The following is a 72,089-nucleotide window of genomic DNA, read 5'->3' on the forward strand; positions in this document are numbered from 1 at the left end:
CTGAGGCTATGCCCACCAAGCTTTCTCCGAAGTATGCCATCAACAATTCTTCTTTGTCGCTAGCCCCACGCAATTGGTTGCAATACTTTTTTAGGTGAGCAATGGGATCGCCATGCCCATCATATTTCTCAAACTTCGGTGTTTTGAACCCTACGGGAAGGTGCACGTGAGGGAACATGCATAGATCAGTATAGGAGACACTCTTCTGCCCACTTAAACCTTGCATATTTTTTAAGCTCTGCTCGAGGATCCTCATTCTTCTCGCCATTTCATCTTATTCAAGAGCTTTGGGATTTCGGTCTTGCCCAGGCGTAAACTCGCATTGAGGCTGCTGAGGGTGAGCGTTGGTGGTAAACCGAGTTGGTTCCAGTGAGAAGGATGGTGCTTGAAATGTGAATGAGGAAGAGTCAAAATTAGGCCTGTGTATAGCGGGTTATGCCGTGATTGGACAGGGCGGTGCAGTGAATATGTTTGTAGCCACATCTGTCGGTGACATCCAGGGATAAGAATTGGAGGGTGATCCAGCGGAGTGGGCTGAAATGGTAGGATACCCGAATGGGGTGGTTGGATAACTTATGGGGACGTTGGAAGTCCCACTTGTCCTAGAGAACAGCTCAGGAATCCAGGGATTACACTCGGCGGCTCTTTTCCATTGTTCCAGTCATCCAACATTTCCAACATGCGAAGCCGCAAGATTCTGTTTTCTTCAGCAGTTGCTGATTCGGAAGTTGGGATGGCCGAGATTGAACTCTCTTCGGAAATAGGAATCATTGGCAAAGGAGTAAGTGTGAATACTTCCTCTTGACTTAGTGACGGGAAGCTGAACACTTCCTTTTGACCTCGTAAAGTATGAATGTGAGGCCAGACCTCCACAAAACCAAACCACCTTTCTAAAAACCTGGACTTAGCAGCAAGCAAACGGTTAGTTTGAAACAAATAACAGACAGGTAATCTCACGTTGGGGTGTGATGCACCTATACAGTTAAGTGAGTTTCTACATGTTTGCATTGATGGCATGCGTCATTCCGGCTTTTCTTTATGCTTCCCTTTATTTATATTTTCTTATTATATTTTTTTTTATTTTTTTTATTTGAAGTTAAAAACGTGACCGGATCCGATGAGGATTGCCTACGTATCACGACGCCGCGTGAATCAGATCATTACATTGTTCAAGACAAACAAGTGCAAAAATAAAGAAACATTTTTTTATTACTAAAACATTCTATTACAAACTAAACATTTTTTGAAAAAGGGAAAATAACGGACTTGAAATAAATACAAACTCAAAAACTACTGATACACCCTGATGCGAAAAGACAAACAAAAGACGCCAAGACGGAAAATACAGACTCGACCTATAAATACATTAAAGCTTTAAAAATTGGCGCCCGCGGGGCATCGTTCGGCCTCGCCGCGGGCTTAGGTGCGAGGTCCCTTTCAAGTTATTCCAGCTCATACATGGTTCGCTTGACATAAATCATCACTGCCGAGAAGAAGGTAGTGCGGGTCATATCTTCGCACCGTAGACACCTCCTAATGATGGCATGGGCAATGGTCATAATCTTATCCCTGGTTTGCCCCTTTTCTATGAGTAGGCGCTCTATTTGATTATTACGGGCCTTCAAAACCCGAGAATCCTGGAGATGTTGATTCTGCCACTGCTGAATTTCTACTTTCATATGGGCCAGTAAATCATAACAATGTTTATTTTCAGCTTCAAAAGTTCGGGCTTGCTCAGCCGCTCTGTCCTCAAGAGTGGCCACCTTTCTCTTCAAATTGGCAATGGTTTGCTCGTGATCCCCTTTCAACTGTTGTAGGTACCGGTTGCGCTCCTCTGTTCTTTTTGCCCAGTGTGCCTCGAGTCCTGCTATGATATTCTCAAAATTCTCTGACTCACTCCGGCACTCACTAATTTCCATTTTTAAACCTTTTATCAGTCGCTCATCCGACCGGCTCCTTTGTTGGTTATCAGAGGCTATCCTTATTTGCTGGATTTGGGCCCTAATCGTCTCGTTTTCCTGGGCCAACCTATTTTTTTCTCCCAGATCAGTAGCAACTTGCACGTTGTTCTCAAATTTTAGACCTTCAATTTGTTGTTTTAGCTTGCTGATTTCAGCCTGGTAGCTTTTTTCTTTTGCTAACCAATCTCATTGCTCCTGTAATGACTCGGCAAAATTCAGGATATGGGGTCTTTTAGCCGGTCTTTTGTGCTCAAGTTCCCTTCTGTACCACACGAGGTACCCTGGTGCTACTTCACCTTTGGCCCGATCCTGCACGCAAGTATCTGCTTTTAAACATTGACATTCATTCCAGATCTGGCGGACTTTAGCTTCAGGAAATTGTCCGTCAGGGCTAATCTCAATTGCTTGAGCACTAAGATCTTCCTTATGTGGCACTATCTGTCATCTCCCGAGTTGTCTCAAAACTCGATAGGGCGCGTAAGGCTGAATGCTCTTAAGTCCTATCAATAGAAAATGGGTCCTAGCTGCCGTCATATATATGACCTCATCAACAGGCAACCATCCCAGTGTCCACTGTATTTGGCTGGTGGTGAGGGTTCGAAAGAATAACGTCCATGCCGTAACTCCCTCGGGTAGACTGGCCTCCTTGATTCTCGTGTAAAATTCTTCTATGCAAGTCTTCTTCGAGGAACCATAACTCAAAAGCTCGGAGCGGTGGCAGAGATGTTCAGTCATCCATATTTGTAGCAGCAAATTGCACCCCTCAAAAAAATTCCCTCTGGCTTTGCAGGCTGTGAGAGCTCGAAAGATATCAGATACTACCATAGGCGCAAGAGTGCTTTCATTTTGAGTGAGCAAAGTACTGACGACCCCGGATATTTTCAGATCAATGTTTCCATCTTTCCTCGGAAACACCAAAAGGCCCAAAAATGTTATCATGAAAGCCACTCGTCTATGTTCATCCCACTTCTGACGGTTGCCTTTGCTGCATAACTTGCTACCCGGATTGTTGAATCCTCTTACATGACCATATCTGTCGTATATGAAGCGCGAATTACAGAAACCTGCAGCCAAATCTGGGTTATGGACCGTCCTGGGTATCTTTAATGAATCTAGAAACCGATGTACAGTGACAGCTCTTGGGACAACCAGGTATTTTTGATTTAATGGAACTTCAGCATTTCCGATGTACCCGGCTATTTCCTCCAGAGTCGGAGTGAGTTCAAAATCGGAGAAATGAAAGACATTGTGTGTCGGGTCCCAGTAGATGACTAAAGCTCTTATTATATCTCCCGAGGCTGGATTTCCAATAAACTCGTGAGACCTTTCAGATATTTCTTGACCTCACCTTGCCCTTCACCGCCTAAATCATCTCACCATAGCCGCAACTTGACAGGGACTTTAGTCATTATCGAAAAGCGTTCATTTTGCATTGTGCTCATCCTGCACATTTATTAAGGTGATTTAAGTAAAAGATTATTTAACTCAAAGATGATTTGACTATGTTTTAGAAAAAAGATCCGATTTTCAAACACGACCTTTCAGCACTTCGGGGATGAAGATTTTAAGGCTGTGAGGGTCAACCGATCAAAAACTCTAAAGGATGATCGAAAGTGGCCGTTTATGCAAAGTCGGCCTTCTGCCATCCCTTTCGGGAACATTTGGTTGTTTTTGACAAAAATAGCATCACTTGATTTATTTATGACTCTTTTTTTCAAAATAGTGGCCCGACATTGGGAACACGGTCTCACAGAGCCTCGGGGACGAGGATTCTAAGGCTGTTGGGCAAATTGGTCAAAATTCAAAAAATGACCAAAAGCGGTTGTTTATGCAAAATCAACCTTCCGGCGCGTCCCTTTCGGGAACATTCGGCTACATTTGACAAAAGCGGCATCACCCAACTCATTTATGATGAAATTAAAATTCTGACATTTCGGCTATTCCTGAAAAAAGGGAGGTTGGACCCGATGAGGGTTGCCTACGTATCTCACACCTTGTGAGAATCAAACCGGCGTAGTTCGGGCCGATAAAACAAACTTCTTTTGAAAACAAGACTCTTTTTCTCTTTTTTTTTCTTTTTTTCATTTTCTTCAAAAATTCGGCAGAGTTCCGACACTACTAGTTTTTCAAAGCGGGTGATTTAACCTTTTTTAACCCTTGTACTTCTATCTCTCTTTCCTCAAAATATTCAAAAGCCGGTCAGCATGCAAGTCCGAAGCAAATAAATGCACAAGTAGAAGCAAGGAAGATGCATCAGGATGGTCTTTTGTCATTTTGGTACACCTGTCCTAGACAGACTCAACCCCTGTGTTGAGCCTCCAAAGTCAAATGCACATGATGCAAACAAGCGTTCCTACTAGGGATCCGGCATGAAGCTGAATTATTCTAGGTTCGTAACCTGGGTATTTGTTCTAGGCTGTGTACCCGAGCGGACAACTCGAGTCGAGAAGGGGGCTACGTACCGGGGACCCGCGGGATCGTCCGGCTTTGTAACTTGTCCGGCCTCTTTCTTATTTCAGGTATTGACACTAATAGAATAGGGAGTCTTGACCAGCAAGCTCCTCCCCGGAGGTAAGAAGAGAAGGGTTTCGACACAATTTATATACAGTTCAGATAATATCAAAATGGTAAAAGGCAACATTTAGCACGTTATGCCCAAACATGTAATAAATATCAGATAATAAAGCCAAATATAACAATTATTCTAAGCTCGAATTCTTGAACCTTGAACCAGAGATTCTGGGTTCGAAGTCCCCAGCAGAGTCGCCAGAGCTGTCACACCTCCTTTTTGCGCGCCTACCCCGAAGGATAAATGCGTGAGGGAGTTTTTCCAATTTAAGTGACAATATTCGAAATGAGATTATTTATTTAATTCAGAGTCGCCACTTGGGAAAGGTTTGGCTTTTGGTGTCCCAAGTCACCGGTTTATCTTGAATCCCAATTCGAGGAAATATTTCGACTTTCCAAATGAAGTCTGCGAACCAGAAATTCTAAGTAAGGAATTCTGTTGACCCGAGGGAAGGTGTTAGGCACCCCCAAATCCCGTGGTTCTAGCACGGTCGCTTAAATTATTGTAATGGCTAAATATATAATTTTTATACATGTTATGACTTGTGTGCTTTTGTTAAGTTTAAACCGCTTTTATTATTATTTTTAGTAGAATTGCAACGTCGTGAAAATGCATCTCGAACCACGTCACAATCAATGCACCCGTGGTTGTTAATACGTTCCGACTCCGTTAAGATTTGGATTTGGGTCACATAAATGCTCACCCGTATTTAAGGAAATAAGTTTATTAAAGACGCGCCCTAAGCGACTAGCGTAGTGTTATTTTAAGAAGAGGTCGTGAAAATTCGCTAAACGGCCAACTCCGAAGTCCAACCAATTATTGTATACGTTTATTGAGGGCTCCGCGATTTGTAATTTATTTGGCGAGGTGCGCCTCATTTTTATTTTTTATTTGAAAGCCAAAACTAAAAGCAAACTACAATTTTTCTATTTTTATTGGTCTCTAACAATAGAAGAAGAAACCTTAATTATTTGACCTATTTGAAAGAAAACAAATCCTTATAAATCCATTTCAGATCAGCCAAGCCCAATAACTAAATGAATAAAAATATATCCTTTAGCGACTTGTTCAAAACGGCCCATATTGTGTTCACAAAGGGAGGCTAGACGGTTTGAGCCCATAGTGAGCCCAGAAACATGACAAAGGTTTCAATTTCGAGGCCTGCCAGTGTTTTACGCCCAAATAAACCCCTTTTGATTCAAATTGTGCGCTAGTCCTCAATCAACGGACACTCAAACCATTCGATTCATTTAACAGTGCGCATATATGGTGAACGTGAACATTAATTTCATTTATAAAGGGGTGGGGATGAGATGGTCTTTCAACATGCGAATGCAACATATATTATTTCAGATAGAAGATGTATCTAGTGCTTTTGAATCCAAACGTATATAGTTGTATAAACCCAGCAATCCAAGTTAAAACTCAACTTCATGCTATTAACTAACAAACTACGTGAGTCATTGATGGATTACCTTAAGCACGGATTAAATTATGACTCATTGTCTATGAATAAAGTATCTAATGCTAAATGAATTTGAATCATACTAAAACTATACTAAGCAACTGTATTAATACAATTTCCAATTACGCCAGCCCAAAACAATCCAAAACTAAATGCAAATGATTTGAAGTTAGTCCACTACTTGACTGTTTGATGATTAATTGTAATATGCAGATCAGGAATCAGTTAATTCTGTTGCTGACTTTCAATTAAACTAATGACGTTATTAAGATTACTAACTACGCAAAATTCCAGCAACTATATAGTCCATTAACAGTCCAAAGTAAATCAAATTATACCATAGCTATCCAAACAAATACCAACCAAAACTAAGTTGTATTAAGTAATTACACATCAACTAATATCTATTTTTTGAAACATAAGTATAGGGTGAGCTACATGAGCACAGAGGAAAAGCATGAGTATATCCATTTCTTCATCTTTCAAGTCAGAGATACATCAAAGCTTAATTCGAGTGCGTACCTGGATGTTGAAAAAAAACAAGAAGAAGAAGAAGAAGAAGATCAGCAAAAGCAATATGGCTGCAGTAACACAGCAAATAACAACAGTAACAGCAGAATGAAACCTAGTGAACAGACAAGAATTAACCCAATGAAAAAGTACCAATATCCAACCAAAAACAGATTCGGGAAATTCAGTTGAGACCCGGAAATAACAATGTTAATCACAGGCAAAAACAGGTGAATCCGAAACACAATGGAACAATAGTTTCTGATTTTCGAACACTCAAAGAAAACTCTATTGTCTTAGGTTCTAAGAATCTGAAGAGGTTTTCTTTTGCTTTTGTTTGTTATCTATCTCCAACTCTAGTTCAAGAAATAGACTCTCTTAGGCTCTCCCCTTTCTTGTCCGAAATCCAGTCTATTTAAAGACTAGAATTGGCCATTCTTTTATTCAAACATTTCACTTCCAGCCTGTTTTATTCCCTCCTCATGTGCATTTCTACCTTTTTATCATTAAACCCATGTTGTTACTGATTTCCCACCAGTAAAGTCACTAAGCCAACTAAAGTAGTACCCTTTTCACTAGTTAATTCAAAAAATCTGTCAGTTTTTTAATTGGCCATTTCTATTTTAAAATTAAACCTCATGCTCTTTCTGATTTCCAGCCATTAAAGGCACTTAACAACATTATCACTCTCATTATTGATCCCTACTTTATTCATTAGCTTAGTGGTATATTAGCATTAAACTGACAGACCATTAAAACTTGAACAATTTGCAGGTTTCTAACATCCCAACTAATTGACGACATTTATCCAATCGACTATATGAATTACAACATACAAGTCAATAGCTAATGATCAGAATCAAACAGTACACATAGGTGATTCAAGTTGTACTGACAAAACAGGGAATTACCCTGGAAACTAATTAATCGACCAAACTCATTCCAATCGATTATACAGTTTAGCACATACACTTAACAAACGAGCAGACGAAAATTTCGACCAAATAAGAGGTCTGATTTGGAGAATAAGAAGAACAAAGCACATAAATTGGAAATAAAATTATTCTAACCACACAAACGAATAACAACACAAACAAAAAATAGAACAAACAGAAAGAGAAAAGGAAATACCTCAAGTAAAACTAGATGACCCAGGTCTGAACTCAGACTCGACCTTTTTGAGGTCGAATGGACCTTAATCAAGTGTTCTCAACAGAGAACACTTCGACTAAGGTCTATTCGACCCCAAACCTCTGCTAATTTGGACAAATTCCTGGTTCTTGGATTTCTAGGGTTCTTGGGGCTCAGATTAGGGGTTCGAGCTTTTCTGGTTCGATTCGAACCAAACCATGCTTGGTTTGGTCACGAGGGAGGTCAGGGGAGTAACTGGTGTGCATTTGGGATCGGTTAGTACAAGTTGAGGTTTGGCTCGAATCTTCAGATGAAGATTCGAGACGATGTAGGTTGATTCGAACCAAATGGTTTGCAGATTCGTGTCCCGGGGGTCGAGGTGCACTAGAGGTGTTAATTTGGTGGTCACCGACATCGTCTCCGCCTGGTTTCAAGCTTAGGGATTCAACGGCGGCTAGGGTTTACTGAGGGTTTCGTCTCTGAGTTGATAGAGACGAAGGGGTGCAGGGGGGTGTTTGGTTACGGGGGCGTGAGGTAAAAGAGGAGGGTTTATATACGGGACGGGGAGTTGAATTTCGGCCGTTGGATCATTGATGATCAACGGCCTTGATTTTTTCACTTAAGGGGACGACGTCGTTTCGTTTAGTGTTGGGAATGGGTCAATCCGGGTACCAGTGGGTCGGGTATCTGGGAAAGCCTGAAGCCGTTAGATGAAGTGAGATGAACGGCTCAGATCAAATACACCTAAACGACGTCGTTTGGAAGCCCAGGTCGTGGACTGGGTCAGTGTAATGGATTGGGCGTGATTTTCAATTGAATTTTTGGCCCAAATCCGATATTTTCCTCCCTTTTCATTCTTTTAATTTAAACAAAAATTCCTAATTAAATTAAAACCAAAACTACACAAATATTAATTAACATTCAACAAAATTAACACACAAATTAAAACGTTTAGTTAAAATAAAATCACACAATGACGACAGATAGAATAAAAATGCATATTTTTGTGGTTTTCCCTTTGAAAACTAAATTACGGTTTAATTAATTTCAAAATGCACAATTAAATCCTAAATATGTATGCGACCCGTATTTTTTTGTATTTTTAAAATTAACTACGACAAGGTAAACATTTACGGACAAAACAATTACCAAAATGTCATGCAAATTTTTAAAATTGTATCCAAAGGCGACTTTCTTTTCTTTCTTTTTTCGATTTCTTTTGGAGTAATTTCCGTGAAGCAAAAATCACGTGCTCACATGCAACTTTCCATAAAAATAGAAAAATTACTTGTGCTACTATTCAAAAGCACTTTTCAATTTTAAGCAAATATTGTAAAGTTTTCAAAAAGTTTTTTTTTAAACAAAAAAAATACTTTTTATTTTCCAGAAGCTAAGCTGGGGCAAACAGGCTCTTAGCTTTGCTTGGTGGCTAAGGCTACTTTGAGGTTGGGGCTTATGTCGGTGTGCGGTCACTGGTCTACCCTCTATTCCACTACATGTTTATCCGAGGCATTTAATTTTCCAAGTCACCAGTAGCATTTACTCGAGATGTCAACATGACCGAGTTGAGAAAAATTTACATAGGAAAGATCCGATTCATAACAGAAGATGAAGAGCTGAAGAGGCAGCAATAACGACCAATTAATGCCTCCCGGAAAAGTACCAATTGCTTTACATAGAAACATATAATTATGTCTCAATTCCGAGTAAGTTAGGAATTTTTATATAAATTATTATTATTATTATAATATTATTTCATTTAAGCTCATTTCATTGTCCCCTCTTTCTATATATATATATATATATATATATATATATATATATATATATATATATATATATATATATATATGTGTGTGTGTGTGTGTGTGTGTGTGTGTGTGTGTGTGTGTGTGTGTGTGTGTGTGTGTGTGTGTGTGTGTAGTTGTAATTTGGCCAAGAAACTCACATATCTTTTTTCTCCTTTTTTTTTTTTGAGTTTTTCCCCTCATTTTTGCATTTATCTTATTTTTAGTAGCCCAATAATCTCTATAAGACTACATATAACCGTTTCTCTATTAGATACCTTAATAGCTAATTATTGTCTCTTTCAAACTTTTCCCCTCCCCTATAAATCCTCTATTAAATATGTTCATAGCAATAAAAACTGACATAGCAATAAAAGCAGCAATTTACCCCAAATATCAGTATTAATCAAGAAGAAGATTCAGCTTCTCTTTAGTTTCCTCTTCAAATTTTTTTATTTGAATCAATAACGTACCCTTCTGAAACGGTAAAATATGAAGAGGTCGATAGTACCTCTTAAATTCAGGGGCGGATCTAGCATGTCATCGATGGGTTCCCGTAAACCCAGTAACTTTTGTCCAAACAGTATAAATGTGTTCTAAAAATTCATTAAATATCTACAAATATTTAAATGTGAACCCAGTTACTATTGAAAATTTACTCGAAGTCATTGCAGGAACCCATAAACATTAAATCCTGGATCCGCCTCTGCTCTTAATTCTCATTAAAGAATCACTCTAGCTTCCCTTTATATTACCCACACATAACCAAATTTTTTAAGCTTAATGAAGAACAAAAACCAAATCATGTAAGTTGCCTTTCCTTCGTTTTCTCTTTGTTTTTGTTTTTCTTTTGTACATTTTTGTTCCTTACTTTTATTTCTAACCTAGCATATTTTGCTTTTCGTAATTTGTTTTGCTCGGTTCTTCGTTTTATTTTTTCTTAAAGATTCTCACATGTACTCAAATTCTTCCTTCATCTTCCTTTGTTTTAATATCCATATTTAGTGGCAAAATCACCTGTGTATCATTGATAGGATTGATTCGGTTTGATTTTAACTATTTTCGTCCATTACACATAATTAGAGAGAATGTTTGCACCATGTGGTCTCTTAATGATAATCTTGTCATCACTATCATCCCTAAAGCAGTATTTAATTATTAAAGTATGTAGTAGTATTCTTCCTTCATCTAAAAGAAAATTATAGATATGCATTATTCTTCTCAACGAGACACTCTAAAGTTTCAGAGGGTGTTTGGATTGACTTATAAAAAGTACTCTTTTAAGCTAAAAGCCAAAAGTCATAAGTTAATAATACCCAATTTTTAGCTTTTGGCTTATTTTCGTACTTTTTATGCCTAAAAGTAAGTGCTTTTAAGTATTTTTTATCATTATCAAACAACACACAAACTAAAGAAAAAGTGCTTAAAAGCCAATAAGCATTTAAATTAAGCCAATCCAAACACCCTCCAAATCCGGTCTTCATTCATTGATAAATATTTTCTTGTATGCAGGTTAACTCTATTTTCAATGGAACTAATCGCTTAGCTCTCCTTTTAATCATGTTTTCTCTTGTAGCACTAGCACTACTATTACTGTGTACTCAAGAGGATACTATTACTCAACATGATATATTCCCATTTTATCGTTTTCTTCATTTTTAACGTTTCTCTTTAATTTTGTATTCAATCCTATTGCAAGAATAAGAATTTACACTATTGTTATTTTCCTCTCTTTTTGTAAAAAAAAAAACAACATTTATATGTTGTCTAATGACTACAAACAGTTATTATTTTTCCTTCTACTAATTTTCTGTAATGAGAAGCAATGTTAGTGTTATCTAATGATTATAAATAGTTGCATTTGGTGAAGAGGATAAGAAAATGAAGGAAATAGAAAAGGGAGCTGGGAAATGGATGAACATTGAATACAGAGTGCAGAGGGAAGAGAGATCGAGTGAGGGAATCAAATACTTATTTTTATAAAACAACATATAACATCATTGTCTTTTTTAGATGATCACCTTACTATCTTTCTATAGATCAAGCTAGAAAGACTTTAGAACTCGATTTAGGTCTAAAAAACTTCGGTTATATTTTTACGGTTTACTTTTGCGAAAATTTTTTGTAAATGCTACTAATATTTTATTAACTTATATGTATATATATTAACTACTTATAGGTGTATATATCATACGATTCTTAAGGTATTGTGTTTGACATGTATCAGACAGAAATACCTATAAAAATATACAAGCTACTAACTGACCTATTTAAAAAAAGGCTACTAAACCAAAATTTCAATTTTAGATATTCTTTTGTTTTATAGAGATCTAATAAAATGATTTAAGACAATCCATTTGTAATAAAGTAGTGGATTAGTGAACGTTATTACCGCGCGAAGCGTGGGTAAGTTTACTAGTAATATATAAAAACTAGTTAAATTGTCCGCTCTTCGCGCGAACATATATCAATATATTAGAAAGTGATGTTTTAAAACAGAAAGAGATGGTAGTACAATAAAAAATTAAATCCAAATAAAAATCATCACATAACTTTTAGTAGTTTTAAAAATCAAAGTAACGTAAGCCTTTGAATGGTGTTAAATGTTGTACATAAATAATACTTATTAATTATAATAAGGCAGAATAGCCTAGTAGACACTTGTAGATGTAAATATTGTTCACGAGTTAATACATACAATAGTCAAACACTTCTGCTTTGGGACCAGGCTTGAGTTCCTTTATATAGGCATTAAGCTTATCCCTATAGAATTTGTCAAAAAATATCATTACCGTCTTTTTTTCTCAATAATCAACAATTTAGTGTAATAGACATATCCTATTTTTACTAAATCAAACTTCTAGATGGTATAAAAGTGAGTCCAATTTTATTTGCGTCAAGCCTCATTTTCACTTGGCTATTGCCAACACAGTGAATATTGTAATCGTCTCATAGTCACAAACAGTAAATAATAGAGTTACAACGTATAACCACATATTATTTATTTCTATGTTACAAAATATTCAATGATATACTCAGAGGTGGGTTTTTTCCTTTCAAGTAATTGACTTTCTTTGAGACAACTAAAGAAGAAAGGCAACATCTTCGATTTTTTAGAAAGGCAACATCTCTAGAACTTTTATAAAGAGACTACTATTCACTACATTTTTAAAATAAAATTTAAGAAAATGGTTGGGAAAGCTTTTCTTAGTATCTCCTAGGAAATTTGCAATTGATTGCACACGAAGTTAATGTCACCTGTATTCTACAGTTGGAGTTTTAGGATGTAGTGTACGCACGCGGGCGTCTCAACCTTCCTTTTTGGCAACTTTCGTCTTTTCAAAAAAAAAAAATTAATTTAGAATAAAAGAATAAAAAGAAAAAACGGAAGGCTCAAACATAGGAAAGAAATAATAAATTGATGGAATGCACATCAACACTAATAAGGGCCACCCGTGAATGATAGAATCTCGTATTCTCTTCCTTTATTTTTATTTTTCCTTAATTCCTTCTATGCATTTTCATTTTCTTCTTTCTCTTCCAGATCACCGGTCATCACTCACCTTCCCTATAACTTCTGCATAGTTGCCATCTCCAGCCATTTTATTTATATTTTTTCTTATTTCTCTTATTCTTTTCCCTTTTTATATTTCTCTTCATTCTTCATCCTAATTTCGATCTAAAATAAGTAAAATCTTCTCTATGCTACAAAATATTATGCAAAATTTAATAATTCTACCTTTTCTTTTTTAATTATTGTTCTAGTACTCCTAAAACTCCTCCTTTAAATTTATCACAGATAGCACCAGGAAGGGGAGACCAAACCGACTAAAAAGTAAAAATTTCGTTGGTTAGTTCAGATTTTGCTGCAATAACAACTACAACAAAGCCAAAATTTTTGTTTCTTTCAGTTACCTACCTTTTCGATAAATAAATTTTCTCTTTCTTCCGGGGCAAACAAAGTTATCTTGTTTCTCCATTTAGGGATGATCCGTTGAAACCAAACTCTAACCCGGAGAAAGTACCTTGAACAGAAGAGGGCTAGCGGGTGAGGGAAGAAACATGGTCAGAAAAGCCATCGGCCGCAGCTATGTTTTCAACTATATAAGTATAGAATATTTGATCTGATTACTTCACATCTTGCATGGATTGTTGCATATCTCTATTGGTGCCATACACACACACATATATCTGCAAAAGTGAGGTGATTGCTGGAGACTTTAAGATACCTCCTCAAGTTAAGGAATATGAAAGGTTTGAGAAGTAACAACAATTCTTGGGATTAATTAACATTAAATTCACTGTAATAGTTAATGTAGCAACATTTCTAAAAGCTGTAACTGTTGAATTTTCTAATAAAGCCGCGTTTTTCAAAAGTTGCATAAAAAGAAAAAGGCAAAATTCTAAGAAAAAAGATAAGCTGACATAAGAAAGCGCCTAGCCTATTGCCCAGCTTTATATTATATATAGATATATATTACAAAGGAAAATAATTACACAAAAAAAATAGTTTTATATAATCAATTGTATGTACTGTTCGTCGAATACTATCGACTTAGCATTTAGTCGCCTCTACTCGAGCGGCTTGATACTGTAGTGAAAAGGTCATTGTCCTAAGCTCAGAATTAATTGTTTTTACAATAATTTTAGAAAATTGGATCCTAAAGTTGAAGTGTGAACATTGTGTTATTTTTCTGGCACGATAGATGAATAAAATACAAATAGCATGACTGAATAATTACCATTCATTTATCCGTCTTTAGTCTGAAAGGTAGGCCTAGCTACAAACTATACCAGCCAAGTTACTCGATTAATACACAGATCCGTCGTAATTTTTTTGTCTAATGTTAGTTTTTTATTATTTATTATTTACTATATTTTCTAATGCAAGTGTGTCTGGCGAACGGATTATTACGTAAAAATAGTATGGTATAGCCAGTTTTCGGACTGGTCATTCAAAAATAGTCAGCATTTACCAAGTCAATGAAAAATAACCACTATTTTGCTGCAACAGAGACCGGTACAACATAATATACTGGAGTTCGGTGCACATGTGAATGAACTCCAGCATATTATGCTGGACCGGTATACTTTGCTGGCTCTAGTATAATATACTAGAGACTGGAGCACCGGTGCTCCAAACTCCAGTATATTATGCTGGACCGGTATACTTGCTGGAACTCCAGTATATTATGCTGGAGTTCTAGTGTACTTATGCTGGAACTCCATCATATTATGCTGGAGTTCCAACATACTTATCCTGAAACTCCAGTATAATATGCTGGAGTTCAAGTATACTTATGCTGGAACTCCAGAATAATATACTGGCGTATTTTCTGGGTTTTGGATATTATTTTCGCTAAGATTTATCTTTACATGAAAAGTGGCTAAATTTCAATTACTTTTAAAACTGGGCTATTTTTGAACAACCAGTTGTAAATCTGGCTATTTTTGAATTTCTCCCAATTATTACGCAAGAAACATAAAATGTTGGGCCTTCTAAAGAGAAATTGAGTCTATTGAGAAGCGGTTCATCTTGTGAAAATAGTACGGGTTAGCCAGTTTTCGAACGAGTAATTGAAAAATAGCCAGCTTTTACAAAGTTATTGAAAAATAGTCCCTATTTAGTATATTATGCTGGAACTCTAGCACACGAAAAGTTCCAGCATAATATACTGGAGATTGGAGCGCATGTGTATATATATTATGCTGGAAGTTCACATGTAAAAAATTCAAACTCCAGTATATTATGCTAGAGTATTTTTCGTATATTGAATAGTGTTTTCGTTCAGATTATCTTTACATAAAAAATGACTAAATTTTAATTATTTTTGAAATTGTGGGTATTTTCCAATTATCACTTATAAATTTGGCTATCTTTGAATTTCACCTGTTCTTCCTTCTACCTAAATAAAAAGAGTGGGCTTGATAATTCTAGCGGCCCAATTCTGAGTAGGTGCACATTAAAGTGTCTAAATAATTGTTTTTAAAAAAGATTGCACAATCAACATAAATTGTTTTTTTTTTTTTTGGAAAAGGAGTGTGTGCGAGTTGTTTATTTCAAGAATAGGCTGGACCACTCAGTTGTACCCTTTTCCGTTATAATTAGGAAAGAGAGGTGCATGATCTCGTGAATTACTTCTGAATAAATTCAGAAATTATATGCAGGAACCATAGCATTTCGTAATTCATTGGTAAATCGATTTTGATTCTCTATTAACCACTAATGTGGAACTATTAACATGGTTTCTGTTTGAAGTCTAGACGCAGCATGGTACTCTTTCTACCATTATATTAATATAGAGGTGGTTTCAAAATAAATATTTTATCGATATAGGATACTTATATTCATAAAATGATTTGAACCGCTTATTGTAAATTATAAAAATGGGGATTTTACTCCCTTTATCTAATATTGAATCGACCACTTATTTTAAGTAAGAAGAGCTTTTTGGATTTGAAAAAAAAAACTTTGCGGACAATTATATATTTTTTATTTTGTCAGAAGAGTCCTCCGAATATTTTGGTCATACATTAGTTTCGATATGTTTTTGGAATATGAACAAAGAAGAGAAGATAGGCTCATTACATTCATAAAAAAAGATATGAGAATTTACCTTAAGTAATTGAGCGTGGGAGCCAAATGAATCGAAAGATTCATGTTTGGTTCGGGAAGGGATTATGGAATTTTGGAAAGGAATCAGATAATGATTCTCATAAACATACATGCTGGAGAAAGAAACATCACAAAATCAGTCAATATTAAAAAAAAGTTGTTTCTTTTTTCTTCTTGAAGAATATTTGTTTGAAGAGTCAATTTGCATAAATGTACATCAAACAAATAACAAAACTTTGGCTATACAATTGCTATCATTAATTTCAATTTAGCACATTCAAGGAATTGAAGGGTATAAGCTGAAACCTCTTCATTTAGTTGTAGTCAAGCCAATATTGCAAAGGTATATATTTTTTTCGTTGAAGAATATTAGTTTTGAATCATTAGATTATGTGAATTTTTTTTTCCAAACTCAACAAGAGATAAATTAATTTCTAATTGATAGTTTTAATAGCGACTTTTAAGTGTAATAAGGAGTATATATAAAGAAAAAATTAGTATGACGTGAAATATTTTTTTTTAAAATGTAAACAAATTATTTCGAAAAATCTCTTTACTTTTTTTAATTCAAATATAATAAAAAGATAAGATATTTTTGAACATTAGTAGAGAGTTTTAAAAAATTATAATAGAAGTTATATCATAGACAAACTCAAAAAACCGAAATCTTATGAAATATTTACATAATATCTGGCCATATTTATTGTTTAATTTTTATAGCTAATATAAATAGATGATTTACCGACAACACATGATTATACACATATTATATATGGAATATATATAAATTACACGTCATTCAAATTTTTAATTTAAATGGTCGGGTGAGCACCTATTTAGGCGGATTAGATAAAACCAAAAGAAAAATATGAAATAATGTCAACCAAAGACTAAAAATATAATTAAAGTTCATATGTAGACAATTTTTATTAAAACTCATCCTTTTATAGTAAAATAAATTAATTTTTTGTAACAACAGAAATAATGACATAAAAAATAAGATAAAAAAAATAAATATTGAAAAAAAATGTTAGAAAGATCTAAAAACGAGAAATAAAAGATGACAACAAATTTCTTCTTATGTTTCATCTTTGTTGAGTATAAAAAATTTGAAAGTTAATCTCATCGATTTCAAATAATTTTTTTTTCAACTCAAATACATAGATTTTAAGATAAAGATATCTTCGAATATTTTTTGTAATTTACATTATGTGTCGTTTTTAAAAAATTACTATTACTAACAAACTGATATGATATTCGAATTTGAATTGGAATACAATTTGAGTAGTTTGCATTGAGGTTAAGCCAAGTATGGTGTCGAAAAAAAAACTACTTGATAATTTTAAGACAATATATGCAACATTTTATAATAATAATCAACTAATTTAACATTTAATGATTCAAAGAACAAATTTTTGTATATATAGAGTATTAAAAATTCAAATTCTGGGGCTAGAAATATCGATAAACTTAAAGTGGCGTCATACTGAAATAAACACGGCCAAAGAATTATTTAAAGTTTTAGATAGCCGATTAAAGTGAATTTTAAATTAAGGATAATATCTTCACTTGCATCATTATAAAGATAATCATTATTATAATATATATAAAGTTTTAGAAATTGAAATTTCAAAATAGAAATATTTTTTGAAAGATAAAATCATACCAAATAAGAGTTCAAGTCGTAGTATAAGAGTCACATCGTAATTAAAGAATCGTTTATATCGTGGCAACCTTTGTGCTTTACCATAAATATTAGTTATTATTTCACTTTGTGGCTATTTTTAGGTTCCAATGACACCTATGAGAATAGTGCAAAAATAAAATTATCACTACGAATTGAGAAAATGTTAGTCTTTTTTCATGTAGTGTTTCTTAATTAATATCTGACAATTATCTATAATTATTTAGAAGGTTTAAATGTTAAGGTTATTTACATATAATTCAAATAACTCAGATATTTAACATGGTTAATGTCAAATATCAAAATGGAGTAAAAAAAATTCATTAGCTAAAGAATTTTTTATATTTTTAGAAAGCCAACTAAAATGTGTTTTAATTAAGAATACTATTTTCAATTACATTATTATAAAAATAATTATTATTGAAAAATAATTTTTTAGAAACTGAAATTTTAAGAAAGAAATACTTTTTAAGATATATCAACACATCAAATAAGAGTTCAAATAGTGGTAAAAGAGTTAAATCTTATCCAAAGAGTCATTCATTGTCTCAACATTTGATTATTTTACCATAAATATGCATTATTATTTTGCTTCCTGACTATTTTTAGGATCCAATGACACCGGCAAGAATGATATCAAAAAAGAAAAATAAAAGAAATTGTTAATTTTTTCATATAGTTAATATCTAATGATTGTTTATATTTACTGAGAAAGTGTAAATTTTAAAATTATTTAAATAAAATGCAAATAACTTAAATATTTGACATGATTAGTGTATCATACTAGTATGACATAAAACCAAATAAAGTTGAAATGTTTTTCTTCATTGATAAGCTGCAGTTGCGCAATGATACAAAAAACTTCAGCCAACTGCAGTTTCATTCTTAAAGCCTATATATATTACTAGTACTTTGTAACCTAATGGGAGTAAAAACAGGCGACTATAAAAAACGCCTTGTATTAGGGAGCTCCCATTCCTTCATTTTTTACCATCTATGCCGATATATATATATATATATTATATGAAACTGTACATTGATTTATAAACTTATGCCAGCTCCATGAACTTCTTAAGCAAAATCTACACTGAAGAAAGATCCCCCCATCTCGCCAGCCTAATCAGAAAAGATAAAACTTCTGATGGATCTCGCAGCGAGTAAGATGCCAGTGTGTCCCTTGGATTACTAGACACTATAATAGGATACCCTTGTCCTCTACAGTTGAGTACCTGCACAATCCGGCTCAACAACTCGCATCACTACATTATTATATATGTTGTACAAACACAACATCTAAAGGAGAAAATTAGATTAAAACATTATGTATACAACTATAGCAAGACAATTAGAATATACCTTAAAAGCGTCTTCGTCAGTTCTGTCATCCCCTATGTAAATTGGGAGAACATCACTTGAATTTGCAAATCCTAGAGTTTCAAGCAAATAAAGCAAAGCATCCCCTTTATTCCATTTTATTGATGGCCGTATTTCTATAACTTTCTTACCCCTTGTAAGATGAAAACCGGGGTACTTTGCAACTACTGCTTGGACTTTCTTTTCCAGCAATCCAAAATCCTGAAAATTAATTAAGATTTGGAATACTTATTCAACATTCTGCATATGATTTGACAATTTCGGGAAATAAAAGATCGATAGAGTATATCTAATTGAACTTTTACCTCTTGTAAGACATGCCGGTAATGTACAGAGATGCAGAACCTGTTGTCCTCAACCAGAGCTCCATTTATCTCTGAAGTTGTTTCCTCCAACTCATTCAACATCTGCCACATACAAAAACATCTTGTTGAATAAAAAATAAGATGCAGCTGGAAATATGTACTCCTAGTTCTTGCCAAAATTACATAATCAACAACATGATGCTTTATAACTAGACTGTTTTGGACGCATTAAATTACAAATTAATAGCTCCATAGACAAGTTGAAGTGTTAGCCAACCTTTTCAATTGAAGGCAGAAAGTCTTGAGCAGGTTGGAAGACAGTGAGTTCATTGCCCTACAATTTATTGCCCACGTTGATAAGTATATATAACTAACTATAAGGAATCAACTGTATTAGGCCAAAATATGTTTAAAGGAAATAAGAAAAACCTTTTTATCAAGGGATTTGCTTTGGTACTTTCCATCATAAGAGCTGGCCTGAATTGTAGGTCCCATTATGTCCATTCCATGGCTCCCCGCATAAAATACCTCATCTAACTTTACAAATCCATAAACCTAAGCATACGACATATTAATAAGATATATTAACTTTTTTTCATCAAATCAACCGACTAAAGATCGAGAAAAGAATGATTAATATAGTTAATTACCTTCTGTCGACTTCTTCCACTTATTATAGCTGTCGGATAGAGCCTTGCAACTTGGCGTACAGCTGAACGCATCTGCATGTAATACATGCTATTAGAAGGTCTTCATAGAGACAAAGAAAGAGATCAAAGGAAGATTGCAACACGGTTGATTAATTACCAGATCAGACATGAAGGCACTGTCAGGATCATTCACAATTGGAGATAGAGTCCCATCATAATCTAAAAACACGACGATGCATTTCCCCTTTGCTGCACTTATCATCTCTTGAAAGGAGCTCAATGCTGAAGGGTGCTCTTTCTGAAACAAAAGCGTATAAATGAGACTCTAACGCACAATTAACAGTCTAAGATAACTATTGGATACTAGCTTGTCTTTCTTTACTTAAATGACCTAGAATAAAATAGTTTGTTTATTCTGCTTTCTAATCTTCCTGAATCAATGCCATGACCAAAACAGTGTCATACAAGTCTACCAGCTTAATGCAATTCTATCTCTGCTTGTGTGCTATGAATCACACAAGTTCAGCAAATGTGACACACATAATCAATTTTATCACATGTTTTGTGCAATTCTACTAGCAATACTATAAATTTAAAGAAAAAATATTTTAAGTGAAAACCAATCTTCACTGGGCCTTGCTATCTCCAAAATAAAAATAAAAAATTAACAAGCTTGCAGTGTGTCTTAATAAAATCATAGATAACAAAAATATTTGAGTAAGCATAAAAAGTGGGCTACTCACCAACCAAGAAATGTATTTGACATCCGCACAAAGGGACAAATCAGGCTTAGAATCTTTCGGGTCCCCTGCTGCATTCGGCTCCGTCTTGTTAGGCTTAGTAGCTTTTGAAATGGGCTCAATTCTTTGATTTCTAGCCAGCTCGTTCTGGAATCCCATCGCCTGGTATAGCCACCTTTTCAAATTTTCTCTCATCTTGCTGTATAAAAGTACCCAAATAAGAATATGTACTTAAGGAAATTGCTTTATAAGCTTAGGGGAGTTTTGAAAATCTGAAATCAATGGGCTTGCTATGACCAAAGTAATAGACACAAAAGTTGAATTGTAGCCTTTAAATTGGAAAAACAAAAAGCATTTTTCTCATTAAAAATAGATTAAAAAAATAACAAAGGAAATTTACACATCAAATTGTCTTCGAAGATGCGCAGATTTTTGTCAGATGATAATAATGTCAATTTTATTTCACGTCTTCATTAACGCAACACTTAATTATTATGATCCACATTTTCCTTGGGTGAGGAAATATTTTTCTGGCCTTTTCCTCGACACCATCTTCAAGAAGTTTAAATGAAACTTACTAAGAACAACAGTGCCTTTTTATAACCCGACAAACAATAGAATTGCATTTGTGTTTGTTTTTAACGAATATCAGCTAGCTATTTGCAAAGAATAAATTAAGGGTTGATTCTGTACGTGTCCATGGGTGAAATGGGATGAAGAATAAGGAAATGGTGGGTCGAAAATTTTCCTGAAAAACCAACGCGATAGAACCGCGAAAGTCCATATCATTTATTTTTCAACAGTAGACAAAGAAAAGCATTAAGTCAAAACGGAAAGCTCCTCTATGAAGGAATATTAAGATCATGAATCCCGCAAAATAATCAATATAAACTACAGTTACAATCCCATATAATTAATTAGGAACAGGGCAAAGACCACAAGAACCTAAGAATATTTTATTTTTTAAAACGTATTTAACATGGTAGATGTTAGGTGCAAGTAAATGGTTAATCTAAATCTAAAATAATAGAAGTAAATAACTAAGAAGTTGAGATTGTATAAAATAGAAATAAAGTCCTTGTCAAAGCTATCAGTGTGACAAATAATTTGGAACATAAGATATTAGGTAGGGAAAAATAATTACTAATACATGTGTAAGTAAATGATTAGCACAGATTCCTCAGGAGTTAAAAAATGCCTTTGTTTAAAGAAAGGTCACTATAACAACAAATTTGATTTGAAAAGAAGTGACATAAAATAAAAACAAGAAGAAGACAAAAGCAACTAAAAATAAATGGCATCAATCAAATATTAAAGTCAGGTTCGGTGACTCAACGTTACATGGCAACATTAGAAAAGTTGTTTAGAGCTGAGGTCTTAATCAAACTGATTCAGCAAACACCGACAAACAATTCAATTAATGGAGTTCTCAAATATAGTAGTATAAGAATAAGACTATCATGCGTTAATACCGTTGGCTTTGCTCTAACTACGCTTTCTATGGTTGCCAACTGTACTGTTTCGGATACTAAAATTTTAATCCAGCCATAGAGTCACCCACCCAATCCTGCTTTTCAATTCCATCTGTCTAAAAACTACAACGAGAATATGGAAAAAATATATGTATGTACAGACAGATAGCTCCTTAACACACCTATATTAAATTTCCTCACATGATGAATTGAAGCATTCCAATGACAGAGACGCAAACCTCCCAAAAAGACTAGGGAATAAATGAGTGTGTGAGACGTATCCGGGATTTTAAAGTAGAACTGTCGAATTTTTAAAATTTGAGCAAATGTTAGAGTAATGTTGAACCTAGGTAGTGCATTAAAAGTCCCAAATAGATCAATCCACCTACCTAAGATTTGAGTCTTAGGATGTCAATCAAAATATATACATGTTATATAAGATATAAATAAGTATCAAGATATATTTTTTTCAACATTATTGGGGTCCGTAACCCTCTACCCTAAGGGTAGGTCCGCCTCTATGTGTGTGTGAGGGAGAGATAAAATAAATAAATAAAAAAAAATAAAAAAAACTTTTTGATATAGAAATAAAACATGTTGGACTGACGAAATGATAAGCGGGTGAGTATTTGGGCATCAAATTAAAAATAAGTTTGTACTTATAACATTTAAAAGGAAGCGTGGTACGTAATTTTTAATCTAAAAAGATAGTTAAAGATAACCCTGCATATTATGCAAGTATAAATTGACGACTGAGACCAACTATGCAGGCGAAATTTCAAACTAAAGTTTAATTCTGTAATCATTAATTGCTAGTTAGACAAAGTTGTCCCTCGACAGAAAATCTAGTGTTTAAGTTTGTCAATTTTCAACCCTGCATTAATATCTAAGACTCTGCAATAAATAACATTAACAATTCAATCAAAATTATGACATATCGCGTCAACCCCCTAAAAAGAACTACTCTGGAGTTTATTTTACTACTATATTGGTAGTAATACAGAGGAATCCTAAAAATTAATCATCTTTACCCCAGTTTATTTCTGACCTCTTCAATCTCATCTTATCTATTGAGTTCTAGGTCCCAACAGAATGTACTCCGGCCACTATCTTTGCTTCTCTTTTTTTCTACTTTTGGTGTAGAAGGAGCCACCACCACTTTACCTTCATAATTCATGCGACCCACAAAATTACCAACTAAAACATGCTCGTGCATGTACAATCACATGAAACTGGACACAAAAACCAGTACATCTTTGCCACGTAAAAAAAAAACTAAGACGTGTAGAAAATGAAGGGCATCTACACTTTATTTAATTATTATTAGTAAAAGAAGGTGGAGTGAAAAACGAGGTGGTGATTTGACTTGTGAAAGCGTATGTGTGTCAGTGTGTGAACAAGAAAATGAAACTGAAGGCAAGAGTCATAGGACCATTTTTCAACTAATTAAGAAAAAGGTTCAAAACGACAAAGATTATTTACGTGTCACAAACAAGGAGGAAAAGATCATTGGGAAGGTCGGGCATTTTGAGGATTATAAACTCGACACATTAGGATACCCTTTTGGACAAGGCTTAAGAAAGTGACTAATTAAAACTATAGGAGTATTTTTTTTTTTTTAATGGATGTTACAAAAGGGACACACATGGGACAACGACTAAGACGACTCTTAAGAAGTCCAGAGAAACTACCTAGAAGTAGAATATGATCTAGAATAATGATAAGTATATATTCAACTAATACATACGACAAAGTCCAAAGTGCTATTAATATTTTAGGTAAAAAATGAGCAAGTAATCAACATAGTAACTGAAGGAAACATAAAGAAATTAGGTGTTGTGATGTATCACTTGATTTATCAAAATATTTGACGACTTTCTTGCCAAGAAACACGCTGTTTGGTTAATAAAAATGTGGTCCCAATACTTTATATAAAGAAGAGTATCAGAAGTACAATGAGTTAATCCAATCATAGTTGGTCAATTACTCTTTCTCCAAGTATTCTTATTTAGCAACAACAGTGACAATCTCATACGCAAAACACTATTAAAACTAGTATTTTAATAAAACCTTGATGCTCCTCATTGAAAAAATAGAAATTTTATTAGGTAGAGAAAAAAAGATTCCATACTAGAAACAGTCAAGTCATTTGTTAACTGAATTTCCCTTGTGAAAAACCTCGAGTCAGAAAACTGTGTATCCAGGATGAAAGATTTAGTACAAGAGCAAACCAAATAAATTTAAAAAATGGGACTAGCTAAACATATGAATTTGATATTACATGAAAATGAGAGGAGAAAAAAATGTCTTGCTTTGAACGAATTTTAAAAATCAGTGAACGAGAAATAATTCAAATTTCAAGAACAAAAAGGCTATGAATAATAAAGTCAAACCAACAAAAAAATTAAATAAAAGTATAATCGGATGTTCCCTGAGGACTGTTAAAGAGAGAAATTTCCGGGAAATTAAAAAAACGTCGTAGAAAATGAAAAGAGAACACGAAAGGGTGGAGGGACTCAGATATATGTGGAATTGTGGATCGAAGATTTGAAATTGACCGGTAAATTCCTTACACTAAAATTCGTTGTACTTTTAAAATTATGAATCTAATATAAATTAAATTTTAATAAATTTTTTATATAAATATATGTTCCATGTCGAAAATAGTGTTACTGTATTCGTCTATGTAATGAAGTCCTCGTACCGAGAAAATCCCAAAAGGGTTAAATTTTCACACCCACCCTCTCGCATAAAATATCTCCAAAATCTATCTGGATAATTAAATCCAATGCATCCTACCAATATCAGTAATCTCTTAACAATATAACAGCTAATACGGTTTAAGTGGAAGTTTGATTCACGAAAAGCAACATCCAGCAAAAAAAGGATATCCAAAGGGTCGGCAAATGGGGCCCGAATTCTTAATCTCTACCCGCCGCCGACTAAAAAAGCCCGGGGCTTAACTGAAAGTGCAATCCAGTCATAAAATACGTGTTATCAAAATCTAGGCTATTTAGCAAAAATAGAAAGACCTAAAATAAGATTTGTAGTTAAGTGGGCCTCCTGGGTCAAAAAATGGACCCTAGCCCAGTCAAGTTTGTGGGCCCCATGAAATACACGCGTACAGTGCATATACCACACGTAACTGCCGGTAAAGTAACCGAAAAAGTCTCGAAGTAGCGAGTCTTAACACTACTCCTAGCGCGTGATAAGAACGCCAACATTCGGGAGGTTAAATCAAGCGATTACACTTCACGTGCGTGAGGTCGTGGGAACTCAAGTTGGTCCTCCGGTAAAAAAGAAAACGAACACCAACCGCTTTTTCGTTTGTTCGTGCCCTCATAAATACCATTTTTAGTCACTCAAATACGCCGTAAATCACTAGGAAAAAACCACTCCTACTTCAAACAAACAAAAAACAAAAAATAAAATACAAAAACAAAAAAAAAAACAAAAAAAACAAAATCAATGACCTCAACGCTAGCACCTGAGAATGCCACCGCCATTGACGACGACAGCGATATCAGAAAGTTGAATGCATATAAGACGATTATCATAATTTTTATACACCGATCATATACCATCACAATTATAACAACTTAGAGAATTTTTTTTGCATGAATTTAATAAAATTCAAAGGAAGTGATCAGGCCAGAGATTGATTCAATGACGGGAATGAGAGAGATGCGTAAATCTGTAAACATAAAGGAATTAAAGCGAGTTTAAAAGAAAATTAAACGAGAGCAAGAAGAACAAAAAGAGGACTTACATACAAGAAAAAATGAGAAACTGCTGGAGAATTGGAGCAGCTGTTGCTTTTGAGCAAGAAACTGAAATTGGAGTAGAGAGAGAGGAAGAGAGGGAGAAAAGGGAAGGAATTAAGCATACGATGGGAGAGTTTATATAGATGGCGGAAGCGTTAGAAGGGTTTTGTTGGGTGGGTAGGGAGGTAATTTTACTAAAATGGCACCGGGTATTTTTTATTACCCCTATCAATGTCAATATAATTAATTTAATAATCTAGATTATACCGTATCGCAAAATTAATGTTCTTGCCCTTTAATAATACTATAATATAATGTTTAGGAAAAGAAATTATAATACAATGATTAAGAAAATTTTGGAATTATTAATTAGGTTAGATTATTAAGTACTAATCTTAGTGTAATTAATAAGAGGTTGAAGACAGGAATATAGGACAAGTACATTAGTGGTATTTTACATATGTTTATTAACATTTGACCTTGACTAAAAAAAGGGAGGAAAGTGGGAAAAGGTGTATAATATACCGGTTTATATTAACTGGCACAACTGCACACTGCCCTTCTATCTATGTCTCTCTTACACATGCTTCATGTTTTGAATCTCTGCCTTTTCCTTCCTTTTTTTTTTTATAAAAAAAATAACTAAAAAGGTAATAGGAGTAATTATTTTTAGGGGTCGTTTGGTAGGATGCATTAGATAATCTAATGCATGCATTAACTTTACGTATTAATAATATATTGTTTGGTAGACATTTTGAACATATGCATTAGTTATGCAAGCATTAGTTATACATACTATTTGGTATTATCCTATGCATAACTAATGCATAGAAAACAATGGTATTAACAATGTAATGGGGTTTAATGCATGAATTAGCTTAGTTAAAGATAAAATTGTCCTTTAAAATTTATGCTTGAGTAAAATATGCTAGTTAGTATATTAATGCAAGTTCAAAATAATCCAAATAGTAAGAAATAAATTTATATCCCTAGTAAGTAAATAAATACTTAGCATATTTCCTTTTTTATAAATAAATATTTAATTTTATTTTACAATATGGGTAGACAAATAAAATAATTTTTTTAAAACTTTTTCATATAAAAACATTTCTCAACATATGTTACTTTTAAAAAGTTAGAGCGTGGACTAGTTAAGAGGACATTTTTATAAACAAATAATTCTTTTAGAAATTGTACAATGTTTTAATACATCAAACCAAACAATGGATAAGAAATATATCAGCATAACTACTACCAGCATTACTAATACACTCTATTCAGCATTATTCTTATGCACCCTACCAAACGACTCCTTAGTGTCCAACAAAAAAAAATCAATCCAATTTTTCATATTAACCCACATAGCAGCTCATCCGACCATTTAAATTAAAAATAGTCGGTGGATGTATAATATATACATAATTTATGCATTACATATATATAATTATGTATAATTAATGCATAATTTATGTATATGATTGGAAAAAAATAAACAATAAATATGATCAGCTATTTGTGTAAAGATCCTTTTTTCACTAATGGTTGACTTGGTACACGTACAATAACAAATATACGATCTTGTACGGATCAAGAGGTCACAATTCAAACTGTAATACTATTAGTTTGAATCATACACATCGTAAATATTTGATTCTTCATTTAATTATCTTGCTATATATTTCATTACATTGTAGTTATCTCTTAATACCATTCACATATATGGGTCAAGATTGTATCAATTTTTGTTGTTAACTCTTACTATAATACATTCGATTCCATTGATGCACATAGATAACACTAGATTTGTGGTGGATTTGCACAAAAGTTTCTAGCGTGTAAAATCATGATCTTAGAATATAGCAATTGCCTATTGTAACATGAGCATCTATTTTCCATATGTGGACCAGCCACGCATCTCACACGCCAATATTGTATTTACTAGATCCATAAATATATGTAATTAACTCGTCTAACTTGCACAAATTAGGTATTACTTTAAGGTTTAAAATACGTGACCTAATTATTTATTCAGAAATATTAGGTAATTTTGGACTATATTACTAACCAAAATCAAGAGCACGAAGTCTCTTAGTAAAAATTGTAAGTTATTTTCCTATGTATGTGTGGCCCAATAGGTCTAAGGCCCATAATTAATATTTAATTAATTATCAAATCTCATCCGTCCGATTGGTTACTTGATGGACGTACCAAATTAAGTGAGAACCTCTATAAATTGGTCCTCTCCCACCCATTAGGGTTATCGTATTTTCTTTATTCTCTCTTTCATCTCTAAAGGCGGCGGTAACATAAAGTTAGGGCAAGGGGCGAGAAACCAGTTTTTGAATTAACGCTTCCGCTTCAAAATAATGGATTCCGCTTCATGTATATTTTCTATAACGATTACATGTAAGATTATCATGTTCAAGATCCTGGTAGAATTATAATTTATGCTTACATGTGGTATCAAGAGCCTGGATATTTGAACGGATAATTTTCTTGAAAGAAAGACTAGATTATGATGTATGTATAACTGTTCCGACGTGATTATCGAATTGCTTTCAATTCGCCATTATAATTGGTACTGCTTTCGAATCTGAGGTGGCATCGATAATAAACCATTGTTTCAAGGGTTTTCGTCGTTTTATCGTGTCTTTGAATTGCCTGTGAATGTTTACTGATAATGTTTACTTTAAGGTTTCTCTAACATCTAAAGTTGATAAGTCACCAATAAAGTATTACTAGACAATTATTGATTGGCTAATTAAAACAAAAGGATAGCTAATGAAGTGTCTGTACTAAGTTCATGATATTGATCTTGGGTTCTGACGTTAAAGTGTGCATTAAATGATGTTATTGCTTATAATTATGAAAAGCGCTTATGACTGTTACTGCCTTTAAGAAATTTGGGGTCATTTTTCTTACTTTTATTTAAATAAAATAAAGGAAGAATTTATTACGAAGAACCAATATGTTGGTATGAATATTGATACTTTCAGCTACATGTTAGAAAATATTATGTGCATCTAAGCATTAAGTATTAGATTATTTAAAGTATTCACATGCATAAAATCTTATGATCTCTATTTTGTGTGTGCACTTATGTTATATAGTTTGTTAGTCACCAAAGTAGCCAAACTAGTTTGTTTATGAAAATATGCATACATAAAATTGTAGTTTATCCATGAAATTAATGAAATGCCTATAATAAAAATTAGTGGATAAATTAATCTTCACTATTGCTAGAACTTAAGGATTTACCCAAAGGTGAATCAATTATTCTATGAATAGTGAATATGAGGAGGCAAATTAATATTCTTAGTCAGATATATATTATCTGTCCAAAGATGACATATATATTTGGTTAAAAATACTTAATTACCTATTAAGACTAAATGACATTTAAATTATGATAGTGTGTCGTAGTATCTACCCAAAGGAGAATTGCGATATGCTTTAACTGTTTTGTTGAATCCATATTGATTTGTGAGCATGTATTATCTATTTTGCAGTTATTCCTTTTCATTCGCTTGCTTCGTCTGTTATTGTGTTCAATAGATTGAACTTCTCTGAATGGTGTGAACAAGTCCAGTTCCACTTAGGTGTGATGGATCTTGACTTGGCTCTGCTAAATGATAAGCCCGTTGCCATTACTGATTCGAGCAGTGCGGATGAGAAGTCTTTCCATAAAGCATTGGAACGCTCTAACAGGCTAAGCCTTATGTTTATGCGAATGATATATTTCCAACAACATTAAGAGTACTATTCCACAAACAGAAAGTGCCAGGGAATACCTGAAGTTTGTGGAAGAACGTTTTCGTTCTGCAGATAAGTCTCTCGCTGGTACACTAATGGTTGAACTCATGACCATGAAGTTTGATGGGTCGCGTAGTACGCAAAATCATATCATCGAGATGACTAACATTGCAGCAAGACTTCAGACCTTGGGGATGAAAGTGGATGATTCCTTCTTAGTTTAGTTTATTCTGAACTCGGTGCCTCCTGAGTATGGACCTTTTCAAATTAACTATAACACTATTAAGGATAAGTGGAATGTTAGTGAATTGTCCAGTATGCTTACTCAGGAGGAGTCAAGACTTAAGAAACAAGGGAATCATTCAATTAACCTCATGGTTCAAGGAGCTGGTAAAGGACTTAAAGTGAAGGCCAACAAGTTCAAGAAGAAGAAAGCACCTGCTAAAGCTCAATAGGATGCTAACAAAGAACATAAGGCAGATACGTGTCGTTTCTGTAACAAGGAAGGACACTATAAGAAAGATTGCCTGAAACGTAAAGCTTAGTTCGAAAAGAAAGGTACAATTAGTGCTTTTGTATGTTTCGAATCAAATTTAGTAGAAGTTCCTAATAATACTTGGTGGCTTGATTCTGGTGCAACTGCTCATGTATCTACTACGTTGCAGGGATTCCTTACGATCCAAACTATAAATCCAAATAAGGATTTCTCGTTCATGGGAAATCGTATGAAGGCTCCAATTGAAGGCATAGAGACTTATCGTTTGATCATGCAGACTGGATGTCACCTTGATCTATTACAGACTCTTTATGTACCTTCAGTTTCTAGGAATTTGATTTCTCTTTCAAGACTTGATGTTTCTGGATTTGATTTAAAGTTTGGAAATGGATGTTTCAATTTATATAAGAATGCTATTTTTTATGGTTCTGACTTTCTCAGTGATGGTTTATATAAATTGAAACTCGATATTGGTTTTTCTGAATCCCTTCTTACTGTTCAACATAATGTTGGAATTAAATGTAATTCACTAGATGAAAGTTCTGCTTACTTGTGGCATAGACGTTTGGGTCATATATCCAAAGAAAGGTTAGAAAGATTAGTAAAAAATGAGATTCTTCCGAATCTAAATTTTACTGATCTTACTATGTGTTTGGATTGCATTAAGGGAAAGCAAACCAAGCATAGTAAGAAAGGTGCCACAAGAAGCACCCAGCTTCTTGAAATTATACACACCGATATTTGTGGACCCTTTGATGTTCCATCTTTTGGTGGAGAGAAATATTTTATCACTTTTATCGATGATTTTTCACGTTATGGATACATCTATTTGCTGAAAGAAAAATCTCAAGCAGCAGATGCTCTCAAGGTGTTTGTTAATGAGGTTGAAAGACAATTAGATAAAAAGGTGAAAATCATTAAGTCAAATAGAGGTGGTGAATACTATGAAAAATATAATGAGTCAGGACAATGTCCAGGTCCATTTGCAAAGTTCCTCGAGGAACGTGGCATATGTGCACAGTATACTATGCCAGGAACACCTCAACAAAATGGTGTTGCAGAAAGGCGCAATCGAACACTTATGGATATGGTTAGGAGCATGATAAGTAATTCCTCATTACCCAAATCATTGTGGATGTATGCTCTTAAAACCGTTGTATATTTATTAAACAGTGTTCCTAGTAAGGCAGTTCAGAAGACCCCTTTTGAACTGTGGACAGGAAGGAAACCTAGTTTAAGGCACCTGCATGTTTGGGGTTGCGCAGCGGAAGCTAGGGTCGATCTACCACAGAAGCTATCCACCTTATTAGGAGGATGGTGGAACAGTACAGGGATAGGAAGAAGGATCTCCACATGGTGTTTATTGATCTGGAGAAAGCATACGATAGGGTTCCTAGGGAGGTCTTATGGAGCTGCTTAGAGGATAAAGGGGTCCCGGTTGACTATATTAGGGTGATTAAAGACATGTATGCTGGAGCTAAGACTCGGGTTAGGACAGTAGGAGGCGACTCTGAACACTTTCCAGTTGTTACGGGGTTGCACCAAGGGTCTGCGCTCAGCCCATTCCTATTTGCCCTGGTGATGGATGCACTGACTCATCATATTCAAGGGGAGGTGCCATGGTGCATGCTATTTGCTGATGACATTATTCTAATTGACGAGACACGAGGCGGCGTCAACGAGAGGCTAGAGATTTGGAGACATGCTCTTGAGTCTAAAGGTTTCAAGTTGAGCAGGACGAAGACGAAATACCTCGAGTGCAAATTTGGAGTTGAGCCGACGGAAGCGGGAGTTGAAGTGAGGCTTGACTCTCAAGTCATTCCCAAGAGGGGTAGTTTCAAGTACCTTGGATCAGTTATTCAGGGCATCAGGGAGATTGACGAGGATGTCACACACCGTATAGGGGTGGGGTGGATGAAGTGGAGGTTAGCGTCGGGAGTCTTGTGTGACAAGAAAGTTCCACCGTTACTAAAAAGTAAGTTTTATAGAGCAGTGGTTCGGCCTGCCATGTTATATGGAACTGAATGTTGACCGGTAAAGAACTCACACATCCAGAAGATGAAAGTAGCAGAGATGAGGATGTTGAGGTGGATGTGCGGGCATACAAGGATGGATAAGATTAGGAATGAAGATATTCGAGAGAAGGTGGGCGTGGCCCCCATGGAGGACAAGATGCTGGAAGTAAGACTAAGATGGTTCAGGCACATTCAGAGGAGGAGCACGGATGCACCGGTGAGGAGGTGTGAGCGACTGGCTGTAGCGGGCACGCGAAGAGGTAGAGGACGACCTAAGAAGTATTAGGGAGAGGTGATCAGACAGGACATGGCGCGACTTAGGATTACTGAGGACATGGCCCTTGACAGGGAATTATGGAGGTCGAGCATTAAGGTTGTAGGTTAGGGAAAACTTTTGAATATTTCTACAGCACAATAGAGTGAGACTAGCCAGTTAGGAGTTAGACTAAGAATGTCATTGGTCGTCTATTGATGCAGGGCTTTACCTGCTAGTTGTACTATACCAACCATCTATTTCGTATTTCGTATTCTGTATTTCATATCTCTTATATTGTTGGTATTTTATTATGCATTTTTATGGTACTAATATATCGGCTCCTGTTGCTTTTTTTTTTAGCCGAGGGTCTCCTGGAAACAGCCTCTCTACCCTTCGGGGTAGGGGTAAGGTCTGCGTACATATTACCCTCCCCAGACCCCACTTGTGGGATTATACTGGGTCGTTGTTGTTGTTGTTGTTGTTGTTGTTGTTGAACAGTAAGTGGTTACTTTATTGGTTACCTAGAAAAATCTAAAGGGTATGTGTTTTACTGTCCAAACCATAGTTCGAGAATTGTTGAAACTGGTAATGCAAGATTCATTGAGAATGGTGAAGTTAGTGGGAGTGTTGAAAAGCAAAGTGTGGACATTAAAGAGGTGAGGGTCAATATTCTATTACCCAAAAATGTGCCTACTTCCACACAAATACCAAATATTGTTCCAATTGTTGAAGAACACTTTGACAACACCGAGCAACATTTAGATGAAACACCTCATGAAGAAACTAACTCACAAATATCTGACACAAATGAACCACAAGAAATGTCATTAAGAAAATTTCAAAGAGTTAGAAAATCGGCTATTTCAAATGATTACGTGGTTTATTTGCAGGAGTCAGATTTTGACATTGGTCTTAATAAGGATCTGGTTTCATTTTCACAAGCCATAGAAAGTAATGAGTCTGAAAAATGGATTGATGCCATGAAGGAAGAGTTAAAATCCATGGAATACAATAAAGTCTGGGATCTTGTTGAATTGCTAGAAAGTTCTAAGAGAATCGGGTGTATATGGGTCTTTAAGACCAAACGCGATTCAAATGGCAATATTGAGAGATACAAAGCCAGGCTTGTTGCCGAGGGTTATACTCAGAAAGGAGACATTGATTATAAAGAGACCTTTTTGCCGGTCTCAAAGAAAGACTCATTAAGAGTTATTATGGCTTTGGTGGCTCATTATGATTTAGAGTTACACCAAATGGATGTGAAAACTGTCTTTCTTAATGGAGACCTCGATGAAGAAGTTTATATGGACCAACCAGAGGGTTTCGAAACTAAAGGAAAAGGTCAAATAGTGTGTAAACTGAAGAAGTCAATATATGGACTTAAACAAGCCTCACGACAATGGTATATAAAGTTTAATGATACCATAACATCTTTTGGATTTGTGGAAAATACCGTTGATCGATGTATATACCAAAAGATCAGTGGGAGCAAGTTTATATTTTTAGTCCTATATGTTGATGATATTCTACTTGCTGCTAATGATTTAGGCATATTGCGTGAGACTAAAGATTTTCTCTCTAAGAATTTTAAAATGAAAGATATGGGTGAGGCATCCTTTGTGATAGAAATAGAAATATTCCGTGATAGATCACAAGGATTATTGGGATTGTCTCAGAAAGGCTATATCGAAAGAATTCTAGAGAGATTCAGCATGAATAATTTTCAGCAGGAATTGTTCCAATTCAAAAAGGGGACAAATTTAGTCTCATGCAATGCCCTAAGAATGATGTAGAATGAAAAAAAATGGAATCAATTCCTTACTCTTCAATTGTTGGTAGTCTAATGTATGCTCAGACTTGCACAAAACCGGATATTAGTTTTGCGGTCGGAATGCTAGGAAGATATCAGAGTAACCCAAGAATTGATCATTGGAAAGCTGCAAAGAAAGTTTTGAGGTACCTGAAAGGAATGAAGGATTACATGCTCATGTATAGGAGATCCAAGTATTTGGAAGTTGTTGGATACTCGGATTCAGATTTCGCTGGATGTATTGACACTAGAAAATCAACATTTGGTTATTTGTTCCAATTAGCTGAAGGAGCAATATCGTGGAAGAGTGACAAACAGTCTGTCATTGCTACATCCACGATGGAAGCAGAATTTGTAGCATGTTTTGAAGCCACAATTCATGCATTATGGCTGCGAAACTTTATTTCAGGACTTGGAGTTGTCGACACCATTACCAAGCCGCTGAAAATTTACTGTGATAATTCTGCAGCAGTATTCTTCTCCAAGAACGATAAGTACTCCAAAGGTGCCAAACATATGGAATTAAAGTACTTTACCGTCAAGGAGGAAGTTCAGAAACAAAGAGTGTCACTTGAGCATATTAGAACTGATCTAATGATTGTAGATCCATTAACGAAAGGTTTACAGCCAAAGATATTTAAAGAACATGTACATAGAATGGGTCTTGGCTGTATTTATGACTGATGTATTTATGATGTTTTGACACTCTGAGCTCATTTATATGTTTCTGATATACATTAATGATTTCTTGCTTCTCATAATGGTGTACACATTATTGTTTTGAGATATTACAGGATAAGTCTCAATGAGATATTATTGTGGACCATAATATTTTATAGCTTATGGACCTGATACGATGAGTTGCTAATGTTGTAGTATATGGAAGGGAGTATGTAGATAAATTATATATAACCGCCATAACTCACATTTAGTAGTTTATCGTATTATGATATTTATGATGGACATTATAGAAGAGATTTGTTTATGCGCAACTAATGTTCCTATATTAAATATTAATATTATATGATTATTGGGCCAAGTGGGAGAATGTAAGTTATTTTCCTATGTATGTGTGGCCCAATAGGTATAACACCCATAATTAATATTTAATTAATTATCAAATCTCATCCGTCCGATTGGTTACTTGATGGACGTACCAGATTAAGTGAGACCTCTATAAATTGGTCCTCTCCCCACTCATTAGGGTTACCGTATTTTCTTTATTCTCTCTTCCATCTCTAAAGGCGGCGGTAACATAAAGTTAGAGCAAGGGGCGAGAAACCAGTTTTTGAATTAACGCTTCCGCTTCAAGATAATGGATTCCGCTTCAGGTATGGTTTCTATGACGATTACATGTAAGATTATCATGTTCAAGATCCTGGTAGAATTATAATTTATGCTTACAAAAATATCATTCGCCTTTTTACCCTTTAAAATAAATTGCACATTGGACAAGATTGTAATTAAGTTACTTTCTTAATATTTAGAAATTTAAAATCTCCTAAATTGTTTTGCTTATTAAATCGTTTCTTATTTGAACTATGTACGAAAGTCTTATAATTTAAGATTAAAAAATATTATGCAAATAAGGAATCAACATGTAAAAAAAATTCCAACAAAGTAAACTAATATAATTACATAACATCTTTAAATTGTTTTGAACTTTCAAAAACTTTTTAATTCCCAACAACAAATGATACAACTTTGAAGTCAAGTGTGAATAAATATACCATTTCAACTTTTCATTTGTAGACTTTGTCGAGCATTTAATGATAGTATAGATAAATATATAGATAATACACTTTCATACAATTAATATTTGAACTCCTTCCATTCTCAAATAATATTTTCTCTTCATCATCCTTTTCTAATTATTAAGAAATTACACACAGTGAACAAACAACTAAGTATTTTCTCTCTTTGTTTTTTTTGTATTTTTATATATTATTAAGTTAGTTTATTGTAAAATATTAAGTCAATGTTAGTCATCTTTATACTATACACTATGGCAGTATCGCTTATCAATTTTTTTTTTCTTGATTTAGGCCAATCTTCATTCCAAAATCTCTAACGAGATAAAATTCAACTTTTAAATAGGTATAATTAACTGATAAATCTTTAAAGAATCTTGATAAAAGTATTTATGTCTAACTGTTTGTTTTTAGTATTTGGTCACAAAAATAACCATAAATTTTATAAGATATTCCTGCAAAATAAAGTCTTTTGAAACAATAAATAATATGAGGATTTATGTGGAGAACAATTAATTCCTATATTGAGTAGGTTAAAATGGATTAACATTTATCATTTTCAAGAATATTGGTAGATAAAATAGAGTGACCACAAAGCAAAACATTGATAGTTAATTGCTCAACAAGGTCATAAAGAAGTACTTTATATAAGTTCTATATATATCACAATATCAAATCCAACAGAAATTCCGCGTTAAGTGTAACTGATATGCAGTTAGAAATTGGCCATCACATTAGTCCTTAAAATAAAATAACTTGTACTTTAAAGATCCTCTAAATGACGTTTTTGCCCCTCAATTATGCTCTTCCATTCTCTATTCAACATGTTTTGCATTTAGTCCCTCTCATGCATTCTTAAACGTTCTATTTTTTCTTCCTTTTTAATTTGCTTATATGCAGCAACAGATATATAACGTATATCTTGACCCCCGGAAAAAAAGAAAAGAAATATAATACATTATAATGTAATCTATAGAGAGATTTTGTGAGGAAAAGGTAAATCAGACTTTGCAAATCTCTCAGTGATTATGCAAGATGACAAGAGAGATAGAGAGGGATTGGGGAATCAAGAACTTGAATTGGTCTAGTCTATCTAAATATAGAAAAAAGAAAAGGCACTCAGTAAGCATGTGAATGAATAAACTGATGAGCAGATTCATGAATCGTACAACAGACAAACACCAAGTCGTATAAAGCATTTATTCCATGCCTATATATCTTCTTATTTCTTTAATTTGCTTATCAATATTTGGTTCTTATTCTATAATAATAAAACTTTTTGAAGGCAATTAATAGTAACTCTTTATTGCTCCTCCTACAGCCTGCTTCATCTCTGAGTTCCTCAATTAATGATCTAGACGTGTCGAAGGGTTTCTAAACACTAGGTTTTGAATAACTCTCAATGGCGGACCTAGATTGGCTCGGCCGAATTTAAAAGTTTTGGTTCAAACTAAATTTATTAAATAAACACAAATCATTAATCTAAAATTTAGTAATTTAAAAGGACTAAAATTTTGATTTTTATAGTCATCAACTTCAATCTTGGTTCCGCCTGTTGAAGTTTGGCAAAATGCCAAAGTCCCACATCGGTTGGGAGAAGAGTTGGGGGGATTTTCCCCCCTATAAAAGAAGACATAATGTTTAGGATTTAAACACACCTCTCATTTGCCTTCTCATCTGTTTAAGGCATTTGTATCTTCTCTCTTTAGTATTATTTCACTTGTATTTTTGGAGTGGAATAAAATATTGGCTGTGTCCGAGGAGTAGGCAAAATTAGCCGAACCTCGTAAATTCTGGTGTTCCCTTTATTGTTGCTTTATTGTCTTATTTATTATTTGGTGGCTGTCATAATTTTCGGTATAGTAGTTGTGACTTATTCACACTATATACATTTGGCTTCCGCAACAATTGGTATCAGAGCCAAGATACTGGCTAAGTCTGTTCTGTGGTTGCAGCATATTCTGATCTTCTACATCAGAAAAGATTTATCTTGGTAACTGAGTCAAGGTTCTATCTGAGTATGCTCTGTGGTTGCAGCTTAGTCTGATCTTCCACACCAGAAAGGAAATAATCTTGATTTGTGTCGTCAGCTATTAAATAATATTTGTGTCAAAAATGGGAGACAATAAACAAGAAGAATCTACATCAAATGTCAACAATACGTCATCATTGGCATCTTTGCTTATGACAAGAATCGTGTCAAATGCGAAATTTGCGGTAGAAATATTTGACGGGTCCGGACATTTTGGGATGTGGCAAGGCGAGGTTCTAGATGTCCTTTTTCAACAAGGGCTAGATATGGCCATTGAAGAAAAGAAACCAGATGTTATAGGAGAAGAAGATTGGAAGATTCTCAATCGTGTTGCTTGCGGTACCATTCGATCCTACCTTGCTAGAGAGCAAAAATATCCATACACAAAGGAAACTTCTGCAAGTAAATTATGGAAAGTACTGGAGGATAAATTTTTGAAGAAAAACAGTCAAAATAAATTGTACATGAAGAAGAGACTGTTTCAGTTCACCTATGTTCCTGGTACCACGATGAATGAACATATCACCAGTTTCAATAAGTTGGTCACAGATTTGCAATATATGGATACAACTTATGATGATGGTGACTTGGCCTTGATGTTGTTGGCGTCACTTCCTGATGAGTATGAGCACCTTGAAACTACTCTACTCCATGGAAATGACGAAGTTTCTCTCAGAGAAGTTTGTTTGGCTTTGTACAGCTATGAACAAAGAAAGCGAGAAAAACAGAAAGGTGGAGAAGGAGAAGCACTATTTGTGAGGGGTCGTCCTCAAAATCAAACGAGGATAAAGAAGGGAAGATCCAAGTCAAGATCCAAACCTAGCAAAGATGAATGTGCCTTTTGTCGAGAAAAGGGGCACTGGAAGAAAGACTGTCCGAAGTTGAAGAATAAGGCCAAACATAACAATGGAAAGGCCATTATGGATTCAAATGTAGCTGATTATGATGATTCAGACTTCTCATTAGTTACAACAGAGTCATCAACATCATTAGACATATGGTTGATGGACTCGGCTTGTAGCTATCATATGTGTCCCAACAGGGACTGGTTTGTGGAATTTCAAGAAGGAGAATATGGAGTCATCCACACAGCGGATAACAGCCCTCTTACCTCATATGGCATTGGTTCAATACGATTAAGGAACCATGATGGAATGATCAGAACATTAACAGATGTTCGATTTGTACCGGATTTGAAGAAGAATCTCATCTCTGTAGGAGCCCTAGAATCAAAAGGGTTCAAAATCATTGCAGAAAATGGAGCGATGAGAGTATGCTCCGGTGCACTAGTGGTAATGAAGGCTAATCAGAAGAATAATAATATGTACCGCTATCGTGGCAATACAGTTATTGGGACAACGATAGTGACATCCAGTGACGACAAAGAGGCAGAAACAACCAAGCTATGGCACATGCGCTTGGGACATGCTGGAGGAAAATCCTTGAAAACTCTATCAGATCAAGGATTGTTAAAAGGAGTAAAGGCTTGCGACTTGGAGTTTTGTGAGCATTGTGTCAAAGGAAAATAGACAAGGGTTAAATTTGGTACAGCGATCCATAATACTAAAGGCATTTTGGATTATGTACACTCTGATGTTTGGGGTCCTTCCAAAACACCTTCATTGGGTGGGAAACACTATTTTGTAACCTTTGTTGATGATTTTTCCCGAAGAGTGTGGGTGTAACAATGAAAAGCAAAGATGAAGTGCTGGGAATTTTTCTCAAATGGAATACGATGGTGGAGAATCAAACAGGCAGGAGGATCAAGTGTATTCGCATAGACAATGGAGGTGAATACAAAAATGATCATTTCAATAAGGTCTGTGAAAATGATGGCATCGTCCGACACTTCACTGTTAGACATACACCACAACAGAATGGAGTGGCAGAACGTATGAACCGGACCTTGCTGGAGAAGGTACGGTGTATGTTGTCCAATGCTGGCTTGGGCAAAGAATTTTAGGCTGAGGCAATTACATATGCATGCCACCTCATTAATCGTCTACCATCTGCTGCTGTTGATGGCAAGACACCATTTGAAAAATGGTATGGAAAGCCTGCTGTAGATTATGACTCTTTGCACGTGTTTGGCTCAACTGCATATTATCATGTGACAGAGTCAAAATTGGATCCAAGGGCAAAGAAGGCTATTTTTATGGGAATTACTTCTGGAGTCAAAGGATATCGTTTATGGTGTCCTATGACAAAGAAAGTAATATTCAGCAGGGATGTTACCTTTGATGAATCTGCAATGGTAAATAAGGTAACAAGAGATACCAAACAAAATGAAGGTGTTTCTAAGCAGGTGGAGTTTGAGGGAAAATTTATTTTTCCTACACAAGAAGCAGAGGAGGACACAAATGAAGATTACCCTCTGGAAGGAGATCCAGTAGAGGAGATTCCAACTCAGGAACCTCAACAATAACTTGAATCAATAGCAACCAGCAGGCCAAAAAGAACAATAACGAAACCTGATCGTCTCATAGAAACAGTTGCTTGTGCAACCTCAATTGTAGCTGATGATGTTCCTACCACTTATAAAGATGCAGTCCAAAGTTCAGAAGAAGATAAGTGGAGGATTGCCATGAATGATGAAATACAGTCCCTTCATCAGAATCATACATGGAGATTGGCCAATCTCCCGAAGGGAAAGAAAGCAATTGGGTGCAAATGAGTATTTGCAAAGAAGGAAGGATTTCCTAACCAAGTAGATGTTCGCTACAAAGCAAGATTAGTGGCAAAAGGATATGCTCAAAAGGAGGGAAGTGATTACAATGAAGTGTTTTCTCCAGTTGTAAAACATTCCTCCATTAGAATTATGTTGGCTTTGGTAGCACAATTGGATTTGGAACTAGTTCAGATGGATGTAAAAACTGCATTTTTACATGGAAACTTGGAGGAGGAAATCTACATGACTCAGCCAGAAGGATTCAAAGTTGCTGGAAAAGAAAATATGGTATGCAAACTTGAAAAATTGTTGTACGGATTGAAACAATCTTCTAGACAATGGTACAAGCGATTTGACGAGTTTATGTTGCGGCAAGGGTACAAGAGAAGCAAATACGATCATTGCATGTATTTGCGCAAGCTTAAAGATGGTTCCTTTGTATATCTTCTCCTATATGTTGATGATATGTTGATAGCTTCCAAGAATTCGTAAGAAATTGATAAGTTGAAGATTCAACTGAAGAAGGAGTTCGAGATGAAGGATTTGGGTGAGGCAAAGAAAATTCTTGGCATGGAGATAATAAGAGATAGACGTTCAAAGAAACTCTGTTTATCTCAGAAAGAATATTTGAAGAGAGTACTTCAACGTCTTGGCATAGATGACAAGACTAAGCCAGTTAGTACTTCACTTGCTTCCCATTTTAAGCTAAGTACTACTATGTCGCCAATGGATGAAGCTGAACGAGAGTATATGTCAAAGGTACCATACGCAAATGTTGTTGGTAGCTTGATGTATGCAATGGTTTGCACAAGGCCTGACATTTCATAAGTTGTTGAAGTTATTAGCAGATATATGCACAATCCAGGGAAGGAGCATTGGCAAGCTGTGAAGTGGATTCTACGGTATATTCATAATACTGTAGATGTCGGGTTAGTTTTTGAGCAGGAAGACAATCAGTCTGTAGTTGGATATTGTGACTCAGATTTTGCGGGTGATCTGAACAAACGAAGATCAATTACTGGTTATGTGTTTACTTTTGCAAAGGCACCAGTTAGTTGGAAGTCTACTTTGCAGTCAACAGTTGCTTTGTCTACAACAGAGGCAGAGTACATGGCTATTACAGAGGCTGTGAAGGAGGCAATTTGGCTTCAAGGATTGCTAAAGGAGCTTGGTGTTGAACAAAAAGGTATCACAATTTTTTGTGATAGTCAAAGTGCTATTCAATTAGCGAAGAACCAAGTTTATCATGCAAGGACGAAACACATTGATGTTCGGTATCATTTTGTACGAGAAATCATAGAAGAAGGTGGAGTCACGATGAAGAAAATTCATACTACAGAGAATCCTGCTGATATGCTGACAAAAGTGGTGACTACGATTAAGTTTCAACATTGTTTGGATTTGATCAACATTGTTGAACACTGAAGATTGAAGATGAAGACACAACCAAAATTTGTTATTGAGAGAGAATTGAAGATGTGAAATTTTGCCAAGGTGGAGATTTGTTGAAGTTTGGCAAAATGCCAAAGTCCCACATTGGTTGGGAGAAGAGTTGGGGGGATTTTTCCCCATATAAAAGAAGATCTAATGTTTATGATTTAAACACACTTCTCATTTGCCTTCTCATCTGTTTAAGACATTTGTATCTTCTCTCTTTAGTATTATTTCACTTGTATTTTTGGAGTGGAATAAAATATTGGTTGTGTCCGAGGAGTAGGCAAAATTAGCCGAACCTCGTAAATTCTGGTGTTCCCTTTATTGTTGCTTTATTATCTTATTTATTATTTGGTAGCTGTTATAATTTTTGATATAGTAGTTGTGACTTATTCACACTATATACATTTGGCTTCCGCAATACCGCCTCTGTCAAAAGTATTCAATATATTTCCTGCAACAAGTTTGAATTAGAGTTCCAAAGCCTGACAGTTCAAACAAGTATAAAACCATAGTAGTAACTTGCTTTTGTCAATATCAACATGTTACCGCTGTACGTTTTAATTGTCCTTTAACCTTTCTAACAAGTCTTTGACCTATTCAACATGGTCATCTCTAAGTAGTAGTTGTATCGTGTACATAATGGCGGAACCAGAATTACAAACACGGGAATTCAAAAGAATACGAGAATCTCTCACTTATTTGAACCTATTATATATCTAAAGCAATTTTAGAACGTCTTTTGCTATTGTACTCATGAAATCTTTCCTCATGCCAAGGAATTCTTACCATTGGTATATATATAAATATAAAAAGAAATTTGCCTTATTTGCGTAATATAGTTTTCTTACAAAGGAGATTTAATTGAATCCCTTGGACAAAAGGAGTATAAAATATTATAATCTATCTACGGGTATCCTGCGTAGAAGTGAAATCAGAAGCGGATGCAAGATTTCAAGAGGATGGTGCACTATTATGAAGAGGTGGATCTAGAATTTATATTTGACGAGTTTAACTTTGCTCTTTTACCATGATCCACTACACTTTTAAAATTATAGGTTCAAAATTATATTCTTTTTGAAATTTTAGTAATATTAACATATGTATATATGTTAGAGCGAGATTTGAACCGCCAATTTTACTTGTAGAAGTGCACCCAATAATAATTGCACCATAAGTCCTTAAGCATGGGTTCATACATATATATTAAAGTAATTTTGAAGAAATAGGGAGATGAGTATGAATTCACGTAAACCCATATCCGGATAAGCCTCCGAGTGGAATGAGTAAAATGAGAATTAAAGATGATAACCTATAAGTTAAACTATATTAATAATATACATATTCTTTTATGTTGTCAGTTTATGTACGTTAAAGTCCATTAAACAATCATAACAACATCGAATTAATCGCATGGGTGCGTTTTTCTAATTATGCCATATTTAAGGAATGAATATTCTATACTATCACTTTCGGACTTTTGGAGATTCCTTAGCTAGAACCATGTTGATACCTGCATGGAAATTTCCCAAGATTGTCAAGTCACCGCTAATGAATAAATTTTTAATTAAACCAACTATAATGCTTCTTCATCTTTGAGATGGTCATATATATGTTACATAAAGTATTGTCACATTTAGCAATAATAAAGTCTTGAAATCGTCTGACTAACCATATATATACTCCCTATCGTCCCAAATTATATGATGGTTTTTTATAGGACACTAAATTTATGTGATAAAATATTTTGCTTTACGAAATTAAAACTTCTTAACTTGATATGTAGTTGGACGTAGATTCTTTTAATTTTTTAAAAATAAAATTTATATATTAAAAAACTATGCAAGAAAATATTATAAGTTATAATAATTAATAAATTATAATACTTAAAAATTAGAATTAAATAATAATTTGTTTGACTGTGAAAATTTCGAGTGTAACATAAATTAGGACGGAATAAGACTTGATGTACGTGTAGTGTCAGTGGGAACACAAAAGAAGAAGCGAGTACTTTGTCAAAGGCCAAGAATTGAACAGTACACTCAGTACAGATTTCCCTGCATTTACGCAGAAGACATCAGATGATTAGCATCTCGAATACCAATAGAATTACATTTCTAGAAGTCTTTTGGTCCTCCTGTTTGACCAAATGAGAGCAATACTATTACTCCCTCTGTCTCGGACAAATCTGTCTTATGGTCTGTTTGGCCAAACTCTTTTTTTTTTTTTGGCTAGAAGAGCTTTTTTCAAAAATTAAGCTATTTGGCCAAATTTCTTCAATTCTAAAAGTATTTTTTTTAATTAAAGTGCTTTTTTAAAAAAGTTGATGAATTGTTTGGCCAAACACTTGGAAGGAAAAAACACAATTTGAGAAGAAGCAAGAAAAAGTAGCTTTCTCCAAAAGTATTTTTTTAAAAGAATAATTTTGAACAAAAATACATTTATAAGCATTTTTTAAAAGTTTGGCCAAACGTTAATTGCTGCTTAGAAGTGCTTTGCAAATTAATTACTCAAACACAAATTGTTTCTCACTAAAAGTATTTTTGAGAGGAAAAAAAAAACACTTATCAAAATAAACTAATTTTTGTAGCTTGGCCAAACATGCTATTAGAGGGGGAGGGGGAATGCGATTTTGAGTAGAAGTAGAAGCAATTTTGGAGAAGTACAAAAAAGTAGTTTATTTCCAAAAGTACTTTTGAGAAAAATACACTTAGAAACAGTTTTTAAAAGTTTGGTCAAACACGAGGGTGTTTGGCTAAGCTTATAAGCTGGTCAAACTGGCTTATAAGCACATTTTGGCTTATTTACGTGTTTGGTAAATACCTAAAGTGCGTATAAGCCAAGTGCTTATAAACAAAAATAAGTCATAAGTTGGTCACCCTCAACTTATGGCTTTTAGCTTATAAGTGTCGCACCTCCTTTTCACCGCGCCCGCGGGGCGCGTGGGGAGTTTTCTCCAATTGAAGGACAGTCGAAACGAGATTTATTTAATCATTTAAGAGTCGCCACCTGGGAATTTTAAGGCGTCCCAAGTCACCAATTTTAATCCCTGAATCGAGGAGAATATGACTCTGTTTATTATTCTGCGAACCAGAAATCCTGAGTAATCCGGAAGAAGGTGTTAGGCATTTCCGAATTCCGTGGTTCTAGCACGGTCGCTTAACTGTTTTTATTATTGGCTTAATCATCTTGATTTTTATTAAATATATTGATGTTACATGATTTTACTACCGCTTATTCTTATTGTGATTGAAAACCCTTCTTTGATTCGAATTACGCGTACGTATATTCGTGTTATAAATTAAAAATGCGGAATTGTGTCACGCGTACGTGTACACAATAACTTTTGATAATATATTTATTAAGCAATCATTTTTTTTTTCGAGATTGTGCTGAATCAAAAATATTTGTTTTTCTTAAATATTGAACCGCACATCGCGGATTTTTATGAAATTAATTTAACGCCTTTGAAAAAATCCTTTTATTAAATATTCGCTCGAAATTGCGCGTACGCATAATCCGAATTTTGCTTTTTTTTTAAAAAAAAATATAATCAGGGTACGCGAACGTATCCCTAATTGCGCGAAATATTTGCAATGATATTAGGGATTTTTCCATAAATTGTTTATTATATTATGAGAAATCTTCATTTAAGATATCCTTTAATTCTTGGAAAAGAATCCACAATTTATTAAATGTTGCCCATTGATTATAATTTCCGAATATAAATTATATTCATTCCAACTATTCAAATTCAAGGGACAGAATAAAAATATGATTAATACTATCTTTAAAACAAATATGACATATATATATATATATATGCCAAAGAATAAATTGCATATGAAACTGAAAATGAATGATTCATAAAGGAAAGAAATATTTTCCAAGAATTTTTATTATTTACTTAATGCAATTTCTATTTTTTGCTTACCATTGATTTAAAGTGTTGCAATCTGTACATGTACATCTCAACTTATTCTCATATATTCGTTTTTAATCGAATAGGCGAAATTATTATAATTGATTCTGCTTATGGTTAAACGTAAATGTATATATAATCAACCCTTGTTACTAACTTTCACATTATAACCTCCTAGGCCATTTGTTATTTTAAGAAAGAGAACAAATCTACCTAATTGACTTAATAAAGTAATATTGCCTACAACATTATTCACCCTGTTTCGACGTTTGCAAACATAATGGAGGATAATAATGCAACTTCCAACTATTGGTGTTAACCATAATCATTATTATGCCATATATGAATTAAGTACAATCAATCATCGTCTAGCCTTAATCCACAACCAAACAATCGAAATACACTAACCACTCATTTCTTTATATTCCCGGACTACTTTATACCTGTCTAACAATGTCGTAAGACTTAATTAATAACCAACCTCATGCCATATTCCCTATCTTAACAATTCAACCATAACTATACCTTAATGAAATTCTGGAATAGATAAAATTATTACAATACTTGTATGAATTTCAAAGGAAAATGATCAACTGATAATTAACATGTCCAGCATACCTCTATATGAAATAACATGAAACAAAACTGAAATTTATAATAACAAACTTAGATAAATGGAAAAATAGAACTGCAACTCAAACTTCATTGATTTATCATGCCGAATCTCTTTCCAACATAGAATTTAAGAAGATATGTACCTGGAAATGGAGGTATAAGGAGTAAATTTCAGCAGTAGCAGCAGTAACAAATTTAACAGAATAGCAGTATTTCCACAGATTTGAGCGATAATACGACCCGAGGAAACCAGATGCACAATACAGTATTTTAAAAGACACTTCAGATTTTAACTGAACAGTGGAATCACATAAAGTTGAACAGATTCAACAAAAGAACAACATTTCAGATTTCAGTTTCTTTTCAGTTTCAAATTCCCATTTTTTCTGATTTTCTGTTTCTGTTGCTGTATCTGTGTGTGAGTGTGTATGTGAGTGTTCTATTTTCTGTTTCCTTTACTATTTTTCTTTCTTCTCAGATTTCTGTTTTTCTCTCAAAATCTGCCTTTTCAGATTTTTTCTCCTCTAAAAATCTCTTAAAGTCTGCCCCTTTTAAGCTGTCCAGCTCCCTATATTTATACAAGGCTGGTCTTTATCTTTTTAAGTGCTTCTTGGACCCCCTTCTTCTTTTAAAATCAAAAAGTTCCATTAAAACTGCTTTTGAATAAATTAAATGATCCTATCCTGATTTTAAGCAGCCCCATTACCCTTTGTTCCCCATTAGTATCATTAACTAATAGCCATTAACATACCACTTTCAGCCCTCTATTATTATCAAATTACCCTACTGCTTTTATCCCAGAAATACTACTGTGATCACTATTATTACTGCCTTAAATGCAAAATCGTAACAGAATTTACAAAACAGATTTAAAAATCTGTTCAAACTTAATTATCAACCTGATTTAACACAGCTATAACCAATTCTCTTAGGTTCTGGACTGAATCCTAAGAATGTAAACATTCTATCACAATTACATCTAATCATCATTTGTAAACTCGAACTCAAACTTGACAATATTACACTGAGTTCAGCATAATAATGCAAACTGAACTTATAATTGAACTAAGATCAAACATACACAGGAGCATTGTCAATATACTGACAATGCCCTGTTCAGAAAACAACATATACATCATACATTTGAATTCGCTGATTCACAAACAAACATGATTTAATTGACGAGTATTAATCAGTTGACTATTTACAACATTTGTCAATAATTAGTCTGAAACAATAGAAGCAGACTGTTTTAGTCAGTATTTTCAAAAATGAAAATTCGTAATATAACTAATCGACGAACTTAATCGAGACGATTTTACTTGATGACAGGTGGATTGATATCGTCCGTCCGATCAAGCAAGATGAAGGGCCAAGATTAATTCATTAAACCAAACGACGTCGTTTGGTTTAAAGTTGGGGTCGGACTGAATCGGGTTAATGGATCGGGTAAGGGTCTTGGGTTAGGGTGATGAAATCTTGGCCGTTGGTTGGATTTAATCCAACGGTCCTTGATGAGAGGTGACCAAACGACGTCGTTTGGTTCTGGCTTTGAATTGGACCGGACAGGCTGTTTGGATTGGGCTGACAGGGGGGTAAATTGATTTGGGCCTGGATTTTAATCCAGGTCCAATCTTTACAACTTGTATATTTTTTATTTATTGATTTTATTAATTAATAAAATCCTAATTAAAAATAAAAACAAAATTATCATTACAATAATATTAACTATAATATAATTTTAACTTCACAAAAATATATTAATTACTCTATAACAATTATTTAACACATAGACAAAACATCAATCACACAGTGAAACATTTGAAATAGAACCAATACATATTTTTGTGATTTTATTTAAATTATCTTTTAAATGCATAATTAAATCCTATATGCATGCAATATGTATTTTATTTTATTTTCATTTTATTAAGACATAGTAAATATTTACGGATATAACACAATTATTTAGCATCACGCAAATTCAGAAATTACACAGTAAAAGAAATTTATTTTATTTTTGATTTATTTTGGAGTAGTTTTTCGTAAGGCAAAAATCACGTGCTCACAATAAGCACTTATAGTTTGACCAAGGTTTTTACTAGTTTAACCTTGATAGTATTTTCTAATTCACAAAATATTTTTCCCAAAATAAATTTTGTAACTTTCTTTTCATTCCATATTCGTTGTTTCTTTACAAAGAAACTTTTTAATTTATTATCTTTTGTAAAAAATTTAAGGTTATTTTAGTTATTTTAATGAAAGAACAACTTATTAGCATTTTTCTATCAAACACATCATTTGTTTATTATCAGTTTCAGCACTTATATCCAAACACGTAAATGCTTATTTAAGAAATCAATTTAAGCACTTAAAAATGCTTTTCAGCACTTCAAGCTTATTAGCTATTTATAATCAGCTAATCCAAACGGGCTCTAATTACTGCTCAAAAATGCTTTTCAAATTAATTAATCAAACACAAATTGTTGGATTAATCGGCTCTCTAAATTTTAGAGCCCATTTGGACATAGGAAATAGTTTTCTTTTTTGGGAAAATTTTACTTTTTTTTCGAAACCAGCGTTTGTTCATAAAATTTTCAATTTTCACTTGAAGATGCATTTTGGAATTTTTTTGAAAATTTGAAAAACTTTAAAAGCTACTATTTTTCAAAATTTTGACTCAGATCACTCACAAAACTTCAAAAATAACCCAAAATTATATTTATGTTCAAACACAACTCTAATTTTTAAATACCATTTTCACTTTAATTTTTTTCCACTTTTTCTTGAAATTTTACAATTCTTATGTTCAAACTCCCACTTAGATACAAAATTGTTAGACAAATAAAAAAAGAGAAAGAAAGTATATTACTATAAAGAGACTAAGGACAACTTAGTAGAACTCGTAACGTGCACGGTTAGGAAAGATCAGTTCAGCTTCACTTCAGACAAAAGGAAGTACAAAAAATCAGTCAGTTCTCAGACAAGAAACGAAGGCTTCAGGTTCATGTCATCCATAATTGGGCCATTGGCTTCTTTCTTTTCCTGGCAAAATATAAAATTGAACAGTCAGTTAAAAATTGTACGGGGCGTTCTATTTGGACGCCCCTTTTTAATCTGTAACCGCTTTATCTTTTTGTTTGTATCCGTACCCATTTTTTTTGTTAAAAGCCATTTGAAAAGACTATTTTATCATTCTTTATTAAAAGACTACTTTCTCTCCAAGTATACGCTAGTCCTCTACTGTCTCTGTCTCTCACTCCCGTTATTCGCATTTGTTGATTTGTTCGTCTCTGAAATCAAACGTTTTTCGTTGTTGTTTTGATTTTTCAACTACTAGTCGTCGTTGTTCCCACATTACGATTTAATCACAGGTACATTGCAATAACTTTCTGGGTTTTATTTTACGATTTAATTTCTGGTTTTGGTTTTGATAGTCATGTATTTATGATAAAATATTTTCTTACAGTTTAATTTGATAAGTGCATTAGTTTTACTTTTACGATTGTGTTTTTAGGTTTTTTGAACGAGTGTTTATGTTGTTGATGAAAATTCTATATTTAGGTTTTTTGAACGAGTATTTAAAAATTTCGAGAGTTAAATATATGATACTATTTAGGAGCTGTAGTATTATTTGTTTTATAATAGTTCAATGATACCTTAGATAAACAGAATTTGTGTTTTGTTTTTTGTCAAAACTACAACATGTTTTTTTGCTGAATGTTTTGTGTTTGTAACTGGTGAAGTTCAGCTTTAGGAGCTGAAGTTTTTGTGTTTGTAACTGGTGAAGTCCAGCTTAAGGAGTTGAAGTTTTTCTGTTTGTTACTGGGAGTTTTTGTTTTATAACTGTCGAACTTCAGCTCTAGAGCTGAAGTTTTTGTTTTATAACTGTCGAACTTAAGCTCTAGGGCTGAAGTTTTTGTCTTTGTAACTGTCGAACTTCAGCCTTCTTAGGTATTGAAGTTTTAACTGATCTTTTTGATAATGTCCTGATGTTAATTTTTTGTAACTTTTACTTTTTTTGAACAGATGGCTCCTAAAGCACCTAAAGATCCTAATGCAGCTAAAGTAGGCAAAGCACCTAGACAACCTATAATACCCCCAGGTCCTTATGTCCCTGCTCCTCCACCTACAAGACCAGGGAAAAGATATTTTTGAGTTTGGAGATTGGTTTAACTGTAAGGGTTACTGGAAGGGGAACCATGATTTGAAGAAATTAATTGCAACTTTCTTGACTCCTACACAACGGGATAAGCTTAAAAAGGGTACATTTCGATACATTATGGCTATGGAGAATTTCCAATGCAGCATGAAGTTGGTTCATTGTCTATGTCTTTCTCAAATATTCACCAATGATCGAGACTCTATTAGTTTCAAGATTTTTGGTCATGATGTTTCCTTCACCCTTGAAGACTTTCACATTATGTGTGGTTTGCGGATCACAACACATAATATTGAAAAACCAATTAATCGAGAGAGCAATATTCTGAAGTGGTATTTTGGTAAGTCCAAGGGTGTGACTTTGAAGGATATTCGAAGTTTTATGACTCGCAATGAAATTACAAAGAATGTTGTGAATCATGTACACGTATGCGAGAGTGATGATGATGATGTTAAGCTTATGGAAATTCTTGTTGTAGAGTCTATTTTGTTTGGGAAAAATACTAAGTCATGTGTGATGGAGGAGTATGCATCTATTATTGAAGATGACAAGGTTTGTGCTGAATATCCTTGGGGTAATGTGGCTTATGAGAAGCTCATTTATTCACTGAAACATGCATTGGACAAGCAGAACAAATTACATACAACTGAGTATAAACTTGGTGGATTTCCATATTTGTTATGTGTTTGGTTCTATGAGCGCTTCCCAGATGTTCGGGAGAGGTATATAAGAGAGGATGAGTACCTTGATACCCCTTAAGTTCCCAGGATTATATATGTGTGGGAGAGCCTAAATTTCCTGAACTTTATCATATGTTTAGTACTCATGAAGTAAGTTACTTTTTCTTTGTCTTTGTGTTAATATGTTGATGTATTAGTTTTTTTCTCCTCATAATATACTTTTTTGTATTAAATAGAGATATCGCGACTTTAGGGTATTGGATATAATTCCTACAGAAGAGGAATTGAATTCAATGCCTTTAATTCATTCAAAGGTAGTTAATACAGTTCCTTCAACTGGTGAATCACCACGTACTCTGAGTCGATCAAAAGAAGCGAATCGAATTCCTGTCATTGGTGAATCACCACGTAGTCGGAGTCGATCAAAAGAACCGAATCAAACTCCTTTTATTGGCAAATCATCTCGTACCCAGAGTCGTTCTACCCGTTCTACATCTGACTTTGATGACAATGAATTACTTGAGACAATATGTTCTGTAAGTTTTGATCTGAAGTTTTTTGGTTTTGTTTTTGTAAAAGTACAACATGTTTTTGAGATGAAGTTTTCTTCTGTATCTAAATTTTTGTTGTGTATCTATTCTAGAGGTTAACGGCGGAGGTTCAAAGGCATGCAGAAAAAGAAAGATGTACGATCGTGAACGAATTTTTCGATAAGTTTAAAAAGGATGAGCGATCTGCTATTGTTGATGCGGTTTTTGTAAAAATGAAGGTAAGATAATTTATAGAGAAGTCTTTTTATTTCTGCTGATGTTATTCAGATTAATCATTGTAAGTAATTTTGTTTCTAGGAATATTTCGATGAGAAGTTTGAACAGTTATTTAAAATTGTCAACAAATCAAATGAAATGGACGATGGCAATTTTGATTTGAGTAACCATCGAGAATATGATAGGGTGATTGACTGTTACGAACCTCCATCGGATATTAATGATGCATCAGATAAAGTTGCAGATGTAAATGCTACACATGAGGAAGCAACTTTTGAAGGTGATCAACATATTCAGAATCAAGTTGAAGAACATGCTGCTCATGATCCATCGCGTAAAGTCGTAGATGATAATGCTACACGTAAGGAAGCGACTGGTGAATGCGATGAACATGTTCAACAACAAGGTGCAGATGATCAAGTTGTTGGTACTGAAAAACATGCATCGAGTTGTTCTTTGGAAAGCGATATTGGACAGGGCAATTTGTTTGATGGAGTACTAGCTATTTGCAAGGAAATTTTAGGTGGTGATACGCAAGAAATTGTTACTACAGGTATAAAGTGTGAAGTTTATAATAGTTTGTAAAAATATATAACAAAAAAAACATAAAACATGAAACAAAACTTCAGCTAAAGATTTTGTTTTGTACCTATCGAACTTCAGCTCTAGAGCTGAAGTTTTTGTTTTGTAACTGTCGAACTTCAGCTCTAGAGCTGAAGTTTTGTTTTTGTAACTGTCAAACTTCAGGCTTAGAGTGAAGTTTTAACTGATCTTTTTGATAATGTCCTGTAGTGAAATTTTCACTACAGGTATAAATTTTTACTATGTTATATATATAGAAAAACTAGTTGATCTATTCCCACTTTTTATGAATATGCAGTGGAATTTGAAACTAGTTGTGCTTCAATTGACACAACTCAAAAAGTCTCTGATGATGCTGAATTAAATGAAGGTAGAGTTGAGAAAAACCTTCTAGAGAATACTCCAATGCTCCTCTACGTTGGTGCACAATTGAATGAAGCTGGAAATGCTAATATCGAGAAAGGCATGCAGCCTGGGGAAACCACAGCGGAAGACAAACATTAAAGTATTCTATAGATCATGAATTTATTACATTTGATCGAAGTATATTTTTTACAGTTTGAAACTTTACATATTTTATTTTCTTTGTTATGTTTTTGAATGATTTTTCAGAAAGACTCGAGGCAGCTCAAAAAGAATTTGGTGAGCTTATACAGCTATATCAAAAAGGAGAAATACATTTATTCACACCTGTTGGTATTATTTTATAAAATTTAGTCAGTATTATTTATATATTTTTTTATTTTTTTCGCATGAAGATACATGCATATCTGAAGGTAAAGGAAATGGATCTGTTGGAATGCAAACACCATCTGTGTCTCAACACTTAAACCAGGTAGTTATTTTCTGCAATTCGATTACAAGCTATTTTTTTGCCTAATGTGTGTTTTGTATCTGTTTTATTTATGTTTATATTTTTCTTGCTTTTGCAGATATCATCTGATGCATCGCAACTTCTTCCAAATCCTAAGAGAAGGAAGATTTTCAGTTCTTTTATGTGTGACACCAGTGATATCCCCAACTTCAATTTATGTTCATTTTCACTTGGTAGTACACAAGGGACCGATTCAGAAAGTAATTCTGCTGCTGTTGTTGTTCGTGAAGAGAGACAAGAATGTCGTGAACAGTAGGGAGTTGGTCAAGTATTTGCCACTATGGTGTGGTTTCTCCCCCTGCTGGTGAACAACAGCAGTTAGTTGTGATGGAACAGCAGGAAGAGCAAGCAAAAGGAAACCCAGAAAAAAGGGAAAAGGATTCGTATGGAGAGTATTTGGTTGAGATCTCCTTACGTAGTTCATAAACGAAAGGAAAGGGGGCAAGACTGGAAAGTAGGAAACAATATACGAAGGTGTCTCTTCCATTGTGTTAATCAAGACAGTGGATTGATGTAAAGATTTACAGAGTGGTTGGAGATGGATGCCAGTGAATATGATTCCAATCCATTCAGATTAGCTGGAATTGATATTTCATTCTTTACCAAGCTTATGGATCCTAACTCTGATCTTGCGGATGAAGTAAGTTATTAAGTTTGTTTTTTGAATTGGTTTTCAACTGTATTTCCCAAAACTTTAGCTTATTTTTTATAGTAAAATTTTTGTACTATAATTTGAAAAACTTTAGCTTTATTCATACTAAAATGCTGAAGTTTTTAGCTTATTTGCTAATACTTCAGCCTAACAGTGCTGAAGTTTTTGACATGCATTCTCTAGTTTAAAACTTTTAAATCAAGCATGCTAAAGTTTTTTAGATTATTTTCTAACATTTCAAACTGAATATGCTTAAGTTTTTGTCATGTTGTTTGTAGATTTTTCACATGTTATCATTTGTTGTTGTTCATTTGCAGCATATGGATGTGGGCATATATTACTTGCGCAAAAAATATTGCTATCACCTTCCAGTTTATCCAAAATCAAGATTTGCAGTAACTGATTTAATTTTTTATCAGTATATGACTAAGCTGGCTGGTATTCATCCTTCAGAAGAATAGATGGATAAAATTAGAAAAAGGAAGCAAAAGAGAACGGAGGATCAAAAAAGAGCAAATCAAAGAGAAAGAGGATATCCAAACAACATGCTCAAGAAGAAGAAGAAGAAGCAGTTATTCGGCCACTTACGGACTTTAGTTAGTTTGAGGAAGAATCAACAAATGAAAAGGTGGCCAACTACGTAAAAGGCCTCGACCTTTCCTGTGATATCTCATGGGCATCTGTCAGAAAAGTATTCTTTCCATTTCGACTTAAGCCAATGACGGGCTAGAGATCTACGCACTACTTTTTTGGAATTCTAGAATTTAAAGATAAAATTATATATGTGTATGATTCCATGGGCGGTGTAACATATGAGCATGCGGTTGAACATGTCAGAAATTATGCCCGGTTGATCCCACACTGTCTCAAATGCTTGGAATTTGGGGTACACAATAAATTTTATGGGGATAGTCCTGTGGAAAAATTTCAAATTAAGTGGATGAGCTCACCGCATCAGACTAACAAGTACGTGTTTCTCATATGTTTTACCATGCATCTTATGTTTATTATTTTTTGCCCTTGTGTTAACTATTTTTCATGTTCTTTTTGTAGTGTTGATTGTGGTGTATTTGCTCTTAAGTTAATTGATATGCGGTTGAATAAAGAAGATGTCTTCAATTTCGATCAAAGTCAGTCATTGACCTTCAGGAGAGAATTGACTGCCTATCTTTGAGCTCATGGAAAGTGGAAAAAAGATAGCAGCTATGAAACTCCAGAAGAACAACAAGGACATGATTATGGAGATTTTGAAGAGACTGTGTGTGATTTTTTTGATTAGAGGATTGGTTGCACATAATTTGTATTTTGTGAATATACATTAAGTATTTTTTTTTATTTCACTTTTGTTCATACAAATATGTTTCTGTCTTTTATTATGAATTTTAAGTACATTTTGGTTGAAAAAACTTAAGCATGAAGTAAAAGACTTCTGCTTTTTAAGCTGAAGTTTTGGTTAAAAGTCATAACAAAAGTGTCGACTGAATGACAAAAACTTCCGGTTATCAAATGCTGATGTTTTTAGAAATACACTAAAAAACCTCAGCACGTTGAGCTGAAGTTTTTTTTGAAAAAGTTGTACGAAAAAACTATTGAATCCAACAAAAAAACTTCAGCTTAGGGGAGCTGAAGTTTTTAGAAATACACTTAATAAGTTCAGCACATTGGGCTAAAGTTTTTTGAAAAAGCTGTACGATAAAAACTATTGAATCCAATACAAAAACTTCAGCTTTTTCCAGCGCTGAAGTTTTTAGAAATACACTAAACAACTTCAGCACATTGGGCTGAAGTTTTTTGAAAAAGATGTACGACAAAAACTATTGAATCCAATACAAAAACTTCAGCTTTATCTAGCGCTGAAGTTTTTAGAAATACACTAAACAACTTCAGCACATTGGGCTGAAGTATTTTGAAAAAGCTGTACAACAAAAACTATTGAATCCAATACAAAAACTTCAGCTTTTTCCAACGCTGAAGTTTTTAGAAATACGCTAAACAACTTCAGCACATTGGGCTGAAGTGTTTTGAAAAAGCTGTACGACAAAAACTATTGAATCCAATACAAAAACTTCAGCTTTATCGAGCGCTGAAGTTTTTAGAAATACACTAAACAACTTCAGCATATTGGACTGAAGTGTTTTGAAAAAGCTGTATGATAAAAGCTATTGAATCCAATACAACAACTTCAGCTTTATCAAGGGCTGAAGTTTTTAGAAATACACTAAAATCTTCAGCACATTGGGCTGAAGTGTTTTGAAAAAGCTGTACGACTTTAGCATGTTTGCTATATTTTTAACTTGATACTTATCTTTTTTGCATTTTCTAGCTACTTTTTGTCATTTATCACATATATCACCTACTTTTTGTGGCCTTATTTTTTACTATTTTCTTTATTGCATTTACCAACTACTAGCATTTACCTCTTACTTGTTTTGCCAACTATTTATCTTGTTACCTTCAATTTCTCTGAACAAAAAACAGTTAATAATATCTTCAGCATTTATAGATATTAAATTGATTAGGTGCACTCTTGTCGCGACCCAAATCCCGGTCGTGATGGCGCCCAACACACTACTAGGCAAGCCCGACCATTATTCAACACTTAACCCAATTTATCAAAAATAGCGGAAAGAAATATCAATTAAGCAAGATTAAAGTACTGAAGATTTTAACAAAATACACAATATAATCTCACTAGGACCCGGTGTCACGAATCTGAGCCTCTAGAATACAGAATATCATCCTAATACACGGTATATCCAAAGTCCGATAATGCGAAAATAAAGAGATAGGATAGGAGGGAGAAGATCAATGGCTGCGAATGCCGTGCAGCTACCTCGATACTCCCAGAGGCTGGATCTGCTGATCAACTGGACCTACTGAGCCTGAGACTGCCCTGGATCTGCACACAAGGTGCAGAGAGTAAAGTGAGTACTCCGACCCAGTGAGTAATAAAAGTAACTACAGTCCGAAGATAAGAAATCCAGTAAATACACAAAGTAAGCTACAATCCGAATATACAGCAACATATGGAACTGAGCATCTAAACACCAGTATAAATACAAATACATGAATGCAATGCAATGCAGATGATGGTACATTCCAGTACCCACTGCGGCGTGCAGCCCGAGCCATCCATATTTATTTATCGTCGACGGCGCTCACTGGGGGTGTGTACAGACTCCGGAGGGGCTCCTACAGCCCAAGCGCAATATCTTGGTCAGTCATTGTTACCTGACCGGTCAGCCATTGTTACCTGACCAATTTATATCATACAGTGCCATTGTTACCACTGTTCAAGTATATCATCCAGTGTCATTGTTACCACTATTTCAAGTATATCACATAGTGTCATTGTTACCACTGTTTCAAGTATATCACACAGTGTCATTGTTACCACTGTTTCAAGTATATCACACAGTGTCATTGTTACCACTGTTTCAAGTCACTTTATAATCAGTCCAGAAAATAATATAATAAGCCCCTTGGGCATTTACAAAACAGAAGTTCCCAGCCCGAAATACATTTAAAAATATCATTTAAGTTTTCAACACTTAGAATTATGGCTGAGTTTGCAAAACAGCATTTAAAACCTTGGACTGAAATTAAATGATATGCAAATCTTGCTAAGCAGTAATATCAATCCTCGAAGGATTTTACAAATCGGCACAAGGCCCCAAACATGGCATCAAGCCCAGTAATATCAATGAAGTATGTGTATCAATCACCAGTATAGTATAAACATCACACGGGATGGACCAAGTCACAATCTCCAATAATATCCGACCCCGCACTCACCATGGAGTACGTGTCACGCCTCAATATAGTGTTACGATGTGAAAGTCCGGGGTTTCAAACCCTCAGAACAGCATTTACATCTATTACTCACCTCAAGATGGCCAAAAGTCTACTCCGCGATGCCCTTTCCTTTCGAATCGACCTCCTCGCGCGTCGAATCTTTCCAAAACCACAAGGAATATATCACAATAGGCTAAGGGAATATAACCCAATCGAAAAGACTCGAAAAATATCGAAAATCACGAAATTTGCAAAACCCGAGCCCCGGGCCCACTTCTTGAAAAATTACGAAAGTCACATCACCAGATTCCTCGTCTCGCCACGAGTCCATACATATAAAATTTACCAAAATCGGAGTTCATTTGACCCCTCAAATCACCAAATCTTATTTTTAAATCCCTAGGCTTAAATCCTCAATTTTTCTACAATTTTCATGCTCAAATCCATACATAATTGATGTACTTAACTCAAAATAGGTGGGGATAACTTACCTTCACATTGATGATTTGAAAATCCCCTCTTGAAGCTCCCCAAAAATCGTTCATACTTTGAAGAAATGAAGAAAAGTGAGCTAAATCCGTGTATAAAAGAATCTGCCTGTGCTTCGCCGAGTTGTACCTTGCCCTTGTGCTATACAAGTTGTACATCCTATTAAAATTGTTCCTTGTCGAACACCTTCTGTTTAAACACCCATAACGTCTTGTATAAATATCCAAATGACAAACTGTTTGAATATTTAGAAACTAGACTCAAAGATCTTTAATTTGATAGGTTGTATACCATATAACTCTTTATATATCCCGAGATATGAGCTTCTAAAGTGCATCGTAAATTTTGCCGAAATTGCTCCAACAGCCCTTTTCGATCCATCGTAACTTTCTGAAATGAAATCCAAATCGCAAATGGTTTAACTTTCCGAAAACTAGAATGTACGAGCTACAACTTTCGTGTTTTGCACTTTTTCTGAATTCTTATATATTACAAGATATGAGCTTCCGAACTGGACTACTCGCACCTAAAATTTTCTGGGCACAACAGAATTTTCTGCAATTTTTCCTAAGTCCGAAATCACTCCGAGACACCTCCGAAACACTCCCGAGCCCTCGGGGCTCCAAACAAAATATGAACACTGACTCTAAAACATCACACGAACTTGCTCGAGCGATCAAATCGCCAAAATAACATCAAAATCAATGATTTGAGCCATAAATCCAAGAATTCTTTCAAATTACATAAACTTTCAAATTTTCCAATTTAAGGCCGAAACCCGTCAAACAACGTCCGTTTGTAACCAAACTTTACAGGAAGCGCTTAACCAACATATATGACCTGTACCGGGCGTCGTAACCAAAATACGAGCCCGATATCATTACTTTCTGATCAAATTTCATTTTCATTTTTCTTAAACATTTTCAGAAAACAATTTCACGAAAAAATTCATTTCTCGGGCCTAAGACCTCGGAATTCGATTACGGAAACACATTCAACTCCCATATTTTTCTATGGACCTTTTGAGACCGAAAAATCGCGGGTCCGGGTCCGTTTACCAAAAATGTTAACCAAAGTCAACTTTAACAATATTAAATATCAAAATATTTCAAATTTTTCCCATAATTCATACATTTCAACACAAAGATATTCCGGACACACTCCTAAGTCCCAAATAACCTAACAAAGCTATCCAAACCATAAAATTCGCATTTCAATCCGATATCAAAATTTCCACTTCCGGCCAAATTTTCTCAAAAACCTTCAATTTTCCATCTTTAACCGAACGACTCCAAAATGACCTACGGACCTCCGAATTTACTTCCGATCATGCTCCCAAATCCAGAATCACCATACGGAGCTACTCCCAGTCTCGGAATCCCAAACGGACATCAATAACACTGAAATGCATTTTAAACCAAACTGATGCAATTTCTTCTAAAATGCTATCTTCCACTATAGGCGCCAAAACGCTCCTGGGTTATCCAAAGCCCGATCCGGGCATACGCCTAAGTCCGAAATCATCATACGAACCTGTTGGAACCTTCGGATCCCAATTCCGAGGTCGTTTACTCAAAATTCCAATCCTAGTTCATTTCTTCAATTTTAAGCTTTCAAAATGAGAATTTCCATTTAGATTTGACTCCAAACTTCCTGAATTTTAATTCTGACCATACACACAAGTCAATATACCTGAGATAAAGCCGTTCATGGTCTCAAACTGTTGAATGACGTGCCGGAGCTCAAATCGACCGGTTGGGTCGTTACAACTCTTTGGCTATATTAATGATCTCTTCACTTGAAAATTTTCATTGTCATCCATAGACTTCTATCATATTTCTTTAAATTTATATTCAAAGAAAAACAAGAAAATGTTGGCAGAGACATGCTTATTGGGTGTAGCAGGAGTTCATGGGAAGCAAAGATAATGAAGGAAAAGTCTAAATACTTCATATGTGAAGGAAAGTGTCCAGATCAAACACTCGAGCTTCTGGAAAATTTGCTCTTCTTACTAGTTGATAAATCTAACTTTTAGTAAAATTGTCCTGGGGCTCGAGTATTTGATGTGGCCACTCTCTGTCACATATGAAGTTTTTTGGATTTCTCATTCATTATCTTTGCTTCCCACGAATTCCTAGCTGCACACCAGTAAGCATGTCTTTGCCAACATTTTCTTATTTTTTTCTTATGAAAGAAGATGGGAGTTGCTAAAAAAATCATAGTACTAAACTTTGTCAACCCGTGTGTGACAGAAAACGCTTTGGTGGAATTAAATTTGGTGAAATGGAGGGTGATTGTCTTATAGCTCATGGGGCTGCAGTGAATTTGCATGAACGGCTTTTCACACTTAGTGAACCCTCACAAATGCACATATGTGGTAAATGCAATAATATGACAAATGTAATTCAGAGGACCGTACAAGGTGGCAAAGAAAGGTGCTCGTATTGCCGCTTTTGTGAATCAGTTGAAGACATAGTGAAAGTTCATGGAATTTTGTTAAGAAACCCAATAAGAGCAACTAGGATATGACTATGGTGAATATGAAGACACTCTGTCAATTTTTTGAATAGAGAATAACTTGTAAACAAAAAACTATTTTTTTTTTCCAAGGATGTAAGTGAAAACAAAATTGGATTGTGTGAATATACATTATTTTGTGTGATTTAAGTGATGTCTTTTAAATTTTTGTTCTATTCGCATTAATTAGTTTTTTAGTATACTTGGATTGATTCAAATATGCTAAACTTCAGTATGAAGTAAATAACTTTTGCTTTTTAAGCTGAAATTTTGGTTAAAAATTATAACAAAAGTGTCAAATGTAGGACAAAAACTTAAGCTTTTTCTGCATAAGTTATTTGAAAAAGGTTTACAACAAAAAATATCGAGTCCAGGATAAAAACTTCAGCTTATCAAGTGTTGAAGGTTTTAGAAATGAACTAAATAACTTCAACACATGGAGTTGAAGTTATTTGAAAAAGCTTTACGACAAAAACTATCGAGTCCAGGAGAAAAACTTCAACTCATCAAGTGCTGAAGTTTTCAGAAATGAACTAACTAACTTCAGCACATTGAGCTGAAGTTGTTGAAAAAGCATTTACAACAAAACTATTGAATGCACGATGAAAAACATCAGCTTATTATGTGCTGAAGTTTTATAAATGAACTAAATTACTTCAGCACATTGGGCTGAAGTTTTTGAAAAAGCTTATGACAAAACCTTCAGCATGTTTTGGTATTTTTTTAAGTTGATACTTATCTTTTTTGCATTTAATATCTACTTTTTGTCTTTTGTCACCTACTTCATCTTTTATTTAAATTTGTTTGACCATATAGTAAATGATCCGAAAAGTTATTTTTCATGCTGAAGTTATTTTTTTACTATAGAAAAACTGTGTGCTTATTAGGGCTGAAGTTACATTTCTTTTTGCATTTACCACATACTTGTTTTACCACCTGCTTATCTTGTTTCATTCAGTTTCTCTGAATGTAAAATAGTAAAAATACCTGAAAAGTTACTTTTACATTTATAGATATTAAATTGATTAGGTGAACTCTTTGTCTATATTAACAATCTCTTCACTTGAAAATTTCATAGTCATTCATAGACTTCCATCATATTTCTTTAAAATTATATTCATCCTTAGTCTTTCAGTTTTTGTTAAAGAAAGAATGTCTGGTGGAAGCGGAAGTAGGAAGCCTAATTTTGATGAAATCATGCAGAAGTGGGAGACTTTGAAGTATGAGTGGTACAATAACAAACCGATGGCTAATCTTATGCTTTTGTAGGATCAAATAAAGGCTGATTGGGAGAGAATCAGGCCACAGTTCTTTGCCAATGAATCATTCCAAAACAGGCTTAACATGGAACATAGTTGTGGAGGTTATTCAACCTCGTTCGATAAGGTTGTGCAGCAGTTTGATAGTTTTCAGTTTCCCAGCTGGAACGACTATTCCAAACTGCAAAACAACTTGAAGACTCTTCTTTCTCTTATGGACAGAGTAATCGTCGAACAAAGTCAGCTGCGTGATAAATTCGACAAGTTGAAGATTGATCTCTTTGGATTCAGTGGTCTTTTGCCCGACTACCCTATAATTATCTCCGATACTGATGATGATGAGATATTTAGAGAAATTGCGAAGTACTGTGATGATTATGATGGTGGTGATGATTGTTAGTGTTTGTAATCCTTTTTTATGTTTTAATGTTGTATTTTTTTTGTTTACTTCAGCCTAGAGAGCTGAAGTTTTTAAGTTCATTTTGTATAACTCCAGCCCTGAGAGCTGATGTTTTTGTTTGTACTTTGTGTGTTGTTCTCATCTCTTTTTGTATCAATGTAATTCTCATCCTCTTTCTTCTTAGCTTTCTATTGCATTATCCTTGTTATTTGTTGGTATTTGGTTTATACTTCTTAGTTGGTTTTTATGTTTAGTTTTTGTAATTCTTTTTTATGTTTTTATGCTGTGCTTTTTTGTTTACTTCAGCATATTCATTAATGAATATGCTGAAGTTATTAAGTTCATTTTCTATAACTTCAGCTTAGAGATGCTGAAGATTTTGTTTGTACATGCCTTTCTTTTGTGTGTTGTACGCGTATGTGTGTGTGAGTGTGTGTATGTATGTGTGTGAGTGTGTTAAGGATATGTATTTCACATACTGTAACCTAAAGTTTTTTCTCGCAGAAGTCATTGCGTACTTTTTTAAAATGCAACCAAACTTGTAAGCCTGCGCAACAAAAATGAGTGATTTGTACTTTAGCAGTATATAAAATAGTCCAAGAGCTTCTTCTTTTTTTATTCCTATGAAAAAATCACATTTCAAATATGTCATACAATAATGAAAGTCTAAATTCAGACCAAGGATTATTGAAGGTTGGAGTATTTTTCAGTGTGTTTCTTTGAATATGGATGAGGTGCTGGAGAAGACAAGCAAGTTGTTATGTTATGCCCAACTTGTTTACATCGACTGCATTTGGTAGACTTGAATGGTACTGATTCAGTCATAGGTATATGCCTCTTCTTTTGTCTTCTTCCTTGTAAAATCTCTACATCGGGAGGTTTTGTGATCTCAAATTGTACATTTTGTGGTATATCCCATAATTTTTTATCTCCCACGGTATTCACATGTCCTTCATATGTTTTCAACCATGTTTCCTTTGAATACCAATTTGAGTAGTAATTAGATTTCTGCAGATATCTCTTATTAATAGCAGCAATTGCATGTGGACAGGGCAATTCATCAAGTTGGAATTCCAGGCAGTCACAAGTTCTCTTCTTTAAGTGCACAATGAATTCGATTCCTTCACTATTTATTCTGAACAACATTGAATCAAGGTTGAACACCTAACAAGGAATAAAAAATTAAGACAAACTATATTAGTGTATTGTTGCTTCAAAAAGAAAAAGTATGAATTTTTTTAAATGTAAGCAGTAAATCACTGCAACAGATATAAAAAGCTAAAGTTAATAAATATACTTAGAAGCATTTTACAAGCAAAGTCCATCTTCTTAGTCATCTCTTCTTCTGCCCATATTGATACCCTATGAAAAGTTTCATTTGTCTTTTTTCTCCGTTCGTAAAACCACTCTCCTAACTTTTCTTGGATGAAATCTAACATTCTTAAAATAGGCATTTCTCTCCCTTTTAGTAAAACGGAATTCATTGATTCTACCATGTTTGTTGTTAGCATATCATAACGTCGTCGTGGGAACCACGATCGTGCCCATCTCTCTGGAGGCTCTTCCATTATGTAATTGTATGTTTTCTTGTCAATACTTTTGAGTTGGGACATTAACTGATTAAAATCTTCACGTTTGTATGACCTTGTAGCACTTTGAAAAAGATTTATTACCGTGGCTTTTGCATGTTGTTGCTTTAAATTTCTCTCAAAGTGATAGAGGCAGATACCATGGTGAGCTTCAGGAAAAACTTTTCTAATCCCATTTGTAATCGATTGGTTTCTATCTAATAAGAAAACCAATTCACGACGGATTTGAATTGCTTTTCTCATTTCCCCGAAAAACCAAATGTATGCCTCATTGTTTTCTGATTCTGCTACACCAAAACATAGAGGAAAGATTTGATTGTTTGCATCCTTTGATACAACAACAAATAGAACACCACGATATTTGGACTTTAAAAACATTGCATCTACTGCAATAACGGGTCTACAGTAGGACCAACCAGCTACTTAGGCCGCAGGAGCAAAGAACATGTAAGCAAATCTGTACAGTGAAACACAAAAAAAAACAAATCATAAGGTGTGAAGTTTTTCAGATAGGAACATTTGAAACTTCAGGCTAACGGTTACCTATTCTGCGCATCTCTTTTTATGTTTGTGTACGTTCCTGGGTTTTTGCACACCATCATGTAAAGGTATGAATGAAGAATCTGATAGTTTTCTTCAGGTGACCCCCTTATGCAAGCAACAACTTTTTGAATAGCACGCCATGCCTTGTGATAACCAATGTCAATTCCAAATTTCTTTTTCATTTCATTTTCTACAAAGGCTGGTGTAACCTCTATCTTTTTGTCTCGAACATGTTCTATAATTTGTTCACTTATAAAATTTGATGTAGCATACTTCTGATCTGATTTTCTTGCATCAACCGAGCATTCATAGATGTTATGATATTTTATCACCCTGAATAGTGTTGAATTTTTTATTCTAGTAGCACGTACATTCCAACCACATTTGTCCACGATGCATTTCAGCTCGTATCTCTTTGAACATGATCTAACAGCAGTGAATTCAACTTTCTGGTTTATCTCCAAGCTACAGAAAAATTTAGTCATGTTTTGTTTGTTCTCAAAAATTGATCCAACTCTTACTTTCTCAGGCAACACATCGTGCCTAAGTATTTTACATGGTGGAGATTCTTTCAGCTGTTTCCTCACCCTTTTTCTTGATTTCTGATAAGCACAAGAACTTTCAGCAATTTCTTCAATTCTATCTGATGTTATCGGTATATTCTCCATGTTTACTTCATCTTTATTGTTGCTTATCATTGCAGAAGGTAACAAAAAGATTTGTTGGATTGTGTGTAGGTTGTCAATTTGCATTATTAGATGTCCTTCTTCTTCTTGGTCATCAACAAGCTGGTTTGAATTTATTGGAGGAGGGGGTAATTGTTGCAGCATTATATATTCTGAAGCAGCTGTAATGTTAAAAGGTTGTAGCTCGTTGTCTACTTCTATTATTGGCTGTCCTACTTCATGTTCAAAAGGTTCTGAATCTATCGCATATGCAAGAGATTGTTTGAATGCTGCAGATTCTGAAGGTTGTATTTTTTCGATGATGAAATGACAATTCTTGTAGAGTGAATCAGTTGTAAGCAAATGTATACATGTACTGAGTTCTTCATCTGAAGTTACAAGCATTCCTTTGCTTGTATTTAGTTTGATATCAAACCATACTTTTATTGCATATCTGATTGAATCAATATTTGCAACTTCTCTAATTTTCTTCAGGAAAGTATTGAATGATATGTGCTTATTAAGTAGAACAAGTTTTGTATCATGATCCAAGTATTTGAAATCAGGAGTTCCCATTGAAAGTTATAACAATGCAAATCGAACTCATCCTGCTTCATTTTTAGTGGCAAGTATTAGGAAAGTGAACAAAAGAATTTTTAGGTTGTTTATGCTGAAGTTTTTATGAATGAACTAAATTACTTAGGCATCTTCTGCTGAAATTTTTTGGAAAAAGATGTATGACATAATTAATGAATGTTGCACAGAAAACTTTAGCTTATTAAGTGCAGAATTTTTTAGAAATAAGCTTAATAACTTTAGTATATCAGCTGAAGTTTTTTTTAAAAAAGCTGTATGACAGGGATTCATGAATGCAGGGACAACAACTTCAACTCTTAAGTGCTGAAGATTTTAGAAACGTACTAAATAACTTCAGCAAGAGGAAAATAGACAGTGCAGGAGGAAAACTTCAGCTCCTCTTGCTGAAGTTTTTAAATATTAACTAAAAAACTTCAGCACTTATGCCGAAATTTTTTGTGCATTATGAAATTTTAATTGATGTTTTATTTTTTTGGTATGAAGTTTTTCCAAAAAATAATAATAAAATACATAGGGCAGGAGAAAAACTTCAGCTCCATTAGCCGAAGTTTTTACAGATTAACTAAAAAACTTCAGCACCTGTGCCGAGATTTTTTGTGCAATATGAAATTTTAATTGATGTTTTATTTTTTTTACCCAGTGTAATAGGAAAACTTCAGTTTTTAAATAATAACAAAAAAACTTCAGCACCTATGCCGAAGTTTTTTGTGCATATGTGTTTTAAATATTAAAACACTCATATAATGTTTTAATATACTTTTTTAGCATATTTGTCAGATTAGAATGTTAGAATTCATCGTCAAACAGATTTAGAATGCAAATTAAGCATATCAGTGAAGTTCGTCAAACAACTTCAATCAATCAATCAGAAAACATATAATTCAAAAACTATTTTGAATTCTGGAGACGAATTTGAATACTTACAATGTATTTGAATTTGAATTTAGAACTTGAATCTGGTTGTGAGAGGCGATCTCAGGAGAGACAAACTGATGGAGGAGATACGGAGGAGATCTGAAATTTGAATTTGGGTATGCTTGATGCAACTTTTTATATTTTTTGGAAGGGGTATAATGGTCATATTATTATGGATTTTTTGTTAGTTGGTTACGAAATCAATAGTTTTTAAAAATAGGGTATAGGTTAAAAGGTGGCATAAAAATAGGTGTGACGACCGACCAGTTGTCTCATGAGTTACCGCTCCGTTTTCCTCCATTTCAGCTTCTTTATGCTTCGTTATCCATGTTTTATGTGATCGGGTTGATTAGTTTGAGTTCGGAGAGGATTTTGGTAAGAAATGAGACACTTAGTCTCTTTTAAGAAGGCTTAAGTTGGAAAAGTCAACTGGATATTGACTTATGTGTTAGAGGGATCGGATGTGAGTTCTGATGGTTCAATTAGCTTCGGGAGGTGATTTGTGACTTAGGAGCGCGATCGGAATGGGTTTTGGAGTTGTAGAGAAGATTTAGGCTTGAATTGGCGAAATTGATATTTGGCAATTTTTGGTTGATAGGCGAGATTTTGATATAGGGGTCGGAATGGAATTCTGAGAGTTTCAATAGCTTCGTTGTATCATTTGGGATGTGTGTGCAAAATTTCAGGTCATTCGGACGTGATTTGATAGACGTTTTGATCGAAAGCATAATTTAAGAGTTCTTGGAGTTCTTAGGCTTGAATCCTAAGTTAAATTAATGATTTGATATTGTTTTAAGCATTCCAAAGTGTTAAACAAGTTTGAACGATGTCATGGGATGTGTTGTTACAATTAGTTTGAAGTTTCGGGGGTCCCGGGATGTTTTAGGCCGAAAATCATAGCTGCAGCAGGTCCAGGAGGGTTGCAGGCCCCAGAACTCACCCACGTGGTCCGCACAAAAATAAGTGCACCCGCGGTGAGTGCAGTGCGAACCGCACAAAAGCGGCCGTGGTAGGCATCACGCGGACCGCACAAAAGTGGGCGCGGCCGCGGTGAAGAAACGTTCCGCTGGTCCTACTTTGGAAGCTCATATCTTTTGAACTACAAGGAATTTTGAGATGATTCAAAAACGAAAGTTGTATCCCTTCGTGTCTAGTTTTCAGAAAGGTAAAGATATCGCAATCTGGACATCAGTAGAGAAAGTTATGGCCAAAATACTAAAGCCTATCACTGCAGAGGAAGGCTTGTGCGGCCGCGGTTGTTTTTGCGCGGATCGCGGTCGATTTAATGCGGCCCGTGATGGCTGAAATCTGAGGGGTACTCTATAAATACGAGGTTTTGGATTTTATTTAATATTTTGACCTAGAGAGCTCGTATTTTGACGATATTTCGAAGGTTTTTCAAGAAATTCATCGGGGTAAGTGATTTTAACTCAGATTTGGCTAGAGTACATGAATCTATCACTGAATTCATCATTTAATTCGTGATATGGGATGGAATTTGGGAAGAAAATTGTGAAACCTTTCAAAAATATAAAACGATGATTTGAGGGACCAAATGATATCGGAATTGGATAATTTTAGTATGGTTAGACTCGTGAGAGTATAAGGATTCTAGTTTTGTGAATTTGGTCAAATTTCGAGATGTGGGCCCGGGGCTCGGGTTTTGGTAATTTCGGGAATAATGCCCTTTGTTGATTGTTTTCGCTTGGGATTTGTTCCCTTAGCATATTGTGACATATTCGTTCTGATTTTTGGATAGATTTGACGCACGTGGAGGCTGATTTGAGGGGCAAAGGCGTCGCGAGCTAGAGATTTCGCCGGTTCGAGGTGAGTAATGAATGTAAATGATGTACTGAGGGTTTGAAACCCCGGATTTGTACATCGTAGTGCTATATTAAGGTGAGACACGCGCTTGACGATGAGCGCGAGTCGTTTACTATTGGGGATTGTGACTTGGTCCGTCCCGAGTGATGCTTCATCTGCGTATTTGATTAAAGCTTATTTGTTATCATTATTATTTGGACTGATTGTCATATTTGGGCATCTTGCCAATTCTTTGAACCCTCCGGGGAGTTTATTTACTATTTTCTCACTGTTTGACTTACTACTTGAACTCAGTCGTACCGTTTTCTACTGTCTTACAACTCAACCACTTTTATTCGATTTTTGAAACTAAAAGATATATTAAATGATGTTTTGGGATGAGAACTACTATTTTACTATTGCCCGAGGGGCTTATATGATTTCGGGACTAAGTACGGCTAAGGGCCAAATGTGAGGATACTATGGGATCGGGCTGCGCGCCGCAACAGTGATATACTGATATTGATATGAGGCCGAGGGCCTAGATTTGATGCCACGAGATGGATTGATATTGCGCTTGGGCCGCAAGGGGCCCCTCCCGGAGTCTGCACACCCCCAGTGAGTGCCGTCGACGATAAATAAATGGAGCGGGTTGTACGCCGCAGCAGGTACTATAGGGTACCGTTCTATGTGTTGATTTCTCTTTATATGTCTGTCACTTAACTGCTTATTTGTTGTAGTATTTCTACATTTCGCTTCCATTGGTTTATTACTCTCATATTACTTGTTTTTAAACTGCCGCAATATAGATTACTCTGTGTTTTCCGTGATTTCTTATTCTCAGTCATTATTTATGCTTATTACTCACTGGGTCGGAGTACTCACATTACTCCCTGCACCTTGCGTGCAGATCCAGGTGCATCTGAAGCTGAGCGAGGATTATTTTAGTTGAGCAGCACATATCCCGGAGCATCGAGGTAGATGTATGGCGCCCGCAGCCCTGATCTCTCCATTCTATCCTTGTTATTAATTAGTATTCCCTAGATGTACATGTATTAGGTTGTTAAACTTGCACTAGAGGCTCGAGACTTGTGACACCAGATCTGTATGGGCTATGTATTGGTATTATCATCTGAATTTACGCATATTTAACTCGTTGTCTTAAACTCTTATTGGAGTAATTTAGCAATTTAACTGTGTTAGCTGATAATGATTTTATAATAAAACAGAAAGGGTTTTTAGTTGGCCAGGCTTTCCTAGCAGTGTGTTGGGCGCCATCACGACCGGGGTTATATAGGTTACATAGGTTACATAGGTCTCGCAAGTCATGAGCCGGTTTAGTAGAGTCTCGCGGATCGGTACGGAGACGTCTGTATTTATCCTCGAGAGGCTGCAGAACCTTTAGGAAAAACATCACATTCTTGAAATTCTTGTCGTGCGACTTTGTTGATCCGAGAACTAAACTTCTGTATTCCATTCTCTCAAAGATGGTGAGGATGCGAGCTACCGGACGAGGTGGACGACCACCAGTGCCACTAACTGAGACCACTAGAGGCTAGGGGCGTGTTCGTGGAAGGGGCAAAGCAGCGAGGGCAGCACCTGCAGATCCACCAGCTGCCCTAGCTCCGGATCAGGCTCCAGTTACGGATGCTCCAGCAGCACCAGTTGTGCCCATCATGATTTCGGGTCTCAGGAGGCCTTGGCCCATATCTTATCAGTTTTCACTGGCCTGGCTCAGGCAGTTTCAGCCACTACCGCAACAACTACCTCACAGGCCGGGAGAGGCAATCAGACCCCCGCTGCTCGCACACCTGAGCAGGTAGTGAAGGGACTATAGACGTCGGGGGCACCTCCAACTCAACCGGTTATACTAGTTCAGGTTTTCGTAGTACCAGCTATGCCGGACGATGAGCAGTGTCGTCTTGAGAGGTTTGGTAGGCTCCAGCCTCCGTCGTTTAGTGGTGCTGAGGGCGAGGATGCCTAGGGTTTTCTTGACAAGTGTCAGCGGATGCTACGTACAACAGGTATTCTTGAGTCTAGTGGTGTGGCATTTACCACCTTTCATTTCTCGGGGGCTGCCTTTACTTGGTGGGAGGATTTTGAGAGGCATAGGCCAGTTTGTGCATCACCCCTTTCTTGGCAGCAGTTCTCCGCTCTCTTCTTAGAGAAGTATGTACCGCAGTCCCGTAGAGAGGAGATGCGTAGGCAGTTTGAGTGGTTGACGCAGGGGGGTATGACTGTGACCCAATATGAGATGAGGTTTTCTAAGTTGGCTCGTCATGCCATTTGGATGATTTCGACAGATCGTGAGAGGATCAGGATATTTGTGGATGGCCTTAATTACCATCTCCGTATTCTGATGACTAGAAAGAGAGTATTGAGTGCTACATTCGAGGAGGTGGTTGATATCGATCGTGAGATTGAGATGGTTCGCCGTCGGGAGCGAGAGGAGAGGGAGGCCAAGAGGCCTCGAGGATCGGGCAGTTACAGTGGTGCTCCTTCGAGAGGCCAGTTCCAACATGGTGCATGTCGTTCTTTCAGGCCTGCTCATTCGGCCCGTCCAGAGTATTGTGGGGCATCTTCCGGTCGTGGTTATCATGGTCTCAGCACGGCCAGCCTTCACTCAGCGCCCTTCCAGCTCAGAGTTCGTCTCATGCCCCATCAGCTCAGGGTTCTTCTGCGCCGAGTGCATCAGCTAGTCACTCTGGTGCGAGGGGTTCCCTTCAGTCCCCATCTCCAGCACCAGGTAGTTGTTATGAGTGAGGAGAGTTTGGACATATGAGGAGGCGGTGCCCTCAACTTCGTGATGGTTAGCCTCCGCAGAAGGGTCAGCCCTCGACTTCTGCTCCAGTTACTTCACCACCTGCCCAGCCATCTAGGGGTGGAGGTTAGGCAGCCAAGGGTCACCCCAGAGGGGGAGGTCGATCCGGCGGTAGCCAGGCTCGTTTCTATGCTATTCCAGGTAGGACAGATGCTATTGGTTCAGACGCTGTCATTACAGGTGTTACACCTCCTTTTTC

The 72,089-nt window shown here is 35.0% G+C and overlaps 2 protein-coding genes across 4 annotated transcripts; one reads left to right on the plus strand and one right to left on the minus strand.

The window, feature by feature from the left end:
• Window positions 1-18,527: 18,527 nt before the first annotated feature.
• On the minus strand, window positions 18,528-26,161 carry LOC107790906 (putative trehalose-phosphate phosphatase 2). 3 transcript variants are annotated; one of them, XM_075255509.1, is made up of 9 exons: window positions 26,038-26,161; window positions 20,796-20,991; window positions 20,210-20,350; window positions 20,053-20,124; window positions 19,832-19,957; window positions 19,680-19,736; window positions 19,403-19,504; window positions 19,080-19,298; window positions 18,528-18,952 (listed from the first exon to the last, which is right to left on the minus strand). In XM_075255509.1, exons 1-9 carry the CDS (start codon window positions 26,148-26,150, stop codon window positions 18,806-18,808), a joined length of 1,173 nt encoding a protein of 390 aa, XP_075111610.1. In that variant the 5' UTR covers window positions 26,151-26,161; the 3' UTR covers window positions 18,528-18,805. The 3 variants fall into 3 exon arrangements, with proteins under 3 accessions (XP_075111610.1, XP_016468366.1, XP_075111611.1); XM_016612880.2 differs by having other exon boundaries at window positions 26,034-26,154; XM_075255510.1 differs by lacking the exon at window positions 26,038-26,161 and adding an exon at window positions 21,193-21,347.
• Window positions 26,162-34,352: 8,191 nt separating this feature from the next.
• On the plus strand, window positions 34,353-50,938 carry LOC142182078 (secreted RxLR effector protein 161-like). Its single transcript, XM_075256001.1, has 2 exons — window positions 34,353-35,006; window positions 50,810-50,938. Exons 1-2 carry the CDS (start codon window positions 34,353-34,355, stop codon window positions 50,936-50,938), a joined length of 783 nt encoding a protein of 260 aa, XP_075112102.1.
• Window positions 50,939-72,089: the final 21,151 nt, after the last annotated feature.

This window comes from Nicotiana tabacum, chromosome 6, assembly GCF_000715075.1.
Source record: "Nicotiana tabacum cultivar K326 chromosome 6, ASM71507v2, whole genome shotgun sequence".
NCBI classification, from domain to species: Eukaryota; Viridiplantae; Streptophyta; class Magnoliopsida; order Solanales; family Solanaceae; genus Nicotiana; species Nicotiana tabacum.

Bases quoted from the DNA above. Each gene is read 5' to 3' on its own strand.
- LOC142182078 (XM_075256001.1), top strand. From the start codon at position 34,353: ATGGAATCAATTCCTTACTCTTCAATTGTTGGTAGTCTAATGTATGCT. The intron at 35,007-50,809 runs GTACATAGAATG...TTTTTTGAACAG, and splicing joins CAAAGATATTTAAAGAACAT to ATGGCTCCTAAAGCACCTAA.
- LOC107790906 (XM_075255509.1), bottom strand. From the start codon at position 26,150: ATGCTTAATTCCTTCCCTTTTCTCCCTCTCTTCCTCTCTCTCTACTCC. The intron at 19,737-19,831 runs GTTTTTCTTATT...AATAAATTGTAG, and splicing joins GCAAATCCCTTGATAAAAAG to GGCAATGAACTCACTGTCTT. The intron at 18,953-19,079 runs GTATATTCTAAT...CGGATTGTGCAG, and splicing joins CTGACGAAGACGCTTTTAAG to GTACTCAACTGTAGAGGACA.